The 72,089-nt window shown below is 37.0% G+C and overlaps 1 protein-coding gene across 1 annotated transcript; it reads right to left on the bottom strand.

Annotated features, from left to right (window-relative positions):
• Nucleotides 1-28,792: 28,792 nt before the first annotated feature.
• Nucleotides 28,793-54,459, bottom strand: LOC137408393 (uncharacterized). The gene is made up of 14 exons (XM_068094905.1): nucleotides 54,340-54,459; nucleotides 53,692-53,897; nucleotides 52,975-53,113; nucleotides 52,213-52,312; nucleotides 50,174-50,298; nucleotides 49,888-50,015; nucleotides 49,291-49,452; nucleotides 48,060-48,332; nucleotides 44,599-44,793; nucleotides 40,477-41,264; nucleotides 38,558-38,767; nucleotides 32,458-32,660; nucleotides 30,534-30,745; nucleotides 28,793-29,626 (listed from the first exon to the last, which is right to left on the bottom strand). The coding sequence occupies exons 1-14, from the start codon at nucleotides 54,431-54,433 to the stop codon at nucleotides 29,399-29,401; spliced, it is 3,063 nt and encodes a 1,020-aa protein (XP_067951006.1). The 5' UTR covers nucleotides 54,434-54,459; the 3' UTR covers nucleotides 28,793-29,398.
• Nucleotides 54,460-72,089: the final 17,630 nt, after the last annotated feature.

Below are 72,089 nucleotides of genomic sequence, written 5' to 3'. Positions count from 1 at the left end.
TATATTTAAATGCAATCACTTATTTGTGATACCATAGATGCTACTCTTAGATACAGTATTGGGGGTTAACAAGATTAAAAGAAAACTGATGAAAGTTTGTTTAAAACATAGTTTACTTAGTGATCTATTGTATGTATATAAATTTCATTGTTTGTCATTTTTCTGTTTGTCTATTTGTCTGTCTATCATCTGTCGGGTGTCTAGTTATAACAATTAAACTTAAGAACAAAAATCCCCTTTGCGCTGTCTTTGAACTCAAGACTTCCTGGTCTGCAGGCAAGCATTCCATCTACTGAGGTAAGCGGCCACACAGCAATGCAATAGAATAATTGTTGTCATACTCATTACACAGCTTGAATTATGTTTCTTTTTAAGTGTTTTCAAAAATAAAATTGGTTACTATAGACAGGCTTGAAGATCATGACTGTGGGAAAGATCATTACGTGTTATGTAAGGATTATTAAGCTTGCTTTAGACATTGTTGTTATTATAGTGAAGATTTGACTAGTTTAATTTACTAGCTTAAGTTACTCAAACTCATTGGGTAATGCAGAGCAGTCAGCTTAAATTAGCTAATTCAATACATGGCTAGTATTTTACCTAATGATGCAAGCCTAGGTAACTATAAATAAATGATAGTTGTTTACATTTCAATATGTAACCAAATTTCATAAATTATTTAGTTAATAAATGAATTTATAATTAAACTACAATAACATGTATAAATTCATTTAATAATAATATTTATAACTTATTATTTACAATTAACTAGTTATAATTAATAAATTGTTCAGTGTTATTAAAATAATCATAATTATGAATTAATTATAGTTTATAATTAAATTATAGTTATAAATATATACTTACTGTCTTCTAATGTGAGCTAACTTGAGATTAGTGTGGTGCAGTGAGGGAGTAGGTTGGCTTGCTTTAAAATACATAACTAAATCTTATAAAATGCACATGGTAATTTTCTTGAGGCAAAAATGTTAATATAACCAAAAAGTAAAAACTATAAAAAGGAAAAGTAAAAAGTTTAATACAAAATACTAATAATAATACCTATAATAATACAAAATACTAATAAAACAATAAAAAGAGCTTTTAGCTTTTCAATTTAGCGACTGTTATTTTAAGTTGAAATTAGAATTCATTTAAAATCAGTTTTTGTAGTTGAGGTTTAAATTAAAATCAAGTTTATTAAACTGAGTAGCATGGTCGGCATAGAATTTTCAATATGCATCCTCAATACAAAATCCTCTCAAAGAAAAGTTCCATGGAAACGGAGTGTTGAAGCAAAACCTGTTTCGGCACAATTTTAAGAGAACTAGATTAGTTCTCGGTGTTGCACAAGTACTAACGTATACGTATTGCTTAACTTATTAATAATAGCTGTGAGAGCAAGTTTTAGTGACGCTGAGCATAACACAGCGTTGTTATGTGTATTTTAACCCATGTAGTGACTATCTGCCTATTAAATTCATTGTGCCAGATGTAGCTCAATAGTTTAAATTGTCGCATTAAGAATGGAAGACTTCAAGATGCAATCCTCTGTGATGCAGATTTGTCAATGATAAATTTTAATCACCTCAGCTGGACATACACACCACAGACTTTGTGATTTATATATAGCCTAACTGAGTGCTAGGTATTATCCAGGTAATAAAAAAGTCTGTGCACAGAAAATTTATTTTTATTTAACATTTACGGCATTTACCATTCTAATTTTTAAACTGTGTCTCATGAGAAAAACTATTTGTGTAGTTCAAACAAACTGAGAGAAAAAATACAACTGTGAACACTTTCAAACTTTATAAAACTTTCAGAAACTTTGAAACTTCATATCAAAAAACGTTTTTTTTGTACAGTGAAATAATTTAAAAGAAAAATAAAACAACTGCTAAAGTGTTTAAATGGTAATGTAAAATACTTAGTAAGCAATGGCTAAATGAAATCTGTTTTGCTATGATCACAATTAAAAATGATGTGGTAATGACATAATTACCACAAACTGAGAAAAAATCAAAACCAGGAATTTGTTGAATTATTAATAACTATTAGTGCATAGAAGTGCGTGTTTAAAATAGGTTGCTGTTGCACCGGAAGCTATCCATCAAACTTTGAATACAATGATACTGGTAGCTCTTGATACTGAGGATACTGGTACCTCTTGATACTGAGGATACTGGTACCCATTGATACTGAGAATTTTGGTACCTCTTGATACTGAGGATACTGGTACCTCTTGATACTGTGGATACTGATACATATTAATACTGAGGGTACTGGTACCTCTTGATACTGAGGATACTGGTACCTCTTGATACTGAGGATACTGGTACCTCTTGATACTGAGGATACTGGTACCTATTGATACTGAAGATACTGCTACCTCTTGATACTAAGGATACTGGTACCTCTTGATACTGAGGATACTGGTACCTCTTGATACTGAAGATACTGGTACGTCTTGATACTGAAGATACTGGTACCTCTTTATACTGAGGATACTGGTACCTCTTGATACTGAGGATACTGGTACCTCTTGATACTGAGGATACTGGTGCCTTTTGCTACTGATGATACTGGTACCTATTGATACTGAGGATACTGGAGCAAAATTAAAAATGAGATATCGGAGTGTTGTTGTTTAGTTCTTTGTCTGACAAACGGAGAAAATGTAGAAGTAAATCTTACTACAAAAAATTCAGTTGTCTACTTAAACGGTATTTAGTCTGTACAGGTGTATAGCGATTGAATTTTATTAAAACTCAAAAATAAGATTGTAGCAGCACATTTAAAATTAAAGCAGGTCATTTAAATGTTACAACTTGAAAAATAAGTAATTGTAAAAAATTTAGTCATGCAAAAATTCAAAAATTTAGAATATTCAAAAGGTAACACATCTAATAACTAATAATAAAAGTGCACATCAGTGTGTGAAGCTACGAAAAAAGTTGATAGTATATAACATCAGAAATGGGAGTGATAAGAACGTCTTAGCCTTGTGGTTACACACGCTTGTTACTAGACTTACGATTGGAATGTCACCAATTGAAACACAGTTCGAAAGAGATTTTTTGGTGCTAAAAGTTTATGGCCATCTTCGGACAGGTGAATGACAGACACCAGGTAAACAAACACTGAGATTTATATATATATATATATATAACAATAAGTAATTGTATATATGCACCGGTGTTATTGCGCCGGGCGCAATAACACCGGCGCATAAAATGTGGCTTGCCCAAATACCAACAGCAATCAACTCAGGTGAGTTGTAGAAAAGTGCGCTATTGGGAACAGCTAAGGTCTTGAGGCGAGTGCTCTAACTCCCAGGTCTCTGGTAGGAGACCCGAGTTAGAGCAGAATTTACCACCCATACGGGGTATCCGGGGTGAGGAAACAATTTATATATATATATATATGTATATAGATAAGCGCTGCTATTGCTTTACCTGCTAATCTGACCTGATATTAAATATTCGGAGCTGTGTTGCACATTGCATTATAAATACAAACCTTGCGAGATCTCGAACCATGCTCCCTTTTTTGTGACACTGCTATCAGTTTTAAAAATCCAAGAAAACTTAGATGAAAAGCTGTACGAGTTAGGAGAGATAGAAGAGTGGCAAGACGTGCTCACATCAGCTGAAATTAACACAGCAACATTTTATTAACCATCATGGCTGACACGTTTAACATTGCAGCGACTTCTCACTAAACAATGTTGAGATAATACTGCAATAAAACGACATGAAATATGTCAACTTACATTTAATGATTTCTAAGTGTTCAAAAATTGTATGAAATCACTAACAATTGAGCATTTTGAAGGATTGCAACCTTGTTTAAGTTTCGATTCATTAGCTGACACTTAGACAAATAATATATTTATACATATACGTACATATATCTTAAAAATATACATCTATCTCGGACATTTTAGCCGCTTACAAATTGAAACCTATATATTTATAAATATATATATATAATAGATAAGTGGTCAGGCCTACGATATATATACATATATATATAATCTCATTGGTAATGGGATTTGTGTCCCTTGCCTAAGCTCTGAGCTGCTCTGATGAGGCTTCAATAGCCGAAACAGTACTGTCTGTAGCATGAGTATATATATAAATATATATATATATATATAAATATATATACCTATACACACGTATATATGTACGTGTGTTATATATATATATATATATCTGCACATGTGCGCGCGCGTCTGCACATGTGTGCGCGTGCGTCTGCACATGTTTGTGCGCGCGTCTGCACATGTTTGCGCACGCGTCTTTACATATTTTTGCGCGCGTCTGCACATGTGTGTGCGTGCGCGTCTGCACATGTGTGCGCGCGTCTGCACATGTGTGCGCGCGTGTTTGCGCGCGTCTGCACATGTGTGTGCGTGCGTGTCTGCACATGTGTTTGCGCACGTCTGCACATGTGTGCGCGAATCTGCACATGTTTGCGCATGCGTCTTTACATGTGTTTGCGTGCGTCTGTACATGTGTGTGCGGGCGCGTCTGCACATGTGTGCACGTGCACACGTCTGCACATGTTTGCGCGCGTCTGCACATGTGTGCGCGCATCTGCACATGTTTGCGCGTGCGTTTTTACATGTGTTTTTGCGCGTCTGCACATGTGTTTGCGCGCGCATCTGCCCATGGGTGTGCGCGTGCATCTGCACATGTGTGTGCGCACGCGTGCATGCGTGTGCGCACATTCATGCGCGTGTGCGCGTGTGCGCGTGTGCGCGTGTGCGCGTTCGTGTGTGTAAGTATATAAGCTGTCGAGTATCCAAGATAGACATATATATATACATATACATTTATGTATATAGATGTTGAAAATTTATGCATATACATGCATAATATATATATTATAACTGGGCAACTGGTCAGCAAACTGCTACCATTATGTATGAAAAAATCAATAATTTTAAAACTGAAATTTTTAGTTCAGTAAGACATTTCAATTGATTGAAGAGGCTTCAAATTTTAAAATCCTTTAATTTTTTTGTAAGAACTAATCACTGTAGTAAAATAATTTTAACAAAGAATGATTACGAGTTCTTTTCTAAAAAGTTTAAAGTAGCTTATAATATATCATCAGGTGGAACTAAAAATATGTCTACACAAAACCTGTTCTAATTAAAATAAATTTTATCCTTGTTAAAATAAATTTTATTTTATCGAACTGTTTACATTATTAAAAGTGTCAAATTACCATGAGAAATGCCCTACAGGATGAATTTATTCGCGGAGTTATATTTTGCGAAAATTGTCTTTTCATGCATATTCGCGGATGAATTTATTCGCTAAAAAATGCCACTCTCTAGGAAAAGTTAACTCTATTACGTCTAGCAATAGAGTTAACCTTACGCATGCGCGGCTGCAAGCATTGCACGTTTCGTTTTCTATTTAGCTTACAACTACAGGTGGATTGTGCTAAGCTATAAATTCTCTAATGCGTTCAAAGGTGTTCCCGAATATCTATAGATTTGGAGGCCTTTGATGAACGGTAAACCAACAATTTGTGGTAAGTATTGAGTTTTTCACATTTACTAAATTAGTTAAATTTTACTTCGGTTCTTCGGTAAAACACAATATTTATTTTTTCCATCCTTACCGCTTCATTATTTGTTTTAGTGTGAGAGAGTGACTTTTCATCATACACGGAAGAACAACGATTGCAAGGGTGGTATATGTCATTCTTAGAAGATCACCAATCATTCAGGGAGATCTTGAAATTGAGATAGAAGTGGCCGCAGCTGCTAATGAGGAGAATATATCTGTTTTAAAAAAGGAACAAAAATGCCTTTACGAGCACAAATCTTTGGCCAACCAGCAGAACTTTACAATAGTAAGCCACGAGGAGAGTTCTGATAATAACTTTTTTACTAGTCATGTAGTAGCGAGAGAATCGCCTTTAACATTTACCCAAGACAGTGACAGAGCTGCTATTACCAAAATAACTAGTCAGAGAGCACCATTACACGCTAGTATTCACTTATCAAGAGTGCCAGTTAAATTTTATTGCTAGATAACCGCCATAATGACTAAACTGTTTATATTTACTCCATTCATCGTTTGTAAAATTTTATTTCTATTTGAAATATTTTATTTTTACACTCAAATTTGTAATAAATTATAATGTATCTATACATGAAATAAAATATATAATTTAATCATGTTTGCTGCCGCGATATCAAGGAGTTGTCGATGAAGGGGTCTAAGTTGACTGGTTGCTTCTCTGCCAATATTTATGCCTTGATGAATATTACTACTTGTCTCTAGTTTTCGTAATCGAAGTGAGTTGTTTCATTCTCAATCTGCAGTAAACACAAAAAAGAAAAAAATATTAACAAGTGTCAAGGAAGTACAAGGACACTAGCTGAAGTATTTAATGAAAGCGATCAGTTTTTAAACTAAAGAATTAACTAATGCAGTTAATTATGGAAAAACGTATCTGCACTGCAAATCAAATACATACCATAATGTCCAGATCAGAATCATGATCGTCCTCAACTTCGGTATTAGAGATTGATGGAGTTGATTTCAATTTAAAAAGACTAGGAGAGCTTTTTTGCGATGATGAAGCCATGCCAAACAACATGTAAAAACCTTGAATAATTTTGTAAAGTTTGCTGCAATGGCAATAAAACTCGAAGCCCGGCGACGATTTTAAAGAATTTTTGGAACTCGGCTACGTTTAGTACTTCAGCCTAGTGGCTATTTACACTATGACGCCGTTCTGCATATCTTGTGACAACCTTGAATAATTTTGTAAATAAATGTGATGCATTGGCAATGGTGTTAGCTCAAAGGCCAGGCAATGATTTTAAAAATGTTTTGGAACTCAACTACGTTTAGTATTTATATTAAAAACTAGCCTAGCGACTAGTTTTCAATGTGATGCAGTAGTTATTCTCCCTTGTGATTAAAAATAGAACTAATTATTCACGGAATTTAATAATTCGCGGAATTGACTGTTCGCGAAATCGCGAATTTTTATGACCAACGAATATTTTCATCCTGTAGGGTACATTGCATAACATTCATGCCTTTAACTGTGTTTATTTTTATAATTCTAGTAATATATTTATAACATGTTTATAATGTTTATGCTTAATTATATTTGTAGTAGTATAAGCATTATGTCAACATACCGTTCTATTACCACAACATACAGTTTACGATAATATCTTATTCATCACAAAGCTTATGTTAACATGACTGTTATGTTACTATAACAAGTATTAGCATAACATATAGTTTTATAGAGTTTATGCAATAAAAAATTGTACTTACTTCCAAACTTGAGGCAGTCACTGTAAGACTCTATGTCTTTATAAAGAACCTTTACATCAGCTGATGACTCCACATTACATTGACAGAAATAGCTTGAATCATAATGACCATAGAGATCAGTGAAGTCAGGTGTTGTGAAGTATACAGGGAGTGTATAGCTAATCTCTTTACCATCTAAATCTGAACTACACATTTCTTTGACAGATGATTCTAAAACATTGACAGTTTTAAATATTATATCCTATTATAATAGATTATTTTTATGTTATGTTAGATTATACATGTATATATGACTATTGCTTTAGATATATTTATTTATCTACATATATTAATTCATATATATAGATATGAATTAATGTACGAATATAAACAAATATATCTAAATAAATATATACAGATATCTATATTTATTATTGTTAGAAACACTAGTTTTGTAAAAAATAATAAAAGATACAATAGAAATAATAATAAAGAAAGATGACTCAATACACATAGTGAAGTGCAGAGTGAATTATAGTATAATTTATAATATGAAAAATACTTTCTTGTTACTCAAGTGATCACCTGATGAGACCTATGTCTGCTCAAAACAGATCTGTCATGATTAACCAACAGATAAGTGCTCTCTATATTGTACATTACACAACATATATATAATATACATATATATAAATATGTATAAGTGAAACTTCACTCTATAAGTTAAACATTCTATTACTAATAGTTTCATGCGGTTCAATAAGTATATATAAATATATATAACTAAATATATATATATTATATATATATATATTTAGACATTTTATCTAAAGATTGTGATACTTATTGTACCGCATGAAACTATTAGTAATAAAATGTTTAACTTATAGAGTGAAGTTCCACTTATACATATATATATTATACATATATATATATATTATATATATATATTATATATATACTAGGTGAATTCTCAGCAGTGCTCGGGAAATAAAAAGGTCTTTGGACAAAAAAAATTTGACAAAAGATTTTTTTTAATGCGTTCAACATTTACCATTCTCATTTTTAGACTTCAAACCATGAAAAAAGTGTTTTTGTGCATTTCAAATGAATTAAGAGAAACAATAAAACAATTGTAAAGGTTTTCAAACTTTTTCAAACAACTGTACTTTTTAAATTTTATATCATGAAAGAAGTGTTTTGTTGAAATAAATTAAGGAGAAAATGAAATTGTAAAGGTATTTAAATGTATATGTAAAATCATTAGCAAGTAATGGCTAAATATAGTCTGCTTTGCAACGATAACAATAAAAAATTATTTGGTATGTAATGATGTGATTTTAATTGGTTCCAGCGTTGAGATCAAAAAACAAAAATATTGTATAGAGCATTATAGAAGAAACCCATAGGAATTATCTGACGCAAATACCTCCTAGTAAAAATCTTTAAAATCATCAGCATCAATATTGAGTAACGAAACAATATGTTGACTTTCGTAACTGTAGTTACAATAACTTTAGTGTATTTAATGGTTATCATCTGCAAGAAAGTGTAACATTACAATGCACTATGTGCAGTACGTGTCATGGAGAGCTCTTAACTTTAAGACAAATATGTAACATAAACACTGAATCTAACTTAAATAAGTTTAGTTTACTAAACAGATACTTAAAAAAAGTTTTAGTATGAATTTTACTAAACTTCAAACTTTCAACTAAAATTTTATCATTAGACTGTTTAGGAACCAGTTTTTATCCTAATGATTAACGCTGAGCTAAGATAGCAAGCAACGTATATCTATTTCCAGCGTTGTAGGAGGTAGTTCGGCTAATACCATCAGGAAAGTTTTGTTATTTTGTCGTAATCAGTACAACAATTGGCAAATTTTAATTCCAAAAGAAATTTTTGTTGGTGTTTTATGGCGGAAAACAAATTTGCCCTAGTATGGCAAAAGCGAAAAAGCATCAAATTTCATAGAGTTAGGCGAAAAATATTTTATAACAGAAGCATTGTAACCCGTGGGCACAATGTAACAATTAATATGTCATTTAGTGTGTGCCCTTGGGAAAAAGGTATACAGTATACGGGAAGAGCGATGGGATTGTAAAAACTTCGTAGACTTGTGGTTAGATGAGAGGTTTACAAACTTGCGATTGCAATCTTTGTAATTTTAAACCCAGCAAGAAACAAGCTTTTTATTCCAAGATTTTAATAGCTATAACCGTTTAGTTAATTTTAGATGAAAGTTTGGAGTTTAGTAAAATACATACTAAAACTTCCTTTAAGTATGTGTTTAGTAAGCTAAACTTATATAAGTTAGATTCAGCGTGTATGTTACACACCTGTCTAAAAGGTAAAAACTTTCCATGACCAGGGAGTACATTGTAATATTATATTATCTTGCAGATCATAATTACAAAATGCACTAAATTCTCACAGACTACATTGCTTGCTGATGAATTCAAACTTACATTTAAACACCTTTAAATTTTTATTTTTTTACCTAGTTTTTTATCGAAACACTCTATGAAATTTAAAGTTTACAGTTGTTTAAAAATTTTTGAAAATTGTCGCAGTTATTTCTATTTGTCAATCCATTTCTAATGCATTTTCTCATGATATGAAGTTTAAAAGTTAGATTTTTAAATGGTGTATATGACAAATAAAAACAAATTTTTTGTTCAAATACTTTTTTATTACTCTGGGAAGGCCGGGTAGTACAGCTAGCACATATATACAACTGAACGTTTGTGTGTTTTTCTGTGTGTACTTTGGTATGTCCAGTTATAGCTATTAAAATCTTGGAATTAAAAGCTCAAATTCTGCTGGATTTGGAGTCGCAAAGATTGCAACCACCTTTACAGTTGTTTTATTTTTATTGGTTTATAAATATGAAATAATACATATTAGATCATATATATAATTAATGATATACATATATTTATATACATATACTAATTCGTATAATTGTATATATTTACTGTATATGAAATCGATATATTTGTTGTACACATGTCTCTACAAAAGAGTCTTTCATATTCTCTTTTATAAACTCTGCTTGTTAGACTAATGAATAAGTGAAGGTAGCTAAAGATACCATGGCTATTGTGGAAAGACATTCCATACTGTCAGGTGCTGCAGAAAGCCCAACAGTGTTAACTAGAACATTTTTAGCTCAACAAAAAATTGTTCCAAGAGGCTATATACAACGCACACGTGTTCTGTATTAAAATCTGAGGATGTCTAGTTGCCACACATGTTACTCATAGAATATCTAAACACTACACGTTTTTAGTTCAATTTTAATTTTTAGCTTTCGCTTAACTATTAATTACCTTAGTATCTCAATTGAGCAATAAAATGAAACATCAAAAAATCTATTGCTGCTCGCATACAATAGCAGGAGTTTACTATAAAGAGATTTATTAGTAAGAATTATAACATATTTTCATTTTATCTAGCAACACCCTCAAAATTCAAATTGTTTTTTTATATTTCACTAGATTTTGTGCTTAGCGTAAAGCAAACTTACAATGAATGATTTTGACATGAATAACACAAGAATACTTGAAACAAAACGAATTATTATGCCTAAATATATCAAACATATTGAGTAAACTTTAGCATTTAAAAACAATCTGACGAAAAGAGTTTTTGAGACATAATAAAATAGGATAAATAATTCAGTCACAGAATTGCTGAGAAAAGTTGGTACAATTTAATGCATGCTTAGGAGTCGTCCAACCTTGCTATGTACACATAACTTCTGACCTTAAGGTCATCAATACAGTATCTTTTTTATTGTTGCACCAGGATTTCTAAATAATAGTCTATGAATCACAGCACTTAACAACATATTGATCATGTGGGTAGAGTTTCTAAAGTGCCAACATAGTTTAATAACAACTCTCTTATCATTTACTATCCTTCATCATATAAACTGATTGTAATATCCTTAAAATCTTTAAGGAAACATGCAATAAAATGCTTTTGCCGTTAATCCCTGATTACTCTGATGAGAACACTTCAAGAGCTGCATGTTTTATTTGAGTTGAAACATAATAATATGATAAGTAATGAGCCCATAACATGTACATAAAAAAGCTGTTTTTGTAGTCAGCAAACTATAACAGAGTTATGTCGATACGATGGTAAACAAAGTTAGTTCTTTCAGTATGAATACAGGCATACTCCAAAGTACGAGTGTTTCAACGCTTACAACACTTACACTTACAAGATAGATGTGAAATTTAATCATTTGAGACGATTCGCAATGCGGTCATTCGGTGACTGACTAGGCGAAGATTGAAGATATCATCACTTCTCCATTTTTGTTGGATCAGCTTGAAAAAGTTTTAAAATACTGGTTAAAAGAAAAGGCGAAAGCGAAGCAAAATGAGCCAAAAAGAAAGAAGACATAAAAAGGCTAAAAATGAAAACCGAATGAAAATTAAGTTTAGTGCAATGCAAGATTAAAACGTAAAAGGTGCGGGTGTGCACGTGTGCATGCACACATGCACACATGTGTGCATGTGGGTGTATACAGCTTACCATACACGTGTGTGTATGGTAAGCTGAATTCGTTTAGGTTAAATTTAAAGTTTATTCTATTTCATGTGGTGTTACAAAAGTGTAGCATACTAAAGGTTGTGTTGTCAAGTCTTTCTCGCACCACCGTTAGCAGCTACATACTGTATCAGAGGTAAGAACTCCGTACAGTACAGCAAATAATGTTACACTTTCTTAGAAATCATAACCACTTGATAAATACTGGTTAATTTGTAATTTAAGGTAGTAAACTAGAGCAATTTAAAACCCTTTTTATTTCAATATCTCGGTTTAAGTCGCCTTTTATAGAGTGGGAACGGATTAATTTGTATTTAATTACTATATATAAGCAAGATTGATTTGAAAAACGAAATAATTGATATGAGCTCGGCTCTGGAGGGTATTAGGCTTGTACGATGTGACTCCTATATATTTCAATAGTGCATGGCATGATACGGTATACATTATTATACTACGGTATACAATGGTGTACAATAGTACAATAGTTAACAATGGTGTAAAATAGTATACTACATTATATTATAGTGTACAATGGCATACATCTATTTTATACCATATTATACAATGGTATACAATGGTATACTATGGTATACAAAAGTATACTCCAGTATACAATAGTATACTATGTATTCAATAGTATAATGCGGTAAACCATATTATACTGTGGCATGCAATAGTATACTATAGTATACAATAGTATACTGCTATGGACAATAGTATATTATGGTATACAGTAGTATATTGTGGTATACAATAGTATATTGCAGTATACAATAGTATATTATAGTATACAATAGTAAACAGCAGTATACAATAGTATATTATGGTATACAGTAGTATATTATGGTATATTAAGAGTATACAGCATTATACAATAGTATATTATGGTATACAATAGTATACCGCAGTATACAATAGTATATTTTGGTATACAGTAGTATATTATGGTATACAATAGTATACCGCAGTATAAATTAGTATATTATGGTATACAGTAGTATATTATGGTATACAACAGTATACCGCAGTATACAATATTATAGTATGGTATACAATAGTATACTGCAATATACAATAGCATGATATGGCGTCATGAACTGTAATATACCATTTAATCCACCATTGTATATTGTATACCATATACCATTGTACACACTTAATTACACAGTACACTAAAGAAAACAGTAATTCACCATTTTATAGTGAACATCTATGCTGAAAGTCAAAATGAAAGGTTGAAAATGTTATATTTTATTTTACAGTACACTTCCTTTGAGTGTACACTATACACTATGGTAAGCTTTACTTTATGTAGTATCTAACTGTATAGTACTTTGCATACTCTGTTCTACATTGCTGTGTATACTCTATAATGCTTGGTAGAGGCTATCATAGAGTCTAGACACTTGGGAGATTAGTGCTTTAACACATAAGTATCGATGACTTACCTGGAATACACTGGAAAGAGGCAGTGACTTTGTTCAAGGTATAAGAAGTGCAGCTATCAGAGAGGTCATATGAATAGAGGGTACAACTTTCTTTTCTTCCTTCACATTTCTCTATGAGCCCACTGCTACTGAGAGTACACTGTCCATATCCTGTATAAATGTTGCCAACATGAACATAAATGAAATAATAAAAACTTATGTAGGCCTTATTAAGGTAAATATTGTTCACTGAGATTGCTATAACCGATATATGCCCAAAATAAAACAAAATTATTTAATAATAAAAAAAACAACAGCGGTAAAATATGTTTAAATAATGTTGAGTGTTGTTTAAAGTAATTGTTTTATATTCATACATATATATACCAATATATAAATTGTTTCGAAGAAATTGAGTAAAAAAAGAAAAATCTAAATTCTGCAAGTTGAGTATATTGAAATTTCAATAAGATTATTTTTGACTAAAATTATTTGCAGCTTCTACAACATTGTTTCTCACTTTTTTTTCACACCTCGTGCATATATATCTATATATACCAAGTGTATATATATATGTCTAGAGTTATATATATATATATATATATATATATATATGTATATATATATATATATATATATATACACATATATATATATATATGTATAAAACCTGCTTATACTGTTGTGAGCAGTATTACATACCATATATATACATGTACATATTTATACATATAGGTATTTGTTTATATATATACATGTGTATGTATATACACATACATATGTATTCCTCGAAGTTTGTGGCTGTGTTTGTCCAGCTATATTTATTAAAATCTTGGAATAGAGATTCCGTAGCACGGAGGATTTGATCTTGGACCTCCGCGTTCACCAGTCCATAGCCTAACTGTATATGTATGTAAGTATGTATATATGTATGTAAGTATGTATATATGTATGTATGTACGTACATACGTATGTACGTATGTACGTACGTATGTACGTATAAACATAGGTACATATGTACATATGTGCGTATGTATGTACGCATGTATGTACATATGTATGTACGTATGTATGTACGCAGGTACGTACATGTGTATGTATGTACGTGTGTATGTACGTACGTATGTACGTATGTACATACGTATGTACGTACGTATGTACGTACGTATGTACGCACGTATGTACGCACGTACGTACGCACGCACGTTCGTACGTACGCACGTACGTACGCACGTACGTACGCACGTACGTACGCACGTACGTACGCACGTACGTACGCACGTACGCACGTACGTACGCACGTACGCACGTACATACGTACGTACGTACGCACGTACGTACACACGTATGTACGCATGTACGTACGTACGCACGTACGTACGCACATACGTACGTACGTATGTACGTATGTACGTATGTACGTATGCATGTATATATAAACCTTCATACAAATATATACATATATGCATATGCATACAATCGTATATATGTATGTATTAAATGTGAGTAATGTCTATAAGAATGTAAGCAAGTTTGGTATCTATAAAAGAAAATCCATGGCCGGCTTGAGTGGCCTCCCAAGGAGACTACTCTATCCCAGCCTTTCTAGTGTTTAAATAGAAGATAACACCAAAGCTTGGGAAACGTTTCAAACTGGAACAGTAGTTAATGCTGACTACTGGTTACACCAAGCACCAATACTAGAAACACCAGCAAAATGTGTCTCAGCTAGTCAGTTGTGCACCTGGAGACAGCCTGAATCTCAGCAAAGAAAGTTGCAAGGAGCAATGGGTAGGGAGCTACTGAAAATAGGGAGGTGACACAGCAATGTTTTGTCATTAGTTTTAGGTATGAAAAAGTGATGCAAAGGTTTTTTGCCATAGCTACTTGGGACATGAGGTGACGTTGAGATCCTCTGCCATAGCCATTAAGAACTAATATGAGGCCCTGAAAGAGCTGGGATTTTGACACATACCCACTCATATCCAAGAAAAAGGAGCTGCTGCAGCCAAGACGAGCCACACTATGCAGGATTTCCAAGAATGGACTCAGACAACAGCCGAAGGAAACTGAAATTGCAACCGACCGGAAGCCTGTCTTCAAAGCGGCAGAACCAGTTTCTGCTCAGGCTCAGAAGTGCCTAAGCTGCATACTACATACCCTCTGGGCAAATGTGGTTTCAAGCTGATCAGAGCACAGGCTTTAGATCAACCCTATTTTACCAGGCACTTTTTTCTAGGGAAGCTAGAGGGAATTCTTAGTATGGCAAGTTTTCAGAATACAGCCAGGCAGTGTGTTGAAAGTGTAGACTTCCTCCTCTGAATAGCTAAAATGATGTGCAGTATGCCCTCTGTTCGTCAGCTAAAGATGCATGTATGGTTGCGTCAAATAGGTCGACTCAATGAAATTAAAACTAATAAAAGGCTAAAACATCAGCTACAATTTGATGTTAGTTTTGTCTTTGTAGACTAACCTTGTCCAGAGATAAATGCATTTAAATGAAGCCATCTTTTAAAAAGCCCAAATTCTAGCGGGTGTTTAATTCGTGATGTAACGAGGGATACGTGTAAAAAAGTCCACGAGCAATAAATATAAGATCTCTTCTTGAGCCAATCATCAGGATGAAATTTTTATATAGGTCATGTTAAATGTTATTGCTCGTAAAACGAGTTTTCTGTAATGTCGAAGACTGTCATTGTTAGGGAGATTACTCTGTTACTAGTTAGTTATGCGTATCGACTACTAGTAGATTCTAGTAGCTACATGCATCGATATATTTATTTTACATTAATCATCAAACAGGTTATGGTTAGAGCTGCCTGGCGTCAGCAGCTGCAGAGGAAGATAGGAGAATGGAAGTTAATTTATCTTCAACTTTGAGTATCCTGTACATATATTCTAAGCTAACGGTAATAATTTTAGTAGTCATGAAAACATGTACTAATAAGTAAAATTGTAACTTTTTGTTATCACAAATCCTCGTTGCATAACTCATAAATTGTTTCACAACTTTTTATCATTTCATCTAGCTATAGCACTTTCTTTGGCATTTTTAGCTAGTAAATTAGATTTATGATTATAATTTATGTTCATTGTGTAAAAAGAGAGGAAAATAAATTGATCAATGCTCATCTTCAACTCTCAGAAACAAAGCTTCGACATGTTGGCTTGGCGTATTTATGATTTTGTTAAACATCTATTCATTTTAAAAATTACACTCGCAATCTATCTAACTCTCAAATTGAAAGCTTTCAGTAGATACGCGTTAGATCGACATATATATATATATATGAATGATATTTATTGCATTTTTTTTAATGTTGCAGGATGTTTTTGTTTAAAGGTTCACTAGCGGAACAGTCTTGTCGGTCTGACAACTGCCATAAATGGGAAAGAGAGACACGAATGTGTGCTGCACAAACCATAATATTTTTTGTTTGAGTTTGCTGCAGTAGATTAATTTGTCTTATTAAATGAACTGAAACTATGTGAATGGTCACGATTTGGATGAATGTTTTTAATAAAAGCTTTATTCTACGATAAAAAAATATTGGCTCGTAAAAATTATATAATAAAATAATACTGTTGAAGTCAATGCAAAACATGATTTGCAGAATATATTGAATACATTATATCCCTGTTATCATCTGTGCTGAAATCTTCTCTGAGAGATGGATTTATGAAGTGTAATCAGAGCTGTATTGACAGGCACCTTTGAATAGCTCGACTCAATTCCAATGAGCTAAATATTAAGTCCAAAGAATTTTATCTTCCACCCTATTAAGTGAAAACAGGTGAGTCCACAAACTGCCAACCAGGTGCAAGAATGGTTTTATTAATCCTTTACCAGAATCGGTGGGCTAATTGATTTCAACGAACTTGACGTGGTTTGTGTTCCCTATTTTGGTCAGCTCATAAAACCATTTGTCTTGTACTTGAAATACATGCAACTAATCAAATGGATCAGTAAATTTTTCTACAAATTGATGCTAATAATGACTAGATAACGTAGACTATACATGACTTTTTGGGATGCAGTTGATTTTGCCATGTATTCGAACATATTATTTCCAAAGATGGCGGTGCTCCTATTTTGCTTAGTAGCTAGTTTCCGGTATGCGCATAGCAACTGAGAACTTAGCTGATATAAAGGCCATGATGAAATAAGCTACCTCGACCACCTAATTACCATAGACCGGTAGAATTGGTAGTCGGTACTCAAATGTTTACACAGCATTTAGAGGAAGTTAATATGACAAGTTTTCAATTTTCCTTATATGAGGCATTTAAAACATTCATAATAAAGTATCTGTAGCTGGATTTAAAATTTTATTCTAGCCAACGTAAGCAAATACAAAATAAAATATATGCCAATAGAGCAGCGTAGGACTGGACTTTTATCGCATTAGCCGATGTGAATACGAGAGATGGAGACAGATTGTATCATGCGTTACATCATTTTGGGCAAGTCTGGGCATGTTTTTTGGCCTGAGTGTTTTTACTGCAATCAACTTTTTAAAATTTTAATCTTCAAATACCTCAACAATGAGATCACCTAACACAACAAACAACATATCAACTAATAGACAAAAAACGATACTTTCTTTTAAAATCAATTCAAAATTGACGCAACCGCATCTTTATCTCACCATATGACAAACGCATGACTTGGCCTAATCTGGGATGGGCGGGTTGACTAGTTGCCTCCATTTGAACTGATCCTGGCCAAAACTAAAAACCAGTCAAGAGACATAAGATGTGCCAAGCCCCAAAGCACACAGGAATAAAAACAGCAAAGGAGAGTAAAGGCTGCATGCCAGATGCCCCTAGCAAAGGATAGCAGTAAACTTTGGTGGGGTCCCGTCCAACAACACACAAGGGTAACAACTACATGTAAACATTTGTGTAAACCAACTACTTCACTCAATGGCAGGATTCTTTAGCCTCCCAGAAGCTGTAGTGTCAGTGGTAGCTAGCGCACTAGATGAAAAAGTCGTTTGTTACTTGGGTTTTTCAGAACAGACCCACAGTAAAAAGAGCACAGATCAAGAGCCAATTGATGACCGAGATGTCCCAACTCTGTCATGTGGAAATGTCACACACCGCTCCAGATCAAATCCAAGGCAATGGAGAAAGGAAGCGCTGCAATCAGCAATCAGGCGACCCGCTTAGGGCACTGTCACTAAAGTAAGGTCAGGGAGAATAGGATGATTTAATTTCCCAGCTGATGAGAGCATGCCAGGTATGCAACACTCAGCCATGTGAGAGACAATAAATCTAATAATGCTCAGATGAGAACTGCGTCTGCAGGACCAAATGGAGTCTGACGAAGTCTCATATATAGATATATATATGGACATATATATATGTATGTATATATATGTATATGTATGTATATATATATGTATATGTATATATGTATATATGTATATATATATATATATATATATATATGTATGTAAGCATATATATATATATATGTATGTAAGTATATATATATATGTATATATAGATATATATATATAACCGCATAATGCCTATGTAATGCTTATATAATGCCTATAACGGAACGGCCAGCATTGCACGAATATTAAAGATCAGCTTTTAAACAGTGACAGGTAATGTAGTTGCTTACCACTTGCCATTAGCCTGGCACATTGTCAATGGCTATTTTGAGTAGGTTAGTATTACTAAACTTACTAATAAGAGCCATGAGGGCAACCATAAAATGACATTGTGCCGGAATGCATAGTGGTATCCATACTTTCACCTACATAGCGACATATATTACCCAATGAATCCATCAAACTCGCGTAGCTCATTGGTTTAGTGTACTGTCTGGGGAATGAGAGGTTCCGAGATCAAACCTTCTGCAATACGGATTCTTAATTCCAAGAATTTAATAGTTATGGCTGAACACACAGAATTACATGCAAACTTTGAGATGTAGAAGTACTACTTGCGCTACCCGGCGTTGTCAGTGTAATAAAAAGACTTTGCACAGAAAACTAGTTTGTATTTAACATATAACAAAATTTGCCATTTTAACTTTGAAACTAAATATCATGAGAGAAGTGTTTTGAGTAGTTGAAATGAATTAAAAAAGAACATAAAGACAACTGTCAAGGTTTTCAAACTCTGTTAAACAACTGTAACTTTCAAACTTCATATCATGAGGAAGAATTTTTGTGCAGAACAAATAACTTAAAACTAATTAAAACAACTGCAAAAGTTTTAAAACCACTAAACTTAAAATTTCATAACTTTCAGCGACGTATATCTTAATATAATGTAGAGTGTAACCTCAGTTCTTAAACATAATCTGTTCCACAGGGTTGATCAAAAACCGAGTTGATTGAGATCGAAACAATTTTTTCTGTTAGAATAAATGTATGTGAATTTTAATTTATTCCAAAGCAAGAAAACAACTTTGGTAAAGTATTTTAAATTTGACACCATGAACTGTACTGTATACTGCATACTATAAATAAAACTGGGTAGATAAAGATTGTGTTTAATTTTAATAAAAGGTATTCTATTTAAGATGATGGAAACAGAAAACAAAAGTTAACATTTTGTAAAAAGAAACAGCACAAAAATGCAAAAGATCAATTACATCAAAACTTGTAAAAAAAGAAAATATAAGCAGCAATAACACATTTACTTCACAGTTTTTAATGCTAATCCTCCTCCAAAACAATTTAGGGTAACTCGACTGGAAGGGTCATCTCCCTAGCAAATCTCTTCAATAGAGGAGACGTCATCCCAGATGGTTCCTCCCTTTTGTAAAGAATTTATGAAGCGTAAATTGCTTCTTCGTTTGTTAACGAATGTTTCCATGCTGTTTTCGGAGCTGTTCAAATTCCAATGCGCATGTTCTGGCTTGGACGAGAACTGAAGTTACGTTCAAAATCCGAAAAAAACAAATCTCAAAATTTTTGGTTAAAAACCGAGTTAGTCGCGAACCAAAGCATCTAAGAACCGAGGTTCCACTGTATATAATCAGTACACATATCGCCAAATTTTAAGTTTGAGATAAATTATTGTCGATATCGTGGGGTGGAATAAATTAGCCCTAACGAAAAAAAAGAAGAAGCATCACGTCGCATATACTTAGGTCCCAAAATATTTCTGAACAGAGACATGGTAACTTGTGAACGCAAGGCTAAAATAATTAGCACGCAAATGATGTATGCGGTACATGAAAACATATCTGATCACTATGCCGGCCTAGCTCAGTGGCAGAGCGTTTGGATAAGAAATTTGTCAATGTATTCGTCGTGAGTTCAAATCCCTCAGAACATGTAATTTCTATATCAAGATTTTAACAGCTATAGCTGGAAAGTAGACATACATACGACATAATTCATACTTTGAGAAATATATATAGATGTATCTGTAAAAGTATATTTAATCTATTTTATGTATATTTATATATACAGAGTATTTAATACATTGTAGATATACTATATATATATATATATTTATATATATATATTTATATATATTTATATATATATTTATATATATATATTTATATATATATATATATACATATAGACCCACAGTAAGCAAAAACTCACAGCATGTAGTATGACAAACATTTAGCACAAATTTAGAGCATCTACAAATTAAAATGTTACTTAGCAACAGGGTAAATCTTAGCTAATGACATAAATGATGGTGAGTTAATGGTTCTAACAAGGTAAAATAAAAACTAAACTTGGCCTCAAAAAAAAACAAAGAACTTGCAGATCTGACTCTATCAAATACTAAAGTGTGTTTCAATCTGTTTAATGGTTTTATGAGCAAACAAAGGATTAAACATCTATTCTCTGCCTTAATTATATCTCAGGCTAGTATATAAAGGAAGCAATATATTTTCACCGATGTATACTACTTGTACTATGTATATTTTTAGCGGTTTATCGGTTCACTGCAGTTCTACCTCATTTCAAAAAGAAAAAACCAACAATTACAGATATTCAGAGAAGAGCAAATCCTAGTCTTCTAGTTATTTCTCTTCATAAACAAAGTATTTAGTACACTTATACATTTGATATTGACAGACATTGTATCTGAAATTTTACAATGAAGCGTGTCATCAATATCTGAATAAAATATGTGGTATGTTTAAGCCACATATTTGTTACCATTAGAATATGTTTCACAAGACAGAGAAAATTAAATTTCTACACAGGTTTTTATCCAAAACTTATAAGTTATCAAATACAAAGTTTTAAACCGAACGCTAGACATTTATTTTTGCAGCTGAGAAAAGACAGGCAGCAACAAGTGCACTTTTACTTTTAAAATGAAACAATAATTGTATCCAAGATTTATAATGAAATACCTTGTCAGCACCTGAACAAAAATCATGGTATTTCTCAACTAAACAATTATTGACATTAAAGCATGTTTGGTAAAATTGAGGAAAATTAGATTTATACACATTTTTCATTTAGAATTAAGAAGCTATCATAAAAATTTTCAACCATGTATTAAATACTTGAGCCATACTATTGACAAGCTGATGGTGGAAACATCCAATGACTTTGTTGAAAATGTCAAGTTATCATAAAAAAAATTATCAACATACGTTAGATGGCATATTGACCAGCTACTGGCAGCGACAATCAATAAAATCAATGAAAACTGAAGTGTAAACTAACCGTTTGAGCAATCATAGTTATAACTGATTCTGATAGCCTTGACTTCTATAGAGCTGATATGTATAAACTCATTTGAGGAACAGCTGAATTCGATCGTAGATATGTAATCATTAGTGCCATCATAGCACTTGCTGTATGAGTCTGAATAAGACTTTCCTTGAACTATAATAAAATAACAATGTGACGATGTGTAGTCAGTAAGAGGAATGTGACATAGCAGAGACTTGTCTTTGTCTTCGCTTACAACTTCTTGTTGCTTATGATATTATCCAGTGTTACAATTTTATGCAGGTCTATTATCATTTCAACATTGCGTCAAGATAAACTGTTTTCTCTTTAAGTGGGTTCTTTTTATTATATAATTTAGACTGTCACCATTGTTCTTTCTTTTTGTTCCATCTCACACTATGTCTCTTTTTATTTTTTAGTTCTGATTTATGCTATTTGTCGTTCTTTTTCACTGCCAACCTCTTCACCACTAGCTGACCTTATTTTAATCTATCTTTCTTTCTCACCATCTTTCTCGTTTTCTCTCTTTCTTTCGTACCCTCTCTCCTTCTTATTCTTCTTACCTCCTCTTTGTTTCTCTTACTCTCTCTATTTCTCTTTCACTCTCAGCCTGTCTCTCACCCTCTCTTTCTCACTTTCTTTTTTTCTCTCTCTCTCACCCTCTTTGTCTCTCTCTCTCTCTCTCTCTCGCCCTCTTTGTCTCTCTCTCAACTTCTTTCTCTCTCTCTATCTCGCTCTCTCTCTCTCTCACCCGCGTTTTCTCACCCTCTTTCTCTCACCCTCTCTCTCATGCTCTTTTTCTCTCTTTCTCATCTTCTTGTTCTTCTCTCCCCACCCGTTCTTGCTCTTTTTTATCCTCTCTATTTCTCTCTCTTTACTCCCTCACTTTCTCTTTCTTTCCTGCTTTCTCGTTCTCTCTTTTTTCCCTGCTTTCTCCATTTCTCATTCTATTGCTTATTTTGGCTTCTTGGTTTTTTTTCTCTCTTTTTCTTTGTTTATACTCTCTATTTATTTCTGTTTATTTTTCCCTCTTCTTCTTCCTTTTCTCTCATCTTTTCCTCACTCTCACATTTTGAAGTTTACTCCACCACTCTCAACCTAGTTCTCCATTCTCACTTCCCCCCCCCCTTCGCTGTCTCATTGACGATGAAATCATTTAGCTGCCTTTTCATGAACAAGTATCCAAATCATCAGGAGATTATAAAAAGGTACTTCTGATAATGGTACTTTAATGTGTTACTTTAGTGAGTTACTATAATGAGTCACTATCTGCTACAACGATTTATGCCTAGTGCCATTAATTATTTGTTAGGTGAAATATGTATTACATTTAATAGTAATAATAAAGCATTACTTATTTTTGTCAGCTTAATAAATATAGTACAACCACTACAGCCAATTTTACTGGGTAGTTCAGAAGAAACAATTTTATACTTACAAACAGGATATCGACCATAAGCGTCTGTACAACAACATGCTGTTAACAGAAAAAGGCCAACAGCGAAGAGTTTCATCATTTTCTCCTAAATCAATAAAATTAAAGGTGATGAAATAAATAATTGTTTAAGCTTCAAGCTGAAAGCTGAACGTTTAACTTTAATTTTAGCAAGGTATTTTAGTAAGGATTATAGTAGGCATTAAATCTTTTATACTGTGTTACATGCTTAGAAATTTTGGCAAGATTTGATGATTCATAAAAATGTTTTTAAAGCTAATTGTTCAAAGACTTTCCATCCCTAAAAGTGCTCTACAGTCAGTAGAGCTACCACACAATGTCGTCTGGTTGCCAAATCACTCGCTATAACTGAACTCAGTTTTAACTGTAGTTTGAAGAACTAGGAAGAAGATAGGGATTCTATGCTGTAACAGTTTTCTGTAAGAAATAAATGTATTTTGTGTTATAAATATCAAATTAAGTGAACCAGAACCAAGTACAAGTTACAGATGATCAGTTTTGGTAATAAACAAAGAACTTACCGCAAAAAAAGTGTCCGTGATATTGACGACTATTAGTATGTAAATGGTTTAGTTGATTGCTTACGTGAATGCTGACTTGGTTTATCAAGCAGATAAAATAGTGTTTGCTCTGCTCAATGAATATACAAAGTCTGTTATCTGTAAGCTACGCACACTCACATGAGCTTTAGTTGACAAAAGATCAGTGATAAAACACCCCTCTTGATCTATTAGAGCACTTGTCTCTCTTGCGTAATTCAGTTTATGATGTAGAAACATTTGATAACCTTATTACAGCTTTAGTAATATGCACTGCCCAAGTATCTGACAAATTCTTTCCAGCCTCAAAAACAACTGTTTGAACAAGTATTGCAAAACTAGTGAAGAGATTAAGTAGATGAGTACATACAGACATGCTAATCACGCTCCCTTCCAGAGAAAGTTGAAGTTGTAGACCACTCGTGTTCAAATTAAGCTTTAATGATAACTCTTTGCTAATATACCGTAATTACCCAAGTATAACGCTTCTTTTTTCGTCACAAGTTTAAACATCAAAAGTTGCTGACACCTTATACTTTAGTCTGTGGCAAATGTAGTTTTCCAAAATGATTTTCAGCATAAGGAGAAAATCCATGAGTAAGTCCCGTGACCCTTTTTAACACCAAAATCAAAAACCTTCGAGCAGTTGCAACACACGTGCGCACAAAAAGGGAGCAAAGTCGCTATTTTCAGTTGATTTCATGTCCATATATCTTCCAATCTTCATTTTTATTTTCTGAATTTCAATTGAATTGAACTTAAAAATGACGGACAAAAACTGAAAACTGACAGTCGATGGACAGATGACGGCCAGATGACAAACAGAAAACGGACAAAAACCAGGCAGAAGCTGGACAGACAATAGACAGATGATGGCCAAAAAACAGGCAGACGATAGACATGCAATGGACAAACGGCGTAGAGATGACGGACAGATGACGGTCAATTGACAAATGACGAACAAACAACAGACAGGTGATGGACAGGCAACCAAAAGGTGATGGAGATGGACAGGCGACAAAAAAGGTAAGAACAAGTGACATCCAGCTGGTAATGGGCTGACAAACACTTAGCGTAATATGTATAATCAAATTAGATAAGTGAATATTAATAACATGTTAAATTATAACATATATATATATATATAAACTATATTAAAAACTGAAAACTTTTAAAACATTTTACAACTTAAAGTTTCATGGTTGCTACCATTCATCAGGTAAAATTAAAATGAACTCATTTTAATTTTACCTGATGAATGGTAGCAACCATGAAACTTTAAGTTGTAAAATGTTTTAAAAGTTTTCAGTTCTTAATATAGTTTATATAAATGCTCTATTTTAATATTGAGCACTCTCTTCTAGTGAACTGCAACCTTCTTCTTCATCAGTATATATATATATATATATATATATATGTATATATATATATATATATATATATATATATATATATATATATATATATATATATATATATATATATATATATATATGTATATATATATATATGTATATATATATATAACATATATAACTTGCTTGCAACCATGTTAACAATACATGCAAATATCTTGTATGCCACTACATAAGCAATAGCAAACTCATTTTAGGCCAATAAGTCTGCGCCTTTAGTAACAAGAGGTTACCACAAAAAGATGCAATGCCAAGATTTATTTATGGATCTCGGCGTTGAATCTTTGTAGGTCTCAATCAGATATATTTAGAGCCAGTTGAATATGAATATACTTTAAGGTTGACTTGCAACAAAATTCACATTACAGTTATTTGGTATCAAAAGATTCACCATGGCTGACTAACAGGCTCGTCATGATTGTCAGACAATGATATGTACTCCTTCGAGCTAACGTTAAAAAATTAAACAAATTTGTACGGTAAGTTATGAGATATCACTGCTAAAAGTGACAGCATTACAATGACGATAAAATAGACGCAGTTTTATTGAATGTGTGAAGTATATTTGTAAAAATATTTTGACGAATTGCATGAAAGTGTAAACTGAAACCATTTACCACAACTAAGTCACATTTGAGCCGTTTGGAAAAGGAATCCAAACTACGGCGGTCTCGTGTGGCTGCGATTAACTGCTCATTTTTGAGCTTTTAAGAGCTTGTAATCACATTGCCACATATTTTGCACCTACAACACAACATAGTAAAACATTGTGAATCTTTTCATATAAAATAACTGTAATGTGAATTTTGTTGCAAGTCAACCTGATGCATTTAGCTATATTTACATCTAAATTCAGATCCATTTAGAATTTAGATTTAGATCCATTTAGATCTAAAATTTTAGATTTAAATTAATTAAATAGGCTCAAATAAATTTGAATAGATCTAAACAAACATATATAGGTTCACCGTAATAGGTATCATATGAAATTGAGATTTAACTGTTTAAATCTAAATACATCTAAATAGACCGACTTAGGTCCATTTAGACCTGATATAACTAGACCTACTTGCATGCATTAAGACCTATTGAATCAAAATGGCTATTGATATCTTGGTTTTTAGTTTTACTTCTACTTTTGACAAGGTTTAATATATACATGTAACTTTATACCATATATAATTGTTTCCTCACCCTGGTTAACACATGTGGGTGGTAATTTCTGCTCTAACTCGGGCTTCCTCCCAGAGGAGACCCGAGTTAGAGTTATTAACTCTTATAATTAGTTAATTTAGCACTATCTGTTACAAGATTTATGCCTAGTCCCAATAATTATTTTTTAGGTGAAATATTTATCACATTTAATAGTAATAATAAAGCATTACTTAATTTTGTCGGCTTAATAAATACATGTACTATACAACCACTACAGCCAATTTTACTGGGTAATTCAGAAGAAACAATTTTATACTTACAAACAGGATCTTGACCATAAGCGTCTGTACAAACACAATATGCACGTGATGGAAACATATATGTTTCCATCACACACTATAGTGTGTGTGTGCGTGCGTGCGTGTGCGTGCGTGTGCTAAAATGTAGTGTAGACATGAAATTGATAGATGCAGACTCAGAGGCACCCACAAAGCAGATGTCTGCGCCAGAAACTGGAGACATTATCTCGACAGCAAACTATGCCTACAAAGGAGGAGTCTTGTAAATATATGGGGGTAAAATGTCTCAGGAGTAAAAAATAGCACAGGAAGAAAACTAAGTTGTCCGGAAGCTGTCAACAAAACAAAAGTACATCAGCCAAAAGAGTAGTTCGATTTTCTTTACTATATAAAAAGCGGGTCTGTTCCGCAATCTGTCGAAATCCACAACTTGAGGTGTTAAAAAAGATTGCATCATGCAAGATGCAAACTTCTATCATTTGGCTTACTAACCCAACATAGTAACATCTGCACCAGTTAGCCGCACTACAAATCATTGAAAAATTGTGCTGTAGTTATTCTCTGTGCTTTATGGACTCGGCTGACACTTTCTCCCAGTTCACTTGACTGCCTGGGTACTAGGAAATTTAAAAATTGAAAGCAACCATGGATAGATAGTGGGAAGAAAGATTGCATCACATGTGGCTTGAACTTGCGACATTTAGCATGACAACTGAGCCAGTTGACCACTACTGGCATTCCACAATAACTGTTGGTATAGTTACTACATATGACGATCTCTCACAGATCATTAGACTAGGAGGCTACTATTAGTTATAACCAAAGACTTGATCACCCCTATCCTGAGCTACTAACAGGAGTAACTTTGAAAGACTACTATCATATCCTTGATTAGCTCACATTGTTGATTAGCTCACATTCACATTGTTGTCAGGACAACTGATTTTGAATCATTTTTTGAACATCATTTTTAATACAGGCTCCTTGGTGAATGCACTGAAATACAAAGTTACACCACGCTTTATTGGCTCAGCTGACAATCTCTCACAACTTGTGTGAGGGCCAAAGTACCAGTAAGAGATAAAAGGAGAAGGAATTCAACAGGGATAAAGCCGAGCTAATAAAAACTGTTCAAATACGTTTGTAGCTGATAACACACACTTCATGTGATGTTTACTACTAGCTACCACACCAAGGTGCAAGTTAACCCTTAGGTCATTATAGGCAGTTATAATATCTATGAAGTGTGTGTGTGTGTGTGTGGGTGTGTGTGTGCGTGCGTGTGTCTGTCTGTCTGTCTCTTTCTGCCTTAGCCTCTCCTCTCGTTCTCCTCTCTCTCTTTCTCTCGTTCTCCCTCTCTCCCCCTTTCTGTCCCTCTCTCACCCTCTTTCCCCTTTCTTCTCCCTCCCTCTCTTTCATGCTGTCAATTGAGGTGGCAAGACCCTGGTTGTGGCTTACATAGAAAAGCAGATATCCAAACAGCTCAACTGCACACGGTCGTCTGCTATGAGTTTATGTTGATCTGCCTCCATTTAATATTCAATATATCTAAATCTTCATAGTGGAGTCTAGGCCTTCCTTGATTTCAGTTCTGTTACATACATGTACTTGTGAGTATAATAGTTGACAGAGAAGCCAATCTAGTTCCATTCTGTGTACTTGGCCTGACCATCTCAGGCTATTTTTGATAAGGAACTAAATAATTAATGATAAACATTTTCAAGGTATATATACTGAGGTATATACTGAGAGAACAATGTGACAGACTAATTCAGCTGTCATTATCACAGCTATTTCATTCCCAAGGTTATATGGTGCTCACGAGTTCTATTTGAAATTTATAAAAAACATGCTCACCAGACGGTAGTTAACACAGCATTTTCTATTTAGTACAACAAATTGGGGAATTGATATTCTAGCATATGCATATATAAATACAAAAGTGGGTGGCCACATGAAAATATATATTTATAAATGCTTACCTATATGATAGAATTTAAAGCTTCAATGCAAGTGCCTTAATTGATTGAAGCATGAATGAAATAAAAATACACCATTATATGAAGAGGTTCTTAATCTAGTAATACAAAAAGTGCCTTTCAGGGTATAAAAAATGGATGATTGACATTCTAAAATGTGTACAGCAAAATGTGCATATATGCGTAATCGCAGCAAAATATACATAATCACAGCAAAATATACATAATCACAACAAAATGTGCATATTTAACGCAAAATATGAACAACTACAACAAAATTGCAGACATTGCAAAATACAAAATTAGCATGTGTTAAACCTGCTAGAGGTTGAACATGGAAATAAACAAATATATACTCAAATGATGAAGAAAGCATAACGGAATACACCAATGTCCAAATTGTCGTAGCACAAATATAAAACTGAAATGATTGCGTGTCCACAATTGATATATAAATAGCTCACCGTGATCATTGGGAAATCTGAAACAGAACTTCAAAAAACTAACAACACTGAAGAAAAAGCTAAAAAGAACCAACAAAGTATGGAATCTCGAGCGGGTAATAAAATGCCACTCATAATTTCCTTTTCTTGCTATCATGCATACTATCCACATCTGCAGATCCAGCAACCTTGGAAATGCTTTCTGAGGGCAGAGGTAATGATGTAGCGGTGGTTGTCTCCTCACATTCCATGTCATCTGAACTACGACTTTCATAATCATCAGAAGTCGACGCATAAACTTCTGAGCCGGAAAGAGTCAGCTGTTGATGGGCAGCGCTACGGACGGCTTGAGCGATTTCCTGAAACATACTAGTCGGATTGAAATGTACATAAGCAAATTATATTTCTGCTAGCTACTCATAGTGCATAATAACATGAGTATGCCTAATAAACATACCGGATACAACACTTCATGTGTGCAGCGCATTGTCAAGGTTACACATTATGATATAACAGCAACTAACAGAGCTTGTGCTTGTAATCATTGGCTAGCATACAGAGCTTGCACTCCTAACTACTGACTGGTGTACAGAGCTTGTTCTTCTAACTACTGACTAGTGTACAGAGCTTGTACTCCTAACTACTGACTAGAATATGGAGCTTGTACTTCTAACTACTGACTAGTGTACAGAGTTTGTACTCCTACTACTGACTCTACTAGTGTACAGAGCTTGCACCCCTAACTACTGATTAGTGTACAGAGCTTGCACTCCTAACTACTGACTAGTGTACGGAGCTTGTACTTCTAACTACTGACTAGTGTACAGAGTTTGTACTCCTAACTACTGATTAGTGTACAGAGTTTGTACTCCTAACTACTGATTAGTGTACAGAGTGTATACTCCTAACTACTGACTAGCGTACAGAGCTTGTACTTCTAACTACTGACTAGTGTACAGAGATTGTACTCCTAACTACTGACTAGTGTAAAGAGTTTGTACTCCTAACTACTGATTAGTGTATAGAGTTTGTACTCCTAACTACTGACTAGTGTACGGAGTTTGTACTCGTAACTACTGACTAGTGTACATAGCTAGTACTCCCAACTACTCACTGGTGATCAACCATTGACTAGTAAACAAATAGGGCACACCCTGATAGATATACATACAAAGATTGCATTGCTTATAGGTATGAGTCCCATTTCTTCCTTGGAACGGTGTGAATTATGTACTATAAATGATAGGGAAAGTAAACATCATTTACCTGTAAATTAGACTTGACCTTGGCAATGCTTTCAGGTGGAGTCGCAGTACAGCTCATAAAAAATGGCAGCTGCACAATTAACTTCTCTAGTCGTGGGTCTCCCGCAATGAGGTGGCACTTCCTGTAGTCTTCCTTGAGCAGGCTATATGCCTCTCCATAAAACTTCAAAGCTTGCATTTGAAATTTGTATTTGAGCGCATTCACTAAAGAACCTGCATTAAAAACGATGTTGTTAGAAGAACGACTATTCTACAGTATCGGTTGCTATGACGACAATATGCAGCAACAACGATATGATAGCTGGCTTGCAAAGTTAGTACTGTCAATAGTTTAGTTGGTAGGGGCGATGGAGTATTCAATTATAACCACTAGTGCCCTGGCAGTCTGACGTGCGGAGAGAGATCATCAGGTGTAATAACTATACGTACAGTTTTTTTGGAATGTCAGTAAGCATTAGCGCAATTAACATGCTGAAAGTTGTGAGTTCAAATCCCATATGATGCATTGTTTTTCCTTACATTCAACTTTGGCTACAGACACACGAATGGATATTATTATTATTATTAAAGCAGTGATTACAAAATTTTTTTTCTGTGTTTTCCTTCCATTTTTAATAGTTAGCTATTTCACTTTTGTTCAAAGATCTGACACGGTTTGGAAAGTTTAGAGAGAAATGAGAGAAATTACTTCAGATACATAAACAAATATTTTTTGAAAATTCACAAAACATTAAAGAAATTCAGCAGGTCAAGTTGATCATTAGTAGCAATGTAATTGTAATGTCCAATAAACTTGTGTTTCGTGCTCTTATGATAGCCTTGACAGTTTCTCCCTTTCAGGATACTTTCAAGTGAATTTTTAGGCAACTATTGTGTTGCACTAACATATATTCAGTTCAAATGCCATATCACAACGTAATAAACTAGTATAGCTACAGGCTAGGCAAGAGCAGCTTACTATTTTTATTCCTTACTAATACTCCGACAGTCGGGTTTACTGTGAGAGATCATCATGTGTGCCGATAAAGCCCAGAGATTAAGTATATGCTCAACTATTCTAAAATGCAAAATGCAGGTGATTGGCACAGCTGTTAGCAGGTCGGTCTACTAATCTGAAAGATGGGAGTTCAAATCCAGTTGAAAGTAACACTTTTTTCTAAACCTATAACAATGGTTTTAAGCGGGTCGTATTACAGTGAAAACTAGTGTCCTGGCAGTAGCTTCCGCTTTAAATTAAAATCATGTTGAATTACATTCCAACGAATGTTCACAAACCAGAACAGTCAATCAGGCTTAAAACAATAAATGTACGGTTTAAAAGAATTGTAAAAAAGGGGCTTTATTGTAGAATGAGAGGGTCATTAGCAGTCTAATAAAAAGCCAGAGGATTAATTTTATTAACAATGCTAAGGAAGTGAATCAGCCACAAAAATGCACATTTTCTTGTAATAGTGGGAGTATGTTGGTGGAAAAGAGCAATGTTCTAGATGAAGCGAAAGTTTTCGACTTATTGATGTTTACCAAAGCAGCCATTTCATATAATTCATGCCAGGTGACTTCTCTATGAAGCGCTGGAGTACAAGTGAGCTGGCTGTATGTTGGTCAGACATACGCTGGCTTTATGTTGGTTAGACATACGCTGGCTGTATGTTGGTCAGACATATGCTGGCTGTATGTTGGTCAGACATACGCTGGCTGTATGTTGGTCAGACATACGTTGACTGTATGTTGGTCAGACATACGCTGGCTGTATGTTGGTCAGACATACGCTGGCTGTATGTTGGTCAGACACGCTGGCTGTATGTTGGTCAGACATATGCTGGCTGTATGTTGGTCAGACATATGCTGGCTGTATGTTGGTCAGAAATACGCTGGCTTGTGAAGACTAAGAAGTGTAGTGTAGAAGCTGAATAACAATAACGCACCTTCTTTCGGTCGCTCGTGGTGATATTTGGCCAAATTGGTGAAAGCGGCCGCTTGATGGACATAAGCCATGAAAATGTCTGCCTTGGAAGTGCTAAATAAGGCTTTGAAGTCCCATATTTTTATAGCCTTAGCTCCTATGTCCTTTGCGATCATGAACAAATTGGTGGCTTCCTCTGAACGCTCATCTTTTGCTGCCTTGACCCTGAAATCAGAATTTTATTCAGTCTGTAATTTACCAAACAAAGACGAGTGAAAGAAAAACCCAAACACAGGAAAGGGGAGAGCAGGGCACAGTGAGCATGTTTAGAGCCGCTTTTTCATTCAGAAAGATGCTTAGATGCTGTGAAATCTACATCTGTGAAGGCAGTTGTAGATCAGTGTTTGTCTTTTACCTTTTTGTTAAACCCTGTGTCCAGCTACAGCAAATAAAATCTAGCTATGAAAAATCTGCATGGAACTGGGTTTGATCTCACGACCTCTCGATCTAAAGATGGTAAACTTCCCCATTAAGCTACTTGGATTCATTGAGCAAATAATCATTACATTGATTAAGATAGTCACGCTTGAAGCGCTTGCTAGCACTGTTGCCAGCACTGTTGCCAGCAGTTGTTAAGCTGGACAAAAACGTAGGTTTTGTTTTCGTAAAGATCTAGCTTTCCAGGTAAGTTACTCAAATTCAAAAAGGTAAATAATCTATTAACCGTGCAACACTGAGCATTTAGCTAGTCTTTGCTGCAACAGAAGTCGAGTCTCTCACTCTCTCAAGTCCGAAGCCACACTTGAAGGTTAGGAAAATAAATGCATCGCCCGGGAATCAAACTTAGATATTCAGCTGAGCAACCAAACACCAGTTAGCTGCATCATGGAATAATTGTGCACAAACTTGTTACACCCGATGATCTCTCACAGTACATGGTGATAACCAGTACTAGTAAACACTAAATTACAATTGTCAAGCAGCAGAAGAAGCAGCAAATTACCACAATAATTATGGTGCGTTTACACTGGCCGATTTTGTCGTGCACAGACAAATTTGATGAGTCGGTGTCGGTAGGTGTGAACAGAAAGATCGGTGTCGGAGAAACCCAGCAGTGCCCGGTTGCACCGACAAATCGGACGCTCATCAGCCAATCAGAAGCTAGGAGCCTCTGATTAAATGAGCCTAGGCTTTAATGACAGTGCTAAGTTTCTGAAACGAAAGGGCTAGGTTTAATGAGAGGCTAGGAGACTGTCATTAAACTTTCCCTCGTTCTCTTTTTAATAGTGAACCAGCATGGCTAGCAACGATGTGAACGCGAGAGTACCAAAAAATCAAGTTTTTTCTTTAATTTAAATTAATTAAAAGTGAATAGCCAATTGTACGACTACTACTAGTTCTACTACTAGTACTACTGTAAAGGAATTTGCCGGCCCTTACTTGGCACGATTTAGATTATGTCATACAGAAATAAATTGCGTGTGATTTCATTCAATGTTTTATTAGCGAAGGAAATTCACTAGCCGAGGAGCGTACGCCATTTGCTCTGTCTACTAAGTGAGCGTTGCTCCCTTATATACAATAAAATTGTCCGTTCCGGCTAACGGGACCGAGTGAGAACACCGGCTAGCAATGTTTAAATGGCCAATAATTAGGCCCGCTAGTGCGTTGATATGACAACATAAACGATGACAATTGATAGCATAACGAGTAACAAGGCCAACAATAAAAAGAGAATAAAAAGGACAACTCATATAATAAAATATTTACAGACATATAAAATATATACAAACAAATAATTACAAGAAGTGTAGTGTTGGCCCGGCGTCCATCACACTACTACTACCACAAATATACATTCACCATTCAATCTTCTTCATTATTCATTTTATTTATTGTAATTACTCGGACGAAAGAACTGTACGTACAGTTCTTTGCTCGGATTTTCATTGCCTCATCATTCATTCATTGCTTGGCATTCAGTAGTTGCTTCTAGCGGTAGTAGTAGGAGCAGTTACTGTAGTAGTAGTGTAGTACTAGTATATAATTTTCCACATCAAGCGCGTTGATTTTTATGTGTACTCGTCTTCGCGTGGTCGGGTGAAGGTCAGAACGGCGAAACGCTGTGATTGGCTGTTGGTACCGACAAAAATCGTTTGATCGTTGCAATGTAAAGTGGGAGTCGGTGTCGGCACCCATACGTGAAATGTCGGAGGTACCTGTCTGAGTCGGGGTATTGGCACCTAATCGGAGTCGGTGTCGGCCAGTGTAGACGCACCATTACAGGGCTGGGCACATCCATTGTTTAATAACAATGAGCGTGGAATGATCAGCGTACAGAGGCAGTGGCAATGTTGATTAGGGTACAGAGGCAGTGGCAATGTTGATTAGGGTACAGAGGCAGTGGCAATGTTGATTAGGGTACAGAGGCAGTGGCAATGTTGATTAGGGTACAGAGGCAGTGACAATGTTGATTAGTGTACAGAGGCAGTGACAATGTTGATTAGGGTACAGAGGCAGTGGCAATGTTGATTAGGGTACAGAAGCAGTGGCAATGTTGATTAGGGTACAGAGGCAGTGGCAATGTTGATTAGGGTACAGAGGCAGTGGCAACGTTGATTAATGTACAGAGGCAGTGGCAATGTTGATTAGGGTACAGAGGCAGTGGCAATTTTGATTAGCGTACAGAGGCAGTGGCAATGTTGATTAGTGTACAGAGGCAGTGGCAATGTTGATTAGGGTACAGAGGCAGTAGCAATGTTGATTAGTGTAAAGAGGCAGTAGCAATGTTGATTAGTGTACAGAGGCAGTGGCAATGTTGGTTAGTGTACTGAGGCAGTGGCAATGTTGATTAGTGTACTGAGGCAGTGGCAATGTTGATTAGCGTACAGAGGCAGTGGCAATGTTGATTAGTGTACAGAGGCAGTGGCAATGTTGATTAGCATACAGAGGAAGTGGCAATGTTGATTAGCGTACAGAGGCAGTGGTAATGTTGATTAGTGTACAGAGGCAGTGGCAATGTTGATTAGGGTACAGAGGCGGTGGCAATGTTGATTAGTGTACAGAGGCAGTGGCAATGTTGATTAGAGTACAGAGGCAGTGGCAATGTTGATTAGTGTACAGAGGCAGTGGCAATGTTGATTAATGTACAGAGGCAGTGGCAATGTTGATTAGTGTACAGAGGCAGTGGCAATGTTGATTAATGTACAGAGGCAGTGGCAATGTTGATTAGTGTACAGATGCAGTGGCAATGTTGATTAGAGTACAGAGGCAGTGGCAATGTTGATTAGTGTACAGAGGCAGTGGCAATGTTGATTAGTGTATAGAGGCAGTGGCAATTTTGATTAATGTATAGAGGCAGTGGCAATGTTGATTAGTGTACAGAAACAGTGACAATGTTGATTAGAGTACAGAGGCAGTGACAATGTTGATTAGTGTATAGAGGCAGTGGCAATTTTGATTAATGTACAGAGGCAGTGGCAATGTTGATTAGTGTACAGAGGCAGTGGCAATGTTGATTAATGTACAGAGGCAGTGGCAATGTTGATTAGTGTACAGAGGCAGTGGCAATGTTGATTAGTGTACAGAGGTAGTGGCAATGTTGATTAGCGAACAGAGGCAGTGGCAATGTTGATTAGTGTACAGAGGCAGTGACAATATTGATTAGTGTACTGAGGCAGTGGCAATGTTGATTAGCGAACAGAGGCAGTGGCAATGTTGATTAGGGTAAGATTGTTGGATGAAAGTGAATAGTTCAACTGTCAAACATTCAAGAGACATAAAAACTTGAGCTACTGTCTCGGATTGAATTTCAACTCTTTTAAGACAAATTTTTGTTCGTTCAGACGCAATTAATTCATGCAAAATTTTTTTTGCTGATGCACGCTTGGTATTTTTGCTGTAACAGTTTCTGCCGTAGAGAATGAATTTGAAGTTTTTTGGAGTCAGCAGGAAATTTGGCACAAGACTTAATGCTTTTGACGAATGCAAGCCACGTTCAATATTTCTTTTTAGTTTAGTGAAGCCGGCTGCAAAAAATGCGATTTACGTTTGCCCACAACGCAGACCCCATACTCTATTATAAAAATATAATGATCAGAAACATCGGATGCCCAATATTGAAAAACCACGATACTATGCTGTTAATTATGAGAAAAGAAAAAACTCACTAGTTTGTTATTTTCAACACAATGATAAGCTACTATACTAAACTTATTGTGTCAAATCTTTGGGTAGATCTGCTTTTCCTGTGATCGATGATGAATGTTTTTCTATAAAACTAAGGCAGGCCATTATAAAGGCTTTCAAGCAAAATGAATGACATACACAAGCCATTATATCTAGGCCTTTTGGCAGAATGAACAGTATATGACAACCATTACAAAGGTTTTCCATAGCGAAAGAGTTAATATATTAATCAAGTTAATATTTGCTTTGTATGTATTTTACAGATTTTGGTTTTAAAATTTTTCAAGTGCACTAACTTAAAAAATTAGTATTTGTTTGAACAGCTGTACCATCCATCCTAATTACATTTTTATTCTCACGATATAAGGTTTTCGAAATCAACATGATGAATAGTCAACTAATTACGTACGCTCTTCATGGTAATTATATCAACCTTTCCCTCGGCCTCAATGAGCACCAAAGTGTATGCTCGTCGCAAGTCATCAGCTTAAGACCTCCTCTTATAAATTCAGCTTTTCCGGAGTGCTGCTTGATAACAGACCAGAATTTTAAAGATCAACTTGCACAAAATTTTAGTAGATTTTATTGGAGAGCGCCGGTATTTTTCAATCATTTGCAATTGTTTTCATGTTCGAGGTGATCTGACTGTCAGGATGTTTCAAGATTAAAAACAACAAAACGGGATCGTTATTAAAAATGCTCAAATGAAGGTACGATTATTACATTTATGGTTGCATAGAGACCTACAGAATAGAGATGCTGCAGCTTGCACGCAATAGTCGATATCAACGATAGCAACTAGTGACATTTCTTCTGAGTATTTTAGCCACGATCAGGCTTTGTTGACTTTAACCTTGAAACATCCTGGCAGTCAGACCACTTCCAATATCAAAAACAATCGCAAATGATAGAAAAATACTGATATGTTCTGATAAAATCTACTGAAATTTTGTTCAAGCTCCTCTTTAAGGATGGTACAGGTGCAAGAAACTAGTACAAAAATCAATTCTTTTACGACTTGATGACCTGGTGAGATTTGTAGAAAAAAGACAAGTAATAAGAACAACTACCAGTGATAAAGGAAAAAAATGAATGAAGTATGGCAGCGTCGTGCTGTTTTTTCTTGAAGCACAAATGAAGGAAAAATGTTTCCTCATGAAACAACGAAGCTTTCAAGCTTTTAGAATTTTAGCTTTTAAGAAACTTGTCCCAATTATAGCTGATGGCGAGGATCGCTCCACAGAGTGTCTAGATGAGAAGTCGATACTGTACAGTGGCATTGTGACCCAAAAGACACCAAACTGGTTAACCTACATGAGCCACGAAATGGAAGAGCAGATGAATGCTCGCTCAGCTGACAGTTCGATCTGTCTTTTAACTGAGTCTAAGTACAGACAGCGTCGAGGATGATGTCTAGTGTCTAGATGTCTAGTGTCTAGATGTCTAGTGTCTAGATGTTTAGTGTCTAGATGTCTAGTGTCTAGATGTCTAGTGTCTAGATATCTAGTGAGTCATGAGCTAATTTTAAATAGTCAAAATCTTGCAACATTTTAAACACAGCTCTCAGTTGAGAAATGTGACAGAGAAATGCTGTAACAGTAAAGATAATAGATTGGCAGAAGAACAAAGAAAGGTTAGCCAGAAGAAGGTGTACAAATGTTCTCAAACTAATTAGAACGCGAGGGTCTGACGCGATGAGCCGATGAAGTGAGAGATTCGATGTATTAACGCGAGTAGCAACAACTTTCGCTTAGTCAAGAATATTAAAATATTCTTTAAATTTTATTTTAGAGTTTACTTAAAGCTAGGAACCTTCAAGTAAACCCACCTACCAGTTTACTTTTAGCTGGGAAAAGGCATATACACTTAAGAACGTATGTTGAAACAGACAGCATAATTCCTTCTCCAGAGCTGAAACAGATGGTCTGACTTACAGAACAAAGCCCCAGCTGCGCACGAGTGTAGCATGGCCATCATAGTTTCTTGCTGCCATCACACTGTTCTCCATATTCCGTGTCTTCAACATATCAGTGACATACTCGAAGAAACTCACAGAGGTTCTATAGCGCTCACAGGCAGAACTCGGGTTTTCCTTAAATAGGTGCCCTTCGCGTGATTTGTAATCCGCTAGAGCCATATAAACGCTGTAAAAATTATAGCAAAGGATGCTGACCAACTCTGAAGCATCACCATCACTATGTTTACATAGAGCGGATGACATGGATGTGGAGTTGTGCACACGATAAGTTACCGTGTGATAAGTGCTTCAATGTACATTCGCATGTTGCGGCCATTTTGTTAAAAAAGATAAGGAATTCTAAGTCAGAGATCAAAGTCGCGAGCTTTTGTCTCGCTTAATCACACATTTTTGAAATAAGAATAACTGAAGAGTGGAAAATGTTTAAAGTGGAATCGGTTACACGGTATTTTCTGGCGCATTATTTGCAAGTGCTGTTTTATTGCATGCATGAAAGATACGCTAGAATATACGAGTAAAAAAATCGCTGGACATGCAGGATTTTGGCATTTCTATCTAATCAATAATGTAAACTTGTGGATTAACCGCGCTATGGAAACATAGTGCATGATATCTGGAACACAGGCGATGCACTAGGCATGACTGACACACACGTTCACATAGATGCTGCCATTTTGACACAATGACACTATAAAAAGTTTAAATATAATAAAAGATAAAATATTATTTATATTTACAAATCTCAGTGTTTGTCTGTCTGCCGTTTGTCTGTCTGTCGTTTGTCTGTCTGTCGTTTGTCTGTCCAGTTACAGTGATGAAGTTCAAAGTATGAGAAACATGTTTTGTACGAGATATATGAACTTGAAATCTCCAGTTTTACACACAGGCGCGCTAAACAACTTGGCTATGTGTCCAACAGGCCTTGATGATGGATAATAGTGCGCAACACACTTGTTACACCTGCCAATCTTCAATGCCGATTGATTAAAATACTAACGTTTCGGCTAGCACCCATAAGGTGCATGACGTAATTCTTTTCTAACGCTGGCTCAAGCTATAATAATCTCTTTTATTATAGCAAGTTACTAAAGGTAACTTGCTAATTATATTAGGCAATTAAAATATATTAAATAAGCAAAAAACTTGGCTGAATAAAATGAATTTTCCATGTAAAAATTTTTTATTAACCGAGCAATGCCAAGCATTCAACTAGTAAAATACAAAAAAGCTTGGTGACTATTAGTTCACTGGTTAACTCGATAAAAAATATAAATAAAGTATAGTCATTGTTTCACATTTTTTCAAATGTGGGACGTTATATAAATAACTGAAGAAATGTAATGGTTGATGCATACCAAACTTGATAAAGTGTGTATATTCTTTCATGAAAAAAAAACAGTTTTTAGTGTAAATCTTTTGCTGCTAAGAAAAAAAAACATTCGAGTTTTGTTTATTTTTTATTCTTCATTACTAAAAACTTCAACCAATGTGTCCATAAAAACTAACTTTCTGTCGGCAGCAATTTTTCATTTCTCGCTTGGTAAGAAGTGCAATCGGGATTTTTGCGATGTCTCAAAAACTAATATTCTAATCAACTTGAAAACTTGGAATTATTCTGAAATGATTCTGAAATATGACGCACGTTGCAGAGTGGCCAAAATTTCGTAACCACATACGTGAACCGCAAGTAAAAACTAAGTGAAATTACACAACCGAGTTGACCAGCGTGTAAGATCAGGTCGGGGACAATTCCCCTGAATATAATCTCGCCAAGGCACCAATGTATTAACTAAAGTACATACAGATCACATCTTTCTTTCCTTAAGTAGTCCCACCATGTATTCAGTTAGAACATACCCAAAAAAAACCACTTACTCAGGCAGGAGGATGGGAACTTCTGAAATAAACTTGGTCTTGGCCTGGTAACAAATCTTATAGGCAGCCTCAAGTGCGCTGACTTTCGGCTTGACTTGAGGTGCAAGAGAGTCTGCTTTGAACAGCGATACGTGAATGGAAAAATACATCCTCACTCGTTTCCAGTCCGCACCGAGATGCTTTAAATTGAGCTTTTTCGTAGCCTCATCCAACATGGCATCCTTCTTCTCTATCAGACTCTCCAAACCAACTTCCTTTACCTTCAACTTGTGGACATACAGAGCACCGCTGGCGAAGGCTTGCAAGGCTTTGCATAGACTGAAAAGGTCTTGAGAGGTTGCTATGATGCACTTTGCGTCGACATGTTTGTTGTGAGGCTTGAGAAACTCGTCCAAGTCATCCCAGTTACGGCTGATGGCGAGGATCGCTCCACAGAGTGTCTGGGTGAGAAGTCGATATTGTACAGCAGCATTATGGTCCAAAAGCTCAGAAAGAGTCTCCAACAGCGTGCCATTGAACCAGTCATGAAACTGGCAAAGACAGAGAAAGAGATGAGCCACGTCTGACGGAGACCGCATGACGACACCCTTGAAGTCTCTTGTGAAAAAAATAAAAGGATCCTTGAGTTCCCTGATAAAGACCAATGCTTTCTTGAAGTTCAGCTGGTCTTGAAGGAACTTGGAACACGATTTCCGTACAAAGTCGGGCTTGTATGGCCGTTCAGGAACACAATTCTTTCCGATGTCAATCAGTTTGTCGATGTGGAAAGTAACAAAGCATTTCTTTAACTGCAAAGATTATGAAACATGACATGATGAAATGATGACAGCTACGAGTTTTGTGCTAAAAATATTTTTTCAACTGCGATTTTATTAATCTTTCCATCTCAAACGTTTCAACCAGGACATTGGAGCAAGCTAGCAGACTTATACCGAAGAACGTTTCCATTGGCAACATTGATGATAATTACCAACATTGACCAATATACTAACATGCTAAGTGATTGACGACCCAGATATCAGGTGATAAATGTTTTATATATAAACAACTAGGGAATCATTAAAGAAATTCTTTAATGATTTATTATCTTTTGATTGTGATCAATCGTTGCTATAGATTGGGCAGCAAAAACTAATAAACTAATAAAATAAGGCAAATAGACTGTTACGAATAAATTTATTGCTCCGACATTTCAGCGCTGCCAACTTTTAGCAGTGTCAGCGCTTTTCTAATGCTTCAACATTTAAACCGAACAATATTCCCAAATCTTGAAACAGCGACTTCATCCTTAAAAAATGTCAAAAATCGCCATGATGTGAACATGTGACAATCGTCGGCAGGCCCTCTACTTAGCCTGGCACTAGAGATACAGGCTGGCACTCGACTCGGCCCAAGACAAGCTAGCCTGCCAAAAACCGACCGGAAAGAGAAATGACCAGCCTAACCCCAGGCCAGAGCCTCAACAATGAAAGGATCGCAGAAGTTTCCTTGCCACACCACAGATGAGACACTCGCACTGGATCGACGTCGTGTATATTTGTTGTATACATGCCCTCTATTAGAAATTGATGCTACTGATAAAACAAATTGATAAACTGGGTTCAACAATGGCTGGCTCTAATAAAGCGTAGAAACCTCGAGGATTGCTCGATATGTCCTTTACAAACACACTGGATTCAAAATATTTTCTAAAATATTACCTTTAACAATAGACATTTTAGCTCATTAAGTTTGCAGTTTTTCTTCGGTATTTCAAGCGGCATCATACAAAAAAAACCAGAAACTGATAATTATACTTCTGGAGTGGTCAAGAATGTTAATGAAGCGACATCGCCCGATTGTATCATTAAAGGAGTATAATAGTGATGGTTCCTACACCATTGCAATAACTATTTCTTGTGATATCTGACAAGATCCCAGGTCTATATATTGAATACTAACATTGTCATGACCTAATGGTCCAATGAAGCACACCGATAGCAAGCTCAGACAGACTGTCCAGAAATCTGGTGTAAGCCATGGTTGAGCAATACTAATCTTTTCAAATCTCGAAATAAAACAACTGTCCAATTTTTATTCAACATTTCTCATAACTTATTACATATTATTGTAAGTTAGTACGTATAACTTTACTACAATTATTCATTTTTATATCATTTATTATTTATAATAAAAATTAGTTCAAATCCTGTAGATATAAACAAAATAAATTGCCAGTAGGAAACAATTAAACCAATATTGCCTAAATGCTCTAAAGCTGACTATGATATAAGCATGGCTGCTGATTTACGTACGCTGTCTTTATATTTATTTTACAGACTAAGCTACATGCAAGCATTGTTCATTTTGTAAACCTTGCTAAAAAGCTAACATTTTTTGTGAGAACTGATCAAGGTATCATGAGCGATTGTGCTACGAGCCCAAAGTTTCTCATTACTACCAGTAGATAACTAGTTCAGCTATAAAGCTATAGTTCTACCCGAGGTCTGCTGAGCATAAATGTGTTTACCCCAGGGTACTGCTTCCACCCCGAAAAAGTCAGTTCAGTGTAAAATGGAAAATTGTACAAACAGCTTTGTCCCAGTTGCCAACACCAGATCGGTGCAATGCTGCCTACTATGTTTGTCAGATTTTGATAGATATCATTGACGAAGTACAACATAAAATTGACCAAACATATCTAGCAATAACACCAGAAAAATTTCGATTTATTCTGTTCTCCAAAATAAATCAGGTAAAAGAGCATTATGTGGATTTACTTGAAGATAATTTGAAATCAATACTAATTAGTAATTACTGGTTACTATAATTATTATGCATACAGTCAATAGCATGTAACAACAGAGTGACTCTCTTTGGTGTTTATATGCTAGTAAGCTGTCAAAATGAAATGAATACTGATGTTGTATTTTATTGGCTAAAATAGTGACCCATTTTGCATAGTCAGAGTTTGATTTGGTTTGGTGTATGGTCTTTGCAAAAACGTATTTCAAACTGTCGACAGACTGGCAGCCTTTTAAACTCAAACTCTACCGGTGGAAACACAACTCTGACGAGTTGTCCATGTGTAATCGCCCCTTTAGTACATGCTTGAAAAAAGTCTAAAAAAAACAAAGTATGCTAGCGAATAAATAAATATTTTTAGGACGCATTTATGCATTAATGTATAAATAATATCTAAAATAATATTTGATTGACTCGCGGGCTTTCAAACTGTAAAAACCCTATCAAGTCATGACTACTTAGCAAATACAGTGGAACCTCGGTTTTCGAACGACTCGCAGTTCGAACAAATCGGAGTCCGAACAAAAAATTGGAGAAATTCTTGCTTCGTAGCTCGAACAAAAATCAGAGTTCGAACGCCGGTACGACGCATGAGTGCGTACGTGAGGGTGGGATGCTGAGCGGCGTACGGGTGTAGATCGCTCTCTCCGTGACCAACTGTTGTCACATTGTCCGAGATTAAACAAATGTGTAGTAAATGGGCCGAGTTACAGAATTTCGTCGAACTCCACCACCCCGATAAAGCTGCAGCCACCAGAGTCATCAATGACTTTAACGACACTATCAAGAACCACTTCCGAAAAGTGCTAAAAAGAAGGCAGAAGCAAGTGTTATTGAATAGATATTTTAAGAGAAAAGAACATCCTGTAGCTGAGTAAAAAATCCTATTCATAATTGTTTTCTTTATCCTTTTTTTTTATTTTTACACGTTCATGTTAGCGTAATCTTTCGTATGGAAGATTACGACAACGCGAACGTACGATTAGCCTGGGTTACATTTATGTTTATGTTATTTGTGTCTTTGCCATTTTGCTTAACATTTTCTGAGATATACATTGCTTTTTATGTGTTGGTCAGCATTTTAATGTGCAATTTCATGCATAAAATAATGTATAAAATACTAAAAAGGTAAACATTCAGGGTGTTGGAACGGCTTAAAACTTATATATATTAATTCTAATGGGAAAACCTGTTTCAAATCTCAAACAACTCGGTTTTCGACCAACCTCCTGGAACGGATTGTGTTCGAGAACCGAGGTTCTACTGTAATACAAATTTATAACAAAAGCCAAAATACTCGATACTTCTACAGAAGACAACTACGACTTGAACACTTACTGTAAGATGAAATTCCACATCTTCAGGAGAGTTCCGTTCCTTCTTCTTCAGAAACTTTCTGATGCGAGGATGATGAAGCTTGACATAGCCATCCTTCTGGTTAGTCTTTTTCTGCATTCGCAGCCAGAAGCCACTGTCAAAGTCACGCCACATTTGCTCGGAAAACTTGTCAAAAGATTCTCTAGACTGGGTGATCTGCGGGAGAGTTAGTCAACAGCATATGATAGATGCTAAATATAACAAACATCATTTGTTAAATAAAGAATGGATAGGAGTGCAAAGAAATATACCCATAAAGCAACCAAAATATCATAATCCTACGTAATCCATAAATATGGGAAAAAAGGTGAAACTATAAAGTGAGTTTACTCGGGTAAGGATCAGGAAGGAAAAAATTTCCCAGAACGGTCTTGGCTCTAGGTTTCGAGTGCTAAAAATAAATGATATGCATGTATCATCTATATATTATATACATTTCTTAAAGTTGATGTGTGTGTCTGTCGTTGTATCGGTCCATCTTTGCTATTAAAATCCTGGAATAAAGAATCCATACAGCAGAACATTTGATCTCGCATCCTCCTGTTCTCCAGTCCAGCGCCTTACCAATTTAGATACGGGAGCTTGATAGTTTCACTAGGCAATACATAGCGCTACATGGAAGCAAGTACGCTACCGCTTTCCATTACGACACAGCGTGATGGTGTAACGTCACGGAGAGGGGTAGTTCTTATTAGTAAGCTTACTCAAATTATCCGTTGGCAATATGCTAAGCTAATAGCAAATGGCAGGCAACTCTCATCATCTCTCATTGTTTATAAGCTGATTTTTTATACCTGGGAAAGGCTGGGTAGCACAGCTAGTCTAAATATAAATCTCGAAGTTTGTGTGTCCTTCAGTTTGTCCGGCTATAGCTATTAAAATCTTGGAATGAAGAACCTTTATCACTGAAGATTTGATCTTGGAACTTCCCTTTTGCCAGGCAAATATCTTACCTATTTAGCGACACACGATTGATGGATGCATTGGTCGATATATGTCGCTATGTGGGTGAAAATATGCTGCCGCTCTCCGTTACGGCGCAATGTAATTATATGCTTGCTCTCACAGCTCTTATTAGTAAGACCTTACTCAAATTAGCTGTTGGCAAAGTGCCAGGCTAGTGGCAAGTGGCAGGCAACCACATTACCTGTCACTGTTTTATAAGCTGTTTTTAAATACCCGTGCAACGACGGGCATTTCGCTAGAGTACAAACAAAGCTTTCACATTTTCATTAATGCTTGTCAACAATCTGAGCAAAATATAGCGTCCAGTTTTAATAAACATCTGAACATGGTGCTGCTTGGCTTTGAGGTTTTAGCAGTTATATATAATATTTATGGAACTTTATTAATTGTAATATTCATTTTGTTTGCCAACATATGATGCTTATTGACCAAAGTCTAAGTTGGGTTGGAGAAACTATGAACAGAAGCGCTCTTAATCTAGGAAGAGAAATACAGTAATAAAACTACACATATGCTCGAGTAGAATGTTCAATAGAACTACCTGCATAGAGAGCAGTTCACCTATTATAAATACATCCCCACATACCTATATATTCACAACAATACAGCTAAGCCTTAGCATATGACGATAATTCATGTTGATCTTTGCTATGTATGTTGAAACCTTCATACGCTGAAACCGTCGTATGTTGGAGCAAATATTCTTAAATAAAACATTGTATTTTGGTTTGTTTGTATATTGTTTGTTGTTACTTTATCCTAAAGACATGTGAACTTAGTGTAGATTCGACAATGCTTAGGTTTGATAGCAAAGTGGGTGATAGGGATACAGGAGTTAACTTACTCTAACTTACACTAGATATAATATACTTTAACCTGATTTGTATATTTGGAATATTTTGATGATTCATCTAAAGTTTCTACCAGGTTATTACATTTCCTTGCAACACTTTGATGTTTTGAAAATGTTGAGCTGTCTTATGTTTGAACTCTATATATCGAGACAAATATTTCACGCAAGCCATATGTGGTATGTTGAAAATTTGTATGTAGGAGTGATTGGAAGTCAAGGTTTGGCTGTACATAGGTATGTCCAAAAGTACGCAGGTAAGCACTACGATTCGAGAACGTTTTCCGTTACAGGGACATCACATTACACGAACAGTAAAATACGTGTAAATTGCCTGATCTGCTCCAAGATCATCTCGAATTCATCCCTTTGGCCTTTTAAATAGAAAGGCTTCGTATTTGATGTTACATCCACGTAAATTCTTTACATTAGGTGGAATTTATGTTATAGGAGAGTCTACTGTACTCAATGTTATTGATTAATGTGTGCCTACTTACAAAGTTGCCCTCTCTACCTCTTAACCAGGGCCTCAAAAAACTAACGCTAACGTTAAAAAACCGCTAAAAAACCACAACGCTCCCAAGGCTCATGCACACTATCACTCAAATCGATGATTAGTTGTGCGATTGACCGCAGCGATGGGCAGCTACTATGACATTTTGCGATAAGCCACCAACGTAATCGTTGCTAGCAACGATGCGATGAACTTTCAACATGTTGAGCTTTGACACCGATGATCGCATCTGTTAGGATCTCGATTGGCTGGTTGTTGACTGCATCGGATTCAATTTCGGCAGTTGTCAACGCAATTTCGTAATTTCTAACTGGTTGTTGGTTAACGATCACTTACAGCTAATCACTCATAGTGTGTACACCTTATCGTTGGTGATGGCATCAAAACAGTAAATCGTTGCAGTCCATTGCACAGCTAAACGTTGATTTGAGCGATAGTGTGCACGGGCCTTTAGTGTGGCTTCGAAAAGACGGATCAACACAACTCTTATTATAGTAAATATTACTTTTTACTGCACTATTAACATGTCATTTAGTTTTTTACATGGTTTTATATGAGACATTCGTTAAAAGGCTGTATAATTATTTGCGGTATTGACAAAAAAAGTTTTTGAGATACTGAACAAATGACAGTGTTTTATGAAGATTTGCACCATAAATGACAGTATCAAAAGGTTTGGGCATATAATACTACATATAAACAAATTGTTATGAGCATTTCTAAACAGATAACCAAAATAATAAAAGTAAAAGGACGTATAAGGAATTTCTGTACTTTTGATTGAGTTCTACAACACTGGAGCTTCAAAAATCTATATTTAGTTCAAAAGGAATTGTGCTATTATAACTATTTTCAGAGTCGATGGAAAGTCGGTAATACGGCCCATGATCAGGAGTCCACTTGTGCATATAAGACTACGTTGACAAGTGTTACAGACTCACATTAAGATCACGTAAAAAAACAACAAAAACATCTGATAATGGCAAGCGTACATCACTAGCTGTTACTATTAAATATAAAAGAGACCACCAGTAATGATTAAACAAAGATATTCCGACTAGAGATAAACTCTACATATATATCAAAACTCACGTAATGGAGAGCTCGAAGAGGGGCACTCAAATCAAAGAGAACAACAGCAAACAGAACCTTTCTGTTCTCAGCTGACAGCTTATTGAAGGCTTTCTCAAACAGTTCCAAGAGCAGAGTGTCAACTCCCTGCTCTACATCTTCTGAGGAGATATGAGTAACTTCAGTGGTGGGAGTGAAGTCAGTGCTAGCCAACTCACTCATCAGGTGAAGAGACAAAGGATGTCCATCACACTGCCTCACAAGATGTCTCTTATGGTGTTCACTCAGGTTTTGCTAAAATATATATAATAAGTATGAATGTACAGTTGTTGAGTTGTACCAAGTGATTTACCACCTTCTATTGATGGCGTGAGCTGGTAAGAGATCTATGTTTGCATATAATAGCACATTATATTTTTTATTTGCAACAGTCTTTATGAAAGCAGCAGACCAAAATTAGGTAAAAAATTCATATAAAATTATATTGAGAGCTAGTCTTGTCTATAAGTTTATATGGCTACTAGATAAATGGAGACAGTAGCGTGCAAGTATATACATTATTAAGGCCATACAAGACTCCTTGTATACAAATCTAATTTTTATAGGTTACAACTATAAAATATGGAGTAACATAATTTTACTATAAGAAAAATAAACATACAAGCATGCATTTCTGTATGACATTACTGCTAGTACTAACCAAATGCTCAAAATAATGTGAACCATGTGATTCCACCTGCCATAACTGAAGTAACGAACAGCTATTACAATAAATTTCATTTATTATAAATGAAATTTACTGATTGACCTGAATAACATGTAAACATACTGCCCAACATAATTTAATTATAAGTAACACATAAACATACTGTCTAATATAACTTTATTATAAGTAACATGTAAACACATTGTCTAATGTAACTTTACTACAAGTAACATGCAAATGTACTGTCCAACATAACTTTATTATAAGTAACATGTAAACACATTGTCTAATGTAACTTTACTATAATAACATGTAAACGTACTGTCCAACATAACTTTATTATAAGTAACATGCAAACACATTGTCTAATCTAACTTTATTATAAGTAACATGCAAACAAACTGTCTAATCTAACTTTACTATAAGTAATATGTAAACATACTTCTAATATAAGTTTATCATAAGGAACATGTAAACACATTGTCTAATATAACTTTAATATAAGTAACGCGTAAACTTACTTCTAAAATTTCTATATTTACATACCAAACTCGGACCAAGGAATTTGACAGCGTCTGAATCAGGCAACTTAGAAAGAGGCAGATCTCTCGTGTATTCTTTCATCTTTTTCTTAATAGGAACAAGGAGAGGCTGCTCTGATGACTCATCAATCATGAACAGTGATTGGCTAGTGACCACCATCTTCAACTGTAACACTGACAAGTGTGAGCGGGTAGGAGAGACAAACTTCTAATCTAAGCGGAAATGTTCGTGGATCTACTGACATATTTAATTTGAGTAAGAGCAGAAATAGGTTGTTCATAAACTAGTCAAAGGACAGATGAGTAGATCAAAAATGAAAAAAAAACAGGTGGGAGAGATAAGCTTGTGATTTCAGCGGAAACAATTACATAAGATCTAGGCACACTTTATCTGTGCTAGACTGTAGAAAAGTGACGAGTAAGAGGTAAGAATAAGAAATATTAGAATAGAAAAACCTCTTGTGATTTCATGGGATGACGGTGAGAGGATAGATGAAGAAGCACACGCAAAAAATGCAGGCATGCAAATGCACAAACACACCACAAAAGACTAGAGAAAACTGCCTGAAAAGGAAGGACAAGAAGGTTGACTTTTTCTCACCTCGACGGATGATTGGAGAACCTTCAGCATGACGTCGTTAAGAAATTCTAGAACATTCAGTGCTCTACACGACTTGTTATTAGTATCCAGAAGTCCAGACAAATCATCGATGATCAGCACAAACGTGTCTGGAAAAGTATATGGAGAGTTATAAGAACGACAAACTATAGTAACCGGAAAGAGTGAACGGTAGTAGGCAAATAGCCCAAACTCATAACTTTTCAAGTACATTGGTTGCGCGGGTTTGTTAAATTTAGTCAAAGGAATAAATTATGTAGTGAACAACCTTTTTTGTTTAGCAACAGAAAGCTAAGAAAGCAGTTCATGACATCTTCAGAGGAAGAAAAACTGGTTGGAATGAAGGACTGCTTGAAAATCTCTAGCTTCAGATCCTCAAGTTTAGTCACTCCGCTAAAAAGAGACTGTGTGGTTTGCATACAATGAAATACAAATGAAACATACATTAGCACATTTATTTAAAACATGTCCAACCAACATAACAAAATGTAATACCACATCGTACCTTCATATGGTGAGGATAACTCCAACTATTTTATACACAACAAACAAAACGAAATAGCATATTGCCGGTAACCTTCATAGGATGAGGGTAACTCTACCTATGTTTTTACACAACCAGCCAAACAAAATATTTTAGCACAAGCTACCTTCATAAGGTGAGGATAACTCCAACTACTTTATACACAACCAGCCAAACAAATTATCATAGCACAAGTTACCTTTATTAAGTAAGGATAATCCCAACTATTCTGTATACAACTAGCCAACCTAAATGTCCTAGTACAAACTACCTTTATAAGGAGAGAATAACTCCAACAGTTTTAAACACAACCAGCAAAACAATATATCATAGCACAAGCTACATTCATAAGATGAGGATAACTCCAAGTTATTTATAAACACCTACAATACAAGGTGCTATAAAATGGGGCACAGCTCTGGAAACAATATAATACAAACGGGGCCATATCCTTCAATACAGCAGCTACTGCCATGGCAGTACCATTTTTTGAGGCTCAAAATCTCGGAATTCACGTCATTTTTGCCGGATTTTAACCCTTTGGTTGGGGAAACGACCAAAATGTCGTTTATCGGTTGCGTAGGGAAATGAGATTTATGTCGCTTTCGGTAGACGTTTATAAAGATGTCGTCTAGTAACATTAAACAAAGGATATGAATGCTAGTAAGTTTTAAATATCATCAACAAGATATTAGTCAATGAATTGCAATATGAAACGATTATCTTAGAGGTGTTACTTTGTGCTAAAAGCTAACGAAATAGCGTTTTCTTGAAAAAGAATAAAAGTTAGAAAAACCAGTCAACATCGGCTCGACTTTCAAAACGGTTATATAAAAAATCATTTGATCCTGTGATCATAAGCGATTTTTTGTCTGATCAGAATAAAAACAATTCAAATGATAGAAGTGATGTAAACTTTTTGGACTTTTATTATGCTTGCAATATGCAGAGAAAAATGATCGTTATGGTAGCTCATATGGCAACGTTATAGCGTTGGACTCTACCGAAAGGAATGCTTCTAAGCATTTCAAACAGAGACAATTGTAGGCTACATGGTTGTATTTTTTTCTAGTAGTATACATGCAAATGAATGCTTATGTACAAACAAAATTTGTTCATTGAAATAAATGCATGTAACATTCATGGCACAAACTTACATCTCTTAATTGCTCAGTATTATAGACTATATTATAAGTGCATTATTTTTAAGAATGGTGCTCTATTAATTTTAATTTTTAAAATTATTTCATAGGAGACTACTCGTCTCCTACATCATTCAGTGTTGTACCCGGTGATAATTCTACCTTATGCTAGCTGTGGCCAACCCTTTTAGCAGCTTTCATTCACATTATATCTTTAATAAGCGTTGTTAAAGACAATCTCAATAAACATTTCTTATTTGGAAAACTGGTTTATAATGTCCAATTTGCTGTTAGAACATGTGCCCTATCAGGAACCAAGTAGGCTACATTTGCACCATTTTGACTGATTACACTAAAAATTTTCCGAGGGAGAACCCCCAGAACCCCACCCTCCTGCCGAGAGGGCGCGCGGCACCCCTCTCGGACTCTTCCTGCAGCAGTACCATTTTCAAACAGGTAGATACAGCCCTGAATACAAGAGTAGGCTCCGACTAGGATTATTTATACTATGAAAAGTGTGAGCAACTAAGGAATAAAAGTTAGCCAATTGTGAAGTGGGCCAATTGCTGTAAACCGATGATTTTCCTCTTGGCTCAATTTGTGTTAAGGTCTAATAAAAATAGAAACAATGAAACCACCTACCTAGCATCCACGTAGAATTTGTTTGTGTTCGTGAGTTCGTCATATAGGTGTTTCACCAGGAAGCTCTTTCCTATTCCAGGCATTCCACAGATATTAATGACTACAAAAGCCAGTCCACCAAAGAAGTGTTAATATAATTAATGCATATTTGATTATCACGGATGGTGTATACGAACTCTGCTTAGCGGTGAAAAGATGACAAAACTGACATTACACAGATAGCTGACAGATGACAACAATTATGATAACCGGTACAATAGCAGTCCCCTGCGGCATGAGAGATCGTCCGTCGTGTGTAATAAATAGATTCTCAATCCTTATCTTCTGTGGTAAGGTGGTTGAAAGACCCAGATGGTAGTGAGTTTGACTGAGAATCAGACCATCTGGGTTTGATTCCTGCATGGTGTATTTTTTTCCTTTATCGTGGCAAACAGACAGACACAGCTCTTAGAACTGCAAAAATTACCAATCAATACTTTTAGAAAATACGATGCCGACGTCAAAATGAACTGCGCTACAGATGAAAAATCAGCCTAATGTATGATTCGTCTGTTATCGAAGTACTATGTGTTATCTACTAGCTACTATGTGTCAGCTACTAGCTACTATGTGTCAGCTACTAGCTACTATGTGTCAGCTACTAGCTACTATGTGTCAGCTACTAGCTACTATGTGTCAGCTACTAGCTACTATGTGTCAGCTACTAGCTACTATGTGTCAGCTACTAGCTACTATGTGTCATCCTAAATAGCTGTATCTTACGCTTGGTATTCCTGTCGTTTTTGAAATCTAAGAGAGCCATAAGGCGAGCCATAGTTTCCTCTCGACCATGGATAGCCCCTTTGACTGCGACATTCGGTTGTATAGCCGTCTCACTTAACCAAATGAGCTTGTCCTTTACCTACAGCAGCATTGTATGACTGTTTAATAACATATGATGATCGAGCACTAACTACCAACAGACCAGCCCATGTTTCAGTAGCTTCAATGAAGTCATTATTGTTACAACAAAAGCAGCTTGCTAAATAATAAGTGGAAACAATAGAAATTGAAATGCAGTAATCCCACCATAATCCAGTAATCCATCCCTAATTCCCTACAGCTTTTGAAACTTCCATACTTCACAGGGTCAAAAATATTCATTAAAATAACAGAGCTATAAAAAAAACCCAAGTACACAAAATATATAAACCTCTCTCACACTGAAGTCCAGAGAGATCTCACCATAAGCATACTTGTGATAGCAGTCAAAAAAGTATGTTGTTTTCCTGTAACATTTTGTGAAAAGTAAAAATTTAAAAGTGATTTATCACGCCTCTTAAATGCCCTTGATCCTCAAAATTTTCTAATGAATCTAGGCAAGCAGTAGCAGCATAAATTTCTTCTATTTTGCTAATTTTCATTATTCACAGGGATGCCGTTCCCGAATAACCATGAAAAATAAAGGATCACTGTAGAACAGGAAGTTGTAATACTCACCTCTGGTTTCAAATCATGAAGTATTTGAGGCACCAAATAATTTAACTTAAGGATGAGCTGGTGAAGCTGATTGCCATTGTGAGCCAGCAATATCTGTAGAACTTGAGTCAGATTTTTGGTTGAGAGCAGTTGAGACATCACATCTGGGTCAAGGTTGAATTGAGTACACTGAATCTGTAGTTCCTCTAAAGCTGTAGGGTCTATCTCTAAAATAATGGAACAAGTGCTGACATTACAATGAAACTGTCAGTACATGGCCTAACATTATATCTGAACATATGCTAGCATTATATCTGAACATACCCTAACATTATATCTGAACATACCCTAACATTATATCTGACCATACCCTAACATTATATCTGAACACACACTAACATTATAACTGAACATACCCTAACATTATATCTGTACATATCCTAACTTTATATCTGAACATACCCTAACATTATATCTAAACATACCCTAACATTATATCTGAACATACCCTAACATTATATCTGAAACATACCCTAACATTATAGCTGAACATAGTTTAACATGACATAGAAACCTTACGTATAACAGTTCTATACTTGTGAGCCAATATTATTGTCCATATTTGAGCCACCAGGTGAAATACAACACAGATAAGTGAAACCCACCAACCTTCATGAAGCTCCTGTAAGAGAGTAACGGTCTGCTGCCTGTACCACTCTTGAGGACTTCCCCCTAATGCCGGTCTCCCCCACACCTGTTCCATCTGAGACGCTGTTCTAACTTGGGCCATAGTGCGTTATGTGTATGCACACTCCAAAGCGGCAAACAAATTCTGAAAGAGAGAAACAAAAACAGATTTTGGCAGAGGAGAAGAGTTCACAAGATTAGATCGCAAAAATGTTTTAAGAGACACTACTAGTTTAGTGACCAACTTGAAGGTGAGACAGTTAAACTAACATATTAACTTTAGTAGCTTTTTAGTGTAGTACACATTAAATTATAGATAGACACAACTATAGATAGTTATAACTATGTGAGATGTTATAAATTTTATGCATCCTGACAACTGTAAAAAGTTACCACAGCTTTTTGATATGTCAATAACTAAAAATGAATCAAATGTTGTACTGAAGCCTTAGTGGGTACTAACCAAATGTTAAAACACAGCCTATTAATGGTAGCAATGATTTGACTAAAACTTTACTAACCATGCTGCATACACCTCAGATTTTAGGCTTAGCTGATTGTGAAAAACAACAATGCTGTGTTGAATTTCTCATAAAATGCTTAAATTTTCGGTTTAACTAGCATTTGTTAGAAGATAACCAAGGTTTCGTTAACCTTGACATATCATCGTGACGCAACCTAAAAAGAATGATTGTGCAACCTGTTGTATACTTTTAAAATTTTGCAGTGTATCATAAATTACTTTTGACTATAACTGTTAAACCTTGCATGCAATCTTAGGTAACGGTTTAGTTGAAAATTGCAATAAAATCAGATTTACTTGAATATAATGTACTCGCACACAAACCAACCAAAAGGAAAATAATATCACACATTCATGCATTATTCATGCCACCGAAGCAGCTTCTAGCTACAAAACGCCTTCATAGATTATGTTGGATGAAACCTTGCAGGTTGAGAGCTAACTGAGAGCAAGATGCACCCCAAAGAGGCAATGAACCTGCTCAATACCCATTTTTACTGAACTATCATACAAGGCTCAGTAAACCGAATTATACCCATGTAACCTTAGTTTATTTTTAAAGGTATCAAAAAGTGCTAGCATGTGCAAAGTACAGTGGTCCTTTGCCATAGGATTTTCTTTCATTCCGTTGTTAGAATCATAAGGCGAAAATGTCATATAGAAGGGTATAGCAACCTATTATTTTTATCTAATGCCAACATCCCCTGGTGAAAACATCGAAAAATTTTATGGTATATGTATGGCACACATTAAATATTAGTAACAAAAAAGCATGTGAACCTTAGTAACTAGTTACCTACAGCAACTTTAGCGTATTTAATGGTTATGGTCTGCAATGAAATGTAACGTTACAATGTACCGTGTGGAGTGCGTACCATAGGTACGCACCTGCGGTACAGTACGCACTGTACCGCAATTACGCACCGTACTACGGTGCGTACCATAGGTACGCACCGTAGTACGGTGCGTAATTGCGGTACAGTGCGTACTGTAAGTTCAAAGATTACTTAAGTTCAAAGTAATCTTTGAACTTAACTTAATTGAATTTAGCTTACTAAACCCACACATAAAGCTAAGTTTGAGTATGTATTTTGCTAAACTAAACTTTAATTTTGTTATTGTCTAAAATTTCATCGCCTGTTTATTTTCGGTTTCCTTTTCACTATAACTTCCAGCCCTGAACTGAGAGAGAGCAAGCATTGTATCCCGTTCAGGCATTGTGAGAGAGATTTTGGCAAGTAGCATATCGACATTTTTATTATCAGCATTTTGCTTACCGGCATTCAGCACACTGACGGCTAAATTTGAATTTTGGAAACAGTTTTTGGTGATATCGTATGGCGATGAAAGTGTCAGATGGTGGGGACAAAAACGCATCGCGTTCTACATTGTAAGGCGAAAAAAATCGTACATCAGGAGCATCGTAACCCGAGGCGAACTGTACGTGGTTAATTGAAGGCTAAGGCTTAACAATGATGAGAGGTAAACAGCAAACATCAGCCCCAAAATTTATCACCTATTTGTTTTCAGTTTCATTTTCACAATAACTAATAACGCTGAACTGAGTGAGATTGAGCATCAAATCTCTTTTATTTGTTGTTAGAGGGATTTCGGCAAATAGCATATCGGCATATTTCTTATTCAAATGTAATCAGCACAACAATTGCATAATTTGAATTTCGAAAAAAACTTGATTTCTTATGGCGAAAAATATTTTGTATGGAGAGGGTGAAAAATCAGTGTGTTCTACTTCACAGGGCACAAAAATTGTATCACATTGGCATTGTAACCGTAGGGTGCACTGTAGACAATATAGTAGAAATGCTTAGACATTTAAAAGAAACAGCCTAGTGTAAATCCAATGAAAAGAGTGTCTCGATAGATGCAGTTAGCAGAAATGTGCATCACAGAGTTGGTCATTCTAATAAATACCAGTCAAACAAATGCACTAGGTGTGAAAGTCAAATCAAGTATCCACTCGATGCATGCCAAGCAAAAGGAGAAATCTGTCACAACTGCCACAAGCTTAATTATTTCAAGAAGTGCCGCTATTCGCCCAAATCATCTGCTCATAGCCAGCGTAACTCTGTTTATTGCGTGTGTAAAACGTTCAAAACCGAATCCGGCAGGCTGGACTACAGAAGTTGAGATCAAAGTTACTAAAATCTCAGAGCTGCTAGATGCTGGGGCCGAGTGCAATACTTTTCCCATGCAGATTGCAAGTCATTTGAATCTGCCGGTGCACCCTGCCACACCACTCTATACTCCCACTCAGGTCATTAACTTGTGTCAGCCTGGTAGGTAACTGCTACCGCGGAAACTAATGACAAAAGACTGTTTTTGAAATTCATGATAGTGCCAGAAGGTAGGAGCGCTGTTATGGTTGACGAGGAGTGTATTAATTTAGAACTGTTGGCTAAGCTTCACCAGATACATTCAACAGGGGAGTTTGATAATAACTTATCTTTGCTTGAGGGTTATTCAGATGTTTTCAATGGATTGGGTAGCATGGAATTTGATCATTATATAAATATAGACACTACATATATACCTGTTGCAGATGCTCCATTGTTCGAGATAACGTAATAAAAGAGCTCAGACAAATAAACCACAGAGCGCTATTGTCAAAGTAACTGAACCGACCGACTGCGTCAATAGCCTAGCGCCAGGCAAGAAACCTAATGGCATTGTTAGGATTTGTATTGATCCAACAAACTTGAACAAGGCTGTAAAGCGTGCACATTATCCACTATCTACTGTAAAGCATATTACTGCTAGAATACCTAATGCAAAATTTTCTAGTGTATTGTGTAAAGGAATTTGCCGGACTTTACTTGGCACAATCTAGATTATTACAAGAGAAGAGAACGCATGTAGTTTCATTCAGTTTTTATAACAGAAGGCAACTCCACTAGCCGAGGAGCGTACGGCTATCTGCTCTACCCAACTGAGTGAGCGCGCTCCTTTATATGCAATAAACTACCCCGCTCCGGCTAACAGAACCGAGTAAAAACCGTATAACGTTAGTAATAAACAGAATCACTAATCTGTTGGCATGGTTATAATATAGCGATAAACAAAAACATAATAGCGATATAATAAATGGACAAATTAATAACGATTTAATAAAAAGAACAACACAGCATGCAATATATAACATACAAAAATATCTACACAAATTACAATGTCATGGCCTGGCACCCACCACACACTCCCCTCCATTAGACACCCTGTCTAACTAATACAAAAAAGGTAGAGCAACCAGCCAGACCCATGTTTCAAGCTGATTAACATGGTGTTCAAGGCGGCTAATTTCTTGATCAATCAAATGTTTGTCGTCAGTAGCTGGCATATCCTGTTTCTGGTAGTGCAGGCTGTCTTTGAGAGCTGTATCTTTTCTTCCTGAAGTTATCGTGGTATGGCCTGAATACTAGAGATACCCCAATTCTAATTTCACCAGCCGATTCAGATACCAATTTGATATACCAATTCTTATTGAAAAATAATTCGATTCAGATCTTTTGTGTTACATAGATAACTGTTAATTTTATTACGCAAATATAAATATAATGCAAAGAAAATATAAATATTGATGTATTTATTTGTTTGTATTTATGGAAAAAAAGATATACGTGTATATATATTCACATACTACCATACTGTGCATCTAGTAACAAAACAGTCCATGTTTCTTGAAATCTGTTATTAATAATGGTAATTACTGTTAGGGGTACAGCTTTCTCTGTGATAATGAAGTCTTGCCTTCTAGTGCTGAACGAGCTGCTGCGCATGTACAAGTTTAGAGCAAATACATGTTTCTTTTAATTACCGTTAGTGATTCAATTCTCTCAGTGAGACATCTTTATCTTTTATCACTATCGATGTAGCCAGTCATACTGAAGACGGACTCGCTTGCCACAGATGATGGAGGACAGGCTAAATACCGATAACCCACTGAGGTTATTTTATGCGATACAAACGATACATCATATCGCCAGTATCAAGAGAGAGATAGGCAACTTTATACATCGATTGCTCAAATTACTTTTGTAATGCTAGTAAATAGAAACAATACACTGCATTCTTGTTTCACATCATTATTCTCTTGTTCGTGATTGGCTGCAATAAATCATATTGCTGTAATTGGGAAATACCGCACTTTGTGATAACGTCCTGACGAAAGCCAAAATATTCCTCAGCTGTGTGGATGTTTATTAGGCTATAGACATGAAGTAGATTGTTTGACAGGCCCGGAATTCATTAGGTAAAAGTAAGGAACTTGCAGCTGATGATTTTTTATTAATGTAGCAGGCTAAAATACGGTTTTCTGCTACATAGTTGATCTGTAAAAAGAATCTGAAGTTTCCGATCTTTTAAGAAAAGATCGGCCGATACCGATTCAGATCCTTAACACCCATATCAGCACCGATACCGATCACGATATTGAAATTGGGGCAACTCTACCGAATACGGGTGATCAGCTGGAGGTTGTCCTAATAGAGTGGTCTGGCGGTCTGGACTAGGCTACAGGGTCATCTGGTCTATGGCTAGGTCGTTATATCCTCTCATTGTCTGATAGACCTATTCACTGTATCGTTTCAGCTTTTTTTAGTATGGGACGAACGATTATTTAGAGTTTCTGTAGCGGAGATGGGGTTTTCCAGGGCCTGGCGGGACATCGCTAGGTGTCCGGAGTCCAGGTCCGTAGCTAACTTACCGAGGCTTTCTAAGAGGGAAAGTTTAATTTCCTCCCTAACTTCGCTTTGGGAAAGTGCTGCAGGAGGTCCGGAGCTCGAACACTTGTGCAAGTTTTTTTTTGGCATTGGTCTATAGTGTTGCTTTTTCCAATTCGTCAAGCTTATCAGCTGGACTCATTTGGGAAGAGAACTCCATCAATTCATCATCAGGTTGCGGGCAGTTTCTCTGTGAGGGCTGAGCCATCCTGGCTCCTTTCAAATTTGGCCCTCTTTGAGGATCAAGTGTTGTTGGAGCACGGCCAGAGCTCACTGGGCAGGCATGATAGTGTTTCAACCTGGACTCGTGTTGAGTCGAGGTTTGGCCCTGTCTTTCCACCACATAGGTGTGGTTCGGCCAGGCAGTTATGACTTGGAAGGGGCCCACAAACTTAACTTGTAGCTTAGTGTTTGCCCTCCTTCGCCGCCAGCTGTTTACCAACCACACCCAATCCCCAGGTGCGAAGAGCGGTGGCTCTTTTTGGTCTGCTGGCCTAGTCTCCATTTGAGCCACCCTGAGGGCCTCATGCGCTTCTTCCAGCTTCTGCTACCTCCACCGCACGTAGTCGCTAGCAAATGGAATTTCCGTGAGAGGGGGTGACATTCTAACTGGTCAGGCAGACAACTCCCTGCCGAACATTATGAAGTTGGACATTTCGCCTGTCACGGTGTGGGGGGGTGCCTCGATATGCCTGCATGAGCTGGGACAGGAACTCATCCCATTCCTACTGGCTTCGTTCCAACAACATGGCCCCGAGAGAGTCGCCCAGGCCTCGATTGTTCCTCTCTACAATCCCATTGGCCTGGGGATGGTAAGGAGCAGTCCGTGTCTTGCTCATCTTCCAGAGCTGGCAGAGCTCCTCCATCAGTTGGCTCTCAAACTGAGCGCCTTGGTTGGTATGAATTTGCTTTGGAAGCCCAGGTAGCAGAACACTCTTTCATCGAGGGCACTGGCCACCACTGAAGACATAGCCTCTGGAATGGCAATGGCATCCTGCCACCGAGCAAAGTGGTCCGAGAGTACCAAGATCCACTTATAGCCCCTCGGGGCGGTGGGGAGGAGGCCTACAAGGTCAACGGTGTCCTTCTGCCAGGCTCGGCCGGCCTATAACCGCTGCCAGCTTCCTGCAGGCTTAGTCCCTTCGTACTTGGTGGCCTGGCACACCTCACAGCTTCGTACTAACCTGCAGACAGCAGCTGTCAGTCCATGCCAGTACCATGTAAGCTGGAGGCGGCTTACCGTCTTCCCCACCATGGAGTGGGTCATAGCATGTGTCTGCCAGATAACTGGCTCCCTCATAGCCGGGAGTAGCCTGTCTTGACAAACTGTTGTTTTTGCAGAGTTGTCCCCCGTCGAGCGGGCGAGCAACAACAGCTTGTCACAAGACGTACTGCACCTGATGCATCAGCTGCACTTATAGGGAGTTGTTCTCTTCCGTCTACGCGGCTTGGCTGCGATGTAATGTCGGTCGCTCCATTGGATTTCACGCAAAAATTTATGTAGAAAAAAACAAGATTACAACGTTTAACCAAAGACCAGTCACTGTGATAAACTTTAGTAGAACTTAAGAATAATATCAACTGAAAATAAAATCAATAAGAACAAATAAAACTGACTGATACAAAAATGGAAATAAAACTGACTGAGCGCAAAAATAACGACATGTTCAGTCGCTGTTGTAGCCTAAGTTCTCAGATTATAGTAAAGTTCACTGCAGAGACAAGTCGCTAGTTAAACGTTCTTATTTTAAATTTTCCACATATATTTTTGCGTGAAGTCCGTTATGATTACCAATGGAGCGACAGACATAACATCGCAACCAAGCCGCATAGACGGAATAGCACAACTACCTATAAGTGCAGCTGATGCATCAGGTGCAGTACGTCTTGTGACAAGCTGTTGTTGCTCGCCCGCTCGACGGGGGACAACTCCGCAAAAACAACAGTCTGTCAAGACAGGCTAAGCCGGGGGCACACGGCACACCATCGGGTTTGACTATGAGGAGCCGCTTTAGCTTCGAGCCTGCCATCCTGCATAATTTTCATGGATTTCCTCCTTCGATGCAAGACCCTGAGCTCCTGGGGCCCCAACTCTAACTGTTCCGAAGGCACTTTGGGCGTGGCTCCGAAATGCTCGGTACATTTTGGTTATGACACTCTTACCCTCGATCTGCAGCCGAGCCAACTGGTTATTTTGCTGAGCCGACGCCTGGGGTCCCAGGGTGGCCTCGACGGACCTCGAGCCGGCCCGTGCTCCCGTGGGGGCAGGGTACTGGCTCGTATGGCCGGTCGTCTCGCACGCAGTCCTGGCGACCTCTGCCCATCTCTTACGTGGTTCCTGGTGACGACTAGTAGTGCCTCGGGTCATCACCCGCTGAATATCAGAGATCCAAGAATGGCCTCGACCGGACCCGGGTTGACCTTTGCTGTTTCGGTGGAAACAGGGGGTCGCACCCGTGGATTGGCTGCCTTGCGAGCGGGCTTGGCAATCCCTGACAGAACATGGTTTCTTCCGATCTTCCTAGCCTCATCCTGGTGTTCTTGGTCCAACTCCAGCCAAGTTGGACTCCCATCGGGATACTCTATCTGGGCACACTGTTGACAGTCTTCACAGGTTTGTCTGCTTAAGCCATCAGCGTTGCCGTGCTTTAATCCTGCGCTGTGTTCCAGCTTGCACTTGAACTCTTCTAACACCTCTAGCCAACGCACCACCTGGTGGAAGAGCTCCTTTCCGCGGCCGAGCCATCGCAGGGAGGCATGGCCCGTGCAAAGCCGAAACTCCTGTCCATATAAGTACGGGCAGAAGTTTTTACCATTTTACCACTGCCAACAGCTCTTTGCCTGTCACGCAGTAATTCAACTCTGAGAGGGTGAGTGTTTAGCTATAGTGAGCAATCACTCGTTCCTTGTCGCAATACTGCTCTAACAGCACAGCTCCTACGCCGCACCCGCTGGCAACCGTGTCCAAAATATAGGTATTCTTCAGATCCGGATGCACTTCCAGATCAACTTCCTCCAGCCGCTGGAGGTGGGTTTCAAAATCATGTGCGGTAAAAATCACATCATCTAGGTACAATAGTAACGTTTGCTAGTGGAGCCCGTGCAATACTCCCTTCATCAATCGCAAAATGGCTGGGGCGAACGTCAGTCCGAAAGGAAGGACTCTTCCTTTCCACAGTCTCGAGCGAGTGATGAAGGCTGATTTTTCTCTAGCATCTTCATCCAGCAGAACCTGCCAGTATCTGCTGACGAGATCAAAGGTACTTAAATTTGGCTTCCAGCCAAGGCATGCAGACTTTCGTCTATCCGGGGAAGGGGATAGGCGTCTTGTTCTGTTACCGCATTGAGCCTTCGGTAATCCACACAGAGCCGCCATTTTCCATCCTTCTTCTTTACTAATACAAGAGGCGAGCTCCACGCTCTTCTAGCCGGCTCAATCAACCCTCTAGCCAACAAATCCTGTACCTGTCTCTTGGCCTCCACTTCCTTTTCAGGCCCTAAGCGGTGAGGGGGTTGACGAATAGGTCGGGTCCCGTCTTTCACAGGTATGGAGTGCTCCACGAGCAACATTCTACCCATAACGTAATCTCCAGTGCTAAAAACACTGACCCATACTTGGTCAGTAGGGTAGCCAGTTTCCTAGCCTGCTATGTGTTGTGGCACAAGGGTCTTGCGGCCTGGTACAGTTCATGGAGATGCTGGGGGATCCGTGGCTCGACCTCAACTTGGGTGATCGGCACGGCAAGGCCTCCCTTGAGGAGAGGGGCGCTGGAGATGGGAGGAGGCGCTTCCACACTAGTGTAGGTAACTACAGTTGTTCCCGAATGGATGGTCAGGAGTAGCGGGTTCGGGTTGGGACACCTTACTAACACCTTTCCATCTGCTCTGGGCTCGTTCAAGCTTGTAGCTAGAGGCAGGCCTTCAGGGTACCCTTCCATTATCCTGAGTGGACAGAAAATTTGTGTAGTCAACCTACACCTGACCGCAACCTCTGTCCTAGCTAGCACCACCAAGTCCCTAATTACAAGCTAATGGCTTCCTATCCACCTTCACCGCGGGTCATTCGAACTCCATCGAAGATTGGTGTGCCATAAAGAAGGGCATGCCAAGAATAGCGTCTTCACTAATCTGGCTGACTATGAAGACTTCTTCGGTTTTCATCTCACGGAGCTTTACTGGGAGCCGGATTACACCGTAAAAGGGTACCTTAGTTTCATCAGTGAGCAGGCCATAGGTGTCACTCTCCTCCAATAGTTCTCTTATACCCCGGAAAGGTCGGTCGAACACCTGTTTTCCAAGCAGGTTAGTCGTGCATCCGGTATCCAACAGGAAGGGCACTGCGCAACCTTGAATTTTACCCGGGAGAAAGTAACTGGTAGAGTGTGGACACTCCAGCAGGCAAGCTTGAGCAGGTTCCCTGCGCTCGAAGGGGGCTGCCTGAGGCTGCTCCGCTCGTGCAGGTAGTGAACGCGCCTGGGCGAGTCTCTTTGGATGGCGGGAAGCTGTGCTTTGTAAGACAGAGTGCCAAGGTACCTGAGAAGAAGGCATAATGCTTACTTCGGAGGAACTCATGCCTGATTCTTTTAGGTGTAGTGGCTAGAACATGTTCTGGGTAGCTGTGGTGGTTGCTTGAGGTGGAGTTCTGGGTCAGCCTGACCTTCTCAGATAGGTCCATCCGGGTGAAGCCTTGGCTGAATCAGTACTTTGTTTTTTCTAGTTTCCACAGTGGCCTTATTGCAGCTAGTAGTGGGTGCTACTGCTGCGGCCTTCTTCCGTTTCCCGACTTTTTTTTGTTTTGACTGGGGCAGTCCTTTCAGAGCTGTCCCGTGTCTTCACATCCCCAACAAATGGCAGGCTTACTTTCTGGAGGCTCTGTTGGCTTGTTTTGCAGCTGTTTGACTTGTTCTGCCAGCTGCTTTACTGTGGATAACATTATATTGAAGGTGTCATTTTCGACACTGCGTACTGCACCATGTCCCGTAGTGGCCTCTGAGTCTTTTTTTTCTTCTACCAGTTTTTCTCCAGTTTTGATCTGGAGAAATTTTCCTCCAGCTCGTACTGCATTCGCGAAAGTCTCAGCGGGTACCGCTAGGAGATGTTGCCGTAAGGCAGGATAGTCTAAGGACTTTGAGAAGTACTCCTTTGCCATGTTGTTTCTTAACGGTTCGGGCAGTTAGGTGTAGGCTATTTGGACTAGCTGTTCAATTTTCATTGCGTGTTCCTGCAGGGAGGTTTGTGTTCCTTTTTTAAACTGTTTAACTCTGCTCGGGCTTGTTGGGGAGATAGTGCAAATCGGGCTCGGATGCCTTCAGATATGCCCTTCACCAGAACTCTGGCTCTCCCTTCAAAGCTTCTCTGAGGTGCAGTGCGCTGGCCTCCTCGGTCCACCTATTTGCAGCTGTGATTTATCTGAACCTGGTAATGAAGTATTCCGGGTCTTCGATGCCATTATACTCGGGTGTTTTGAACTGGGAGGCCGGTTCTGGGTTCCGACTTGAACTGACAAGTTGCCCGATGGCCTCAGCTAGTCGGTCTGTGTCCTGGTCTACACTCCTTGCGCTCCTTTGAGACATGACGAGCTTCTCTCCAAGTGAGGGAGACCGTTATAGATGATCAGAGCCTGACTTGGAGTGCTTAAGCCTTTTTGGCAGTATCAAGCACTTTACAGAGTGTGGGGGGTGGTTGGCGTAGTGCCAGTCATCAACCCGTTTCTAGAGTGCTGGATAACCTGCTCATTCTGAAGCACCGGGTTTCTTAATGAATGTGGGGGATAGCCGTACAGCTATCTTGGCCAGATTCGGAGCCCCAGTGTTTGCTGTACTACTCCGGTTTTCCTCTACTGAGGTCTACCGGAGTTCGATTTCTAAATTTCTAGATAGTGCCTGCCGGGTTTGACGCAATCCATTGCAGCCACCAGTGTAAAGGAATTTGCCGGCCTTTACTGGGCACGATCTAGATTATTACATGGAGGGAAGAGAATGCATGTAGTTTCGCTCAGTTTTTATTACCGAGAGAAATTCCACTAACCGAGGAGCGTACGGCTATCTGCTCTGTCCAACTGAGTGAGCGCGCTCCTTTATATACAAAAAAGTCGTCTGTTCTGGTTAACGGAACCAAGTAAAAACCATATTGCTAATCCGTCGACATGGTTATAATACAGCGATAAACTAAAACATAATAGCGATATAATATATGGACAAATTAATAACGATATAATAAAAAGAACAACACAGCATGCAAGATATAGCATATAAAAATATCTACAAGAATTACAATGTCATTGCCCAGCGTCCACCACATCTGGATGCTCATAAAGGGTTTTAGCAACTAAAACTAAACAAGCCTAGTAGATTGTTAACAACTTTTAACAGTTCCTTAGGTAGACATGCATTTACGAGATTGCCATTTGTTATGTGATCTTGAATGTGATCTTGAGTTCTTCCAGGCTGTGATGGAGAGACTTCTCGAGAGTCTAGTTGGTGTGGCAGTGATTATGGATGACATTTGATATATGCGGCAACCATAGAAGAACATAAAGATATATTTAAACCGGTGCTAGAACGACGCAGGCAACATGTATGAAAGCTCAACCGAAGTGTCAAATTGCTGCATCTCAAGTAAAATACATCGGACATATTTTCTCCGCAATTGGAATGAAACCTTATCCTTGATGGGTTTCTGCCATTCCCAATCTAGAGCTTCCAAGCGACAAGACAAAATACTGAAGAATAATAGCCTATGCACATACCTGCCAACTCTCACACATTGGGCGTGAGACTCACGCAATCACCCCAAAGAAAAAATGAAAATGCGTGTGAAATGCGTGTGAAACGCATGATTTTTTTGCCCCAATTTCCACAATTTTATATATAATATCATTGATACATCAATTGCCCCAAAACCAAATCTCAAGCATTGCCCCACTCTTGGTTTGGCAGGCCAGCCTATGCATGGTTAACTAATTCTCAAAAAATTTGTGGCAGATCTCTCTGAAGATCTAAACGAACGCATGACTGAGAAGGACTCTAACTTTATATGAACACAACAGGCAAGACAAAAACTTCAAAAAGCTAAAGAATTCAATTTCTTCAATTACTGTTCCAATGTACTAAGATGTTACTACATGTAAGCTTGTTCTTATTTTGGAGTCCTTATTCGGTCTCCTTAGCCCTGGTATTTTATGAGCATTACTAAAACGCTTGCTTTTGCACTAGCGCGCGGTAATCGGCTAACCATTTCGTGTTGAACTACGCACTAATATATATGTTGAGTTTCAGCAATGATATACAGCCCCTTGGGGGGCTGTATGAATTATGGACGGTTAGGCGACAGTCAATAGGGCGACAGACACTTAGGCGACACTTTCGGTTCGAAAGGCGACAACTTCAGACGGAAGGGCGACACAGCGGACAAACAGGCGACAATTCTGGACATTGAGGCGACAATTCTGAGGGCAGGATTAATTCAAAATATTAAGTCCTGCTATGGCCTGTTATATTGTTGTGAATTAGTTGTGAACACTAACAAGACACCAACTTTATTGATGCCCAGATCCGAAATCTTGCATTAGCATACTTTTTACGCATTGCTCCACCTTGTTTCCTTGGCATCTATTACCTGCTTATATCCTCATTAATGCCGTTAATCTGATTACATTATTCTTTTACACACAGTAGAATTTCATATTGTATTAATGAATGTACCAAATATTTATTTAATTGAGATAGTTGTTATTTAAAAAAACTGCTGAGATTAATCTGTCTTTAATCGCCCAACTATTCTTCTGTTCATCCTTTTCCACAAATTTAACTTTAGAGTCTGTCAACACGCTCAGAAGTCATTTAGCCAGTCACTATTTTTTTTTCACTTCCTTCCTCGAATGCTTAGAAAAACTGGCAAGTTGCTTATCAGTGTAGCAAGAGTCTGAGATTCCTTACAACCTAATTTATGACATCATAGAGCTACCAACTTTTTCAACCCCTTTGAAGCGATGCATTCTTGAGTCACTAGCATACCGCTGTTGATGAGTCATTATACTACCTTTGGCTCATGTATCATGTATTAGGACCCTCAGTAGTAGATCTCAAATTAATGTATATTCTTGTTCTGATTGCAGTATGAAAACAAATACATACATATGAGTTTAGCTTTATACATTTTAATAAATTTGCTTTTTGGTATATTTATACAAATAGTAAAGCTGATTTTTATCATATATAACTTTCAAAAATACGTATATCAATAGTTTGCAGCATTAATTTTTTTACAATGACTTCATACTGATTGATAATATGTAGATAAACCCATCTAGCGATAGAACTTCTCTTTCCTATCTAGAATGACGAGATCAGGTTCACGGTTATAAATTGGCAACTGAATATTACTTTCTACTAATTTTAAAACTTACATGAAAAGATAATTTGAATTACAGGAGTATAATTGTACACAGCGACTCGCAGGTGCTCGAATGCACTTGCACTTCCAATCATACACAAAAATAATTGCAGGAAATTCCCTACACCACTATTTAATAAAGTTGTTATTAAAGTTCAAGCCAATGGCTGTCTATGTAATATCTTCCCATCTTTTCTGAAGTCTGTCCTTTGTTAACATAGTCGCATAAAAAAAAGATTCATAGTGTGTATTAAAATGCAAAATATAGTATATGATGTGGTACATGGCAGCATTAACCTGCAACTGAGTATATATCACAAAGGTCTTTGAGGTGTTAATCACTCCTCATTGTCTCAAACTACAGGTTGTGTGTGCCATTGGGATCTGTGACAAGGGTAATTGGTCAAATATCTCAAGTGACTCTAGGGTAACATGGCATCAGGACACGTTGATTTCTATGCTTTGGAATGGATCATTTCTCCATAAGCTTTCTGTGATGGTGTTTAGTCTTCTTGCAACAAGCTGCAGAAGTTAGTAAAATATGGATATATCTTAGACACCTATGTCAGAAAAAGCCTTCACTCTTCATACTCAAATATAATCTCAACAAACATAGATCAGTGTGAACCGCAATTTAGCCTATTGAGTCTGCATTATAATGACATTGAATTATTATCATAATTGTAAAGAAACAAGGATAAGGAAATCATTATTTCCACAAGTAAATGAGAAGTTACAATAATAGGGAATTGTCTTTTCATCTCACACAAAGAGAAAACTCTTCTCCCAGCTACTGTGACTTTTGACGATCGAAACCATAAAACTATTTCTTCTCGAGGTAAGATAACTCTAAAGTTTCAACAATCAGAAAAGGGATAACTCTAAAGTTTCAATAATCAGACAAGATTGTCGACAATTTAGCCGAGAACGTGACTTTTCGAACAGTTTTGAACAAACATGCTGATACAAAAACAAGTTTTGGTGTTTTAATTGAATAAGCTAGATGCATTTTTAGAAAAAAACCTTCATATTTTGTTAATTGTCTGGGCTAGCATAATTAGAGAAATCTCAATCCCACCAATGGCGTTTAAAAATACATGTTGCAATTTCGATTTATAAAAAAGTCTGCAAAAAACAATAACACTTTCAAGGCTTCGTTTCAAAAATATACGTAAGCATAGCACACAACGACAGCATCTCATAGTTTGTCAGTACATTACCTTGCCTTCAACCAAACAACAAACCAATTTGTCGCCTTTTAGTCTAGAATTGTCGCCGGTTTGTCTGCCGTGTCGCCTTTCCGTCTGAAGTTGTCGCCTTTTGAACCGAAAGTGTCGCCTAAGTGTCTGTCGCCCTAGTGACTGTCGCCCAAAAGTCCAGTTACCGGGCTGTATATCATTGGTTTCAGAAACCTTGCACTTACTGATCTAATTACGAATAGCGCGTACAAGAGTGAATATAAAAAATCAACAGATTGGAAAAGAAATTACTAAAAAAGTTAAGATGAAAACAATAATATGCAGTAAAACCAGGTACCAGCACGGTGCAAACACACGGTGCAGCTTTGGTGACTGATAAGTTTTGCGAGAACTTACCAATATATAAGTAGCTTATAATTATTTGCGAACATGAAAAGAACAATTAGCATAATGACATTTCAATCGATAATTCTTCTGGCACAAAAAACATCAATAACTTATTGCGTCAGGGTATGTTCCAGCGATTTTTATTTTAGTTATAGGTTATTTTAGCGGTTTGCGGCGTACGTGCGGATCTGTTAATAAAGCGAATAACGGGAATCACTCCTTCCATCGCTAGGATATAATAGCACTGGATTTTGTTTCTGTTCAATAGCCTCTGAATGTCTTATAACAAATTACTCCTTTATGAGGCTATATGATGGATTCACGTTCATTGGTAAGCTAGCTGTGACGTAAAAATAGAAAAGAAACCACGCTTACTCTGAAGTTTCCACGATGATCGCTAAAGTCCACCCTCAAAGTTATTTGACGAAATAGTAAATATCAGTGTTACTAGCTTTTCGCTTTATTGGTTGGTGATGAGTTTATTGCAAATTGAATGGCCTGTTCACTCATATAAAATTTTGGTAAAGTACTCCTTAGATTTTTTTAGAATACAATAATGCTCAGCAATTATTAACGCACTTATATAATACAGGTGGTGACTAATATACACTTTTGTATCATATAAGTATTGTTGGTAGCCGATAGTTATGGCACAAGCTGTGATTTTACTTCAGATACTTTTTAAACAAGTCAACGTTTTTGATAAACCTGGTTACAATATCGCAATGGGCCTATGCGATGTTGTTCTCGTTGCTACAGCATTCCCAGTTGATTTTTCTACCAATGTTTCAAGTGCCAACGATGACAATTTTAATAGTAATTTTTTTGGCACGTCATTTCATAGTTTTAAGTTTTATTTTTAAGTATTAGAATGTGAATTGCTAGTTTAGTGTTTTCCCAATAAAGTAAAATATAAATAGACTAAATTACTTATTTCACACTAGTATCGATTAGCAACTTTTTGTTATATATTTGACGCATTCAGGTCAGGTGGTTATACCTGCTATTGGATAACCATGAAAACTGGTTGGCTACAACCTGTCACATGGGTCGAGTGGTCAGCGACTAAACTGACTACCAGACTCTCGGGCCGGATGGGTGAGACTGGACATCCTGACATTCGTCACAGGTCTGGAGTGGGTCATGTCAGTCAGTGTGATGTGACACGCAAAACCACAAGAGCAGGGATTATCAAACTTTTTTCTGGTCGGTCACTGCAGCAGGAGAGGGGTTCAGTGTGTCTGGCTGGTCCTTGCTACTGATAACCCTTATCACTGCCAAATGTGTGTCACTAGTCCAACAAAAGCTAGTAGCACTTTAAACCATTTTGCAAGCAGTTTTCATGAAAGGGTCTATCGAAAATCTACTCTCAAGCGAAATATGAAGAAGCTGGATATGGACAGGAATGGTTGGCAAGAAAGAGCTAAGAATAAAGATGATTGGAAATGTTTGAGAAGACCAAAATGAGGACATTCATTGTCACATCGATAGACTGCTATGATGATGGATTTAACACAAATACCGAATAATTTCTATTGGTTTTTAGTCATTTAACTTTATTGTGTAAGGTTTTTTTTCAGTAAAAGTATTTTTGTCATGCTCACCATAATATAAGCTACCTAATTTGCTTACTTTTGATATGTTCTGCAACGCCAACAATTTTCCCTTGGTTCTGTATCTTTTCTGTCTATCACAAGTATCTGCAGAAAATATTAGGTTTTTATAGGTTTAGTTTTTCATACGCTTAATATGAATGCAGTCAGGCTGTTAAACAAAGAGTGAGAAATACCCCTAAATGGTTTGCTGCCCTATAGGGCACATGCAAGAAATCTAGTTTCAATTTAGCTAGAAGTTGAGTTCATACGATCTACAAATTTATTTGAGAGCCTCTGTAAGGTACGCTTCAATATATAATTTTATATGGGTAAAAGATCCATCGTGATCCTTTATTGGTCCACAAAGAACCAAACCCCTTAAATATATAAGGCTTTATGTATTTTGCTCGAATATATAAATACTTCCAGTGAATGCATGGCCGACAAACAACTGCATGAAATAAGACTTTCTCGTGCTATGTCGCTCTCTTTTCATTGTGACCTTTTATGTCATTATCGCTTGCAGGCTCCGCCTCCTTTCCAGGAAGGCTGGGGCGATAGCAGATTGGTCCATTCAATGCCGGCTCGGCAACAAGATGGTCTCTCATATATTGGCTCGGTGGAAAGCTCAGCTTGTCTTCTATTGGCTATTGGCTGGCCGGTAGCCTGTCTTGACAAACTGTTGTTTTTGCGGAGTTGTCCCCCGTCGAGCGGGCGAGCAACAACAGCTTGTCACAAGACGTACTGCACCTGATGCATCAGCTGCACTTATAGGGAGTTGTTATTTTCCGTCTACGCGGCTTGGTTGCGATGTTATGTCGGTCGCTTCCTTGGTAATCATAACGGATTTCGCGCAAAAGTTTATGTAGAAAAATTAAGATAAGAACGCTTAATTAGCGAC

The sequence above is a fragment of the Watersipora subatra genome, chromosome 11 (genome assembly GCF_963576615.1).
Source record: "Watersipora subatra chromosome 11, tzWatSuba1.1, whole genome shotgun sequence".
NCBI lineage: Eukaryota > Metazoa > Bryozoa > Gymnolaemata > Cheilostomatida > Watersiporidae > Watersipora > Watersipora subatra.
This window is presented reverse-complemented; position numbering and strand designations above follow the sequence as displayed.

Coding starts and splice junctions, on each gene's coding strand:
- LOC137408393 (XM_068094905.1), bottom strand. CDS start 54,433: ATGGAACAGGTGTGGGGGAGACCGGCATTAGGGGGAAGTCCTCAAGAG. Junction 49,453..49,887: donor TTCTCCAATCATCCGTCGAG/GTGAGAAAAAGT, acceptor TCAGTGTTACAG/TTGAAGATGGTGGTCACTAG. Junction 38,768..40,476: donor GTTCCCATCCTCCTGCCTGA/GTAAGTGGTTTT, acceptor TAATTTTTACAG/CGTTTATATGGCTCTAGCGG.